The sequence below is a fragment of the Ambystoma mexicanum genome, chromosome 9 (assembly GCF_040938575.1).
Source record: "Ambystoma mexicanum isolate Mex_15411 chromosome 9, UKY_AmexF1_1, whole genome shotgun sequence".
Taxonomy (NCBI): Eukaryota; Metazoa; Chordata; class Amphibia; order Caudata; family Ambystomatidae; genus Ambystoma; species Ambystoma mexicanum.
This window is the reverse complement of record NC_090931.1, coordinates 852,144,708-852,216,796: the sequence shown is the minus strand read 5'-3', so window position 1 is coordinate 852,216,796 and position 72,089 is coordinate 852,144,708.

Below are 72,089 nucleotides of genomic sequence, written 5' to 3'. Positions count from 1 at the left end.
TCCACAATCTCAGCTTATTCTTTCTGCAACACAGTTCTCACCTTTTCTCTCCATGGGTCCTGACTTACCGATGTCCAGTTTCTATACAATGACGGCTTCGGCTGCAGTCTATTCACTACATATAGTCAGCTTCTAAGATTATTCAATCTACTTGTGTTACAGCATCTGTACAGTTATCGAACAGCTTGCATTTTTTCGTCAGTGTTTCACATGCGTGCAATCTTCTTTTCTGCATATTAAAGTTTACTCGATTCTTAACTTCATCATCAGTTTCGGCAAGATCCATGCATTCTCTTCAGCCATTATCCTCAGGGCGTCACGCTCGTCTCTTGTGATATCACTGGCTTCTCTTTCACTCTTTTTCATATTCCTTCACAGAGTTCCTGCCTCATATTATTGTCACTTTGGGGATACATTCAATAAGGTTTCCTCAGAGGATATCTTTTCTCAAACACTCGCTGCAGAATTGGCACAACTGCTGATGTCAAACATTACAAATCTCAGGTTTCCAACATATAGGAGGTAGGGGGGCTGGATTTCCTGCAGAGGCATGTACCTGCTCCTCTACATTCCCCCTTCTGGTTGAATCATCAACCACCTCTTTGATGGTTTGCACATCTTGCCGGCTGATTTAACATGATCATCTACACTCCAGGTCATGTAGTTGCACTGTTCATTTGGGTTACAATAGACGTATCATCCCACATACTTCTTATGAATCTTTGGATACAGGAATGTCATTCCTGCAGGTGCTACGATGCTGGCCTGTATGTATTTTCTGACATCTTCATCAGTCAATTCCTTGCGTTCATCATTCATTCCTACACTTTCTTTGCCGTCTTCTTGAATTTGGCGATCACTATCCTGATTACACAGAATCCAGACATCACCAAAATTGCTCCAAGAAACTTGAAGATGTTTGCCATCCACTCCGGAATCCATGAGAATATGGAAGCAAACCAACTGTCAACTGTAATGTCGTCTGTCTCGTCTTCCATCTTTCTATTGACAATGGGGCCTTAATTTAGGTAGCGTGTCATGCAGGTGAATGGGAAACAGCATAACTCCATACTCCAATAATCAGACCAACTCAAGAAGATGACAGAGTCTTTTTACTGTTTTGATGTTAATTATCTAAAATAGGGAGTTACAATGGACATCAATGGACGTCGCGCAGCGTTCTCTCAAAGAATTGAATGAAAAACAACACTTTTATAGTACAAACTCGTCATACGTGACGTCATACTACGTGGCAAATAAGAAATACCTACAGGGGATTGTGGTTGGCTCAAGGGGAACATCTAAATATACTTCCTATAGGGTCTGGGATTGTGATTGGGTCTCTACAGTTATATGGCCCTCTACAATTGGTTGGCACGCTCGTGCCCTTCTGGAACATTTGGTTCACTTAGCAGCATATGAGCTCAGACCCAGGTGCCAGTGGGCAGACTGAACTGTACCTCCCCACCCAACGTCAGAAGCGGTGATAGCTCTAGGCTAACGTGCGGCTTGACGTTAGGTTAGGTCTTTTCCTCTAACCTCGTCCTTCGACGGCAGTGTGCCATGTGCTGTGGGCGTTTGCTCGCGGCTGCGACTGCTGTTCAACCTCCACTGACCTACTTCAACTCCGGAGGTGAACCCGGGAGTGCCGCGATGGCAGGAGTTATTCCTGCTTCCCACACACCATCATACTGCCCAGCCAGGTACCCGCCTGGGAGGAGCGTGGAGTAGGGCACTTCCCCGCTAGGTTGCTCGTGGTCACCCACTAAATGTCCATATGGTATGGATTCCTGTTTCGGTAAGAGCACTGCGGTAAGAGCCCTGAGTTGGTGTTTTTCTTCTCGGGCCACAATTCCTCCTATAGAAGGGTAGTTTCTTGGATTGCTTATATCTGTACATATTACAGTTAGAGCCTTTGTTGATGATACGTGCTTGACTATTACGTAATATGAACACCAGGATGTTATATAAGAAGAAGGGGGCCAACCCTATCACAAAGCTGGATTTGGGGGTCCCAGTAGAATCCATGGCCTCATCACCAGGTATAAACAGAGATCGGTTATCAGAGGTCTTAGCACCCAGTGAGTGCAAGAGACTGAGAGTGCTAAATAAACAGTCTAACTCTCCTGTTTCAAAAATGACTTATTTTGAAGATCCGGTGGTGCCTTCCTATCAGGAAGCAGGAAGTTCAACCCAGGATATGGATACTCCACCTGCGAAGTCCAGTCCAGTAGTCCAAGCTCCCCCAACAAGCTCCAAGGAATGCATGGAGCTAGCATCGACCGCAGATGGCCCACTTGTGGCAAGGCATGAGATGCCCACTTCTTCAAAAATCCCTGCCTGCTCAGGGAGGGTTTTGCCTAAATTAACGCAGGATGATGCTGCTGGCTCACCCCAGTGGCTTGAATTTATGGCCAATATCGCCAAGGAACTCCTCTTGTGTAAGGATCCATTCGATCTTGCTATTTTGCCCAATGTCTTGAATGATATGACTCTGAGCCTTCGGCCCCTTAAAGTGAAAACTGCCTCCCAGAAACATGAGCTCATTAGAATATGCACACCATAACAGCCATCTAGAGCTAATATGGCCGGTCAGGCCTTTATTCAAAGGGACCTGTCAGACCAAGCCACTCAAACTAATCAGTATAATAAGGAATCCTCGACGCCCTCTGGGCCCTTTGGGCGCTTTTGGCCCGGCCTGATTCATAAGAAAAAAGCTGTCACTTCAAAAGCAGTTGGAATACAGGAAACCCCCCCCCACTGCTACTGCCACCTGAGACTAATTCGGCTCCTAAAGAGCTCAAACAGACTACAATAATGAACTCCAAATTAAAGAGGACTCTTTTACGAAATATTAATCTAAAAAAGTCACAAATGCCACCACTAAAGGATAAACACATATATGATTTCATTATGGATCAGAGAAACTTCATCATATCTAACATTCAGAAAATGGAAGTCAAATAATCGAAAGAATCCCTGCACAATAAGGTTCCCCCCTTGCTGCGGCAAAGAACAGGGCAAGGAGTGGTTAGACGGACTGACCTGATGATCATTCGCAGGATAGATCTGAGTGATTGGTGTTTGCTTCCTAAAACTGATTGTGTCATAGTGGGGTGTGGGGCTAGTGCCCTACCTGCTTTTCTCAGAAAGTGCAATTATATGCCTAAAGGTGCATCTCACTGCAACCTAATTTCCCAAAAAAAAGGCACCCTCTCCCTGTACTTTTTACCTTTAACTATGATCTTGTTTAATTGGTTGCTGAATGCCATCTAGCAAGGCTTGCTGCCTTGTTAACCTTTGATTTGTCCGTATGTAGAATGTATCCCTTATTTGTACAGTGCTTATGTTTCATGTTGTTTTTGTCTTGTTGTGCCATCACATCCATGGGTCTAGTGCGCACATTATAAATGTATAAATAAATTAGCCCATCATCTCTCGTCACCCATGCCTTCTGCCATGCAGACTGTCTTTGAACTTGGCCTTGCAATGTATTCTTGTCTCTCGATATATAAGGGAGTATGAGCACACGATTATCAAAGTTCTGGACTGCATGCCCAACTCTATTCCCATCCTTAGCTCACGTGTCAGGAGACAACAATTTGGCCCATTTTATAGCATTTAATTGTCTTGAATTAATAAACTTGACAATCAGGGTGTTCTTTCTTTGCACCTTAACGAGGGATAATTCAGCTTCTCACATTCACTGTTCTTTGAGGATAGATAACAGCCCTTCTCGCTTCTTCCATGCTGCACCTCTACACTCCCCCCACTGGTTGATTCATCAATCACACCTTCAACGGTATCCACATTTTGATTTCTTTTCTCGAAGAAGTGCTTCTTCGGGGTGCAAATCTTCACTACTCCCTTTACATGTTCATCAACACTCCAACTCATGTAACTGCACTGTCCATTCAGACTACAATAGATTCATTGTCCCATGTACTTCTTGTGATTCTTCAGATACAGTAACTTGATTCCCTGCGATGCTACGATTCTGGTCTCTATGTATTTTCTAATATCTTCAAGTGTCAAGTCCTTGGGTCTAAACCCTGATTCGACATTGATCATGATCTTCATTCCTACCGCCTTCTTTTCTTTCTTCTTGCACTGTGTAATTATTATCTTGATTACACAGAATCCAAACATCACCATAACCAATATTGCTCCAAGAAACTTGAAGATGTTCGCAATCCACTGTGGGACCCATGAGAAAATGGACACAAACCATTCATCATCTGTGAGGTCTTCAGTCTCGTCTTCCATCTTGTTTTGAAGGTTTGTTAGGAAAGTTATGGTCTCTGTGAAGGTCCAATTCCCGTCATTGTGAGAAGGTATGAACGCGCAACATGATGGCCTGATTTTGGCACAAACTCCTCCTTCCATCGCTGTGATTATATCAAGGAAAAATCTGTTCTGTAGGGCAATTAGTCGTATGCCTCTCAGCTCTTCCCTGATAGCATTGAAACCCTTCATGGTGGTGTTGATGGTCTGCAGAAGTTCCCATCTGGTAATCTGCAACCATTTGTTGTTGGCCATCGTCTGAATCCCAGGCATAAAGATAACTGTGAATATTGAGGCAGTGTTGATGAACAATCTGTGCTCATATGGGATAGCATCAAAGGCTTCTATTGATTTTGCTGAGAAATAATTCTCCCTCTTGTTTGATTGAGAAATTTGAGTGATCTTCTTTTTCTTAAATGAACATTTGCTTTCAGAAATTCACCAATGTTCAGGTCACTCTGAAGAATCACCAATGCTGTAACATTGTTGAGCACTAAGGAACACGTCCCTCCCCAATCCTTTGGCAGCTTCATGTAGGCTCTGGACCTACAACCCAATAATGATCCATTAGGATGGCTGTTTCTGCCTTCATACTTGGTACATCAAAAATTCAGCCACACTGGCAATTCTCTCCAATTTACCCCGTACCATAATTTCTGAAACATAAGGATGCATCCTTCAGGGGTAGTATCTGCAATGGTCCTCCTTTGTCGTTGACCCATGTCAACAAATCTTGTAATCTTCCGCCATTGATCTTTGCATTCTTTTCTTCATTTGCCACAACTGCTTCCCATTGTCCGGTTAATGCTGCTGCTATGCACACAACCAGTCCATCAACCCATCCTTCGTTAGTGAGTATTGTTCCTTTACTGTGTAGTTGACCTCTTTGCCAACATACTCATATGTCCTTCCCATTCATATCCTTGTATTGCAGGCTATTGTTTTCTTCAATCTTCATTCTAGCTCCATTCATTCCTGGCTGTTCATATGTTATTATTTGATGCTGTGTTTCTGGCTTCTCTCTTGCCTTTAAATATTGCACATAATTGTCTTCTCTTTGAGATGCTGCTTTATTCATCCAAACCATGGATGCTGTTCTGCCTTGGAACTGCCTTCTTGTCATGCAAAGTGCGAGCTGTGTCAGGCAATGGGCTTTTTCCACTGATACTTCTGTGGCTATGAATATTTTGGAGGTTTCCAAAGCATAAGGTATGTGTGAACACATATAGCAACCCTTCTTAGATGTTCTCGCTCCCACATTTCACATGTGCTGATACCACATGTTATTACCCAAGTGTGCTGCTTTATCTAGATACGTATTTATTGCTTCATTATCTCCCTCTGAATTTCTCGTGTGTCTCCTAAATGTATGCTTTGTTGTGTAATCCTCATGAATCAAGTCAAAAAGAGTCCTTTCTTCGGGGAGAACCATAGAAGCCTCTATAAGTAAACAAATCAAAAGCAGTTCCTGCAGTAGTGGAAATCATAATGGCCTCTGTCTCAGTTGAAATAAACTAATCATAAGTAGTTCAGGTAGTGGGGAGTATCCAGGGGACATCTGCCTTATTTGGACCAATGATGTAGAGAGGAAGAACCAGGAGAAACAGAAAGACAAAAATTGAAATTGAAAATGCATATATCATACACCAGAATACTGATATCCACCTTTTTTGGGATTGGCCGGTCTTGCTCATTCCCCAAAATGATACTACTTTCAACATTCCTGTGATTATTTAAGGAAAATGAAAAACGTTTCACTCCATTAATTGCAATGCCTCCTGGTGTTGCAGTATATGATTACAATTAACAACCTCCTTATCACAGGGCCATTTTTAGGATCCTGTAAAAAAGTTACAAACATCAACATCTCTTCTGACAAGAGCAGGATAAGCTTGAAGGATAAAAATAAAACAGCAAGTATAAGTCTGTGTATATGCCCATCAGTCAGCACCATGGAATTTGAATACATAGAATAAATATGCACCAAGAAATGAATCTGGATACTGTGCGCTTTTCCAGTTTTAACGAGGAACTGTCATTTAAGCATAACTTTGATATGTCAACAAATCTCTAAAGTTCATTTTTCAAAAGATTCCTAAGGCTCGCAGCAAGGGTTTGCACTTCTGCTATAATATCTATAACGAGTGTCCAACTGAACCCTAGTCCGCATGTAAAATTGTCATTATTCAGCTTGTTGATTTATCATCCTTATTCGTCATCGATCGAGTCTGCACACGCTGAAATATCTCTTCTTCTCTTGCTTCTGGATCGGCAACAGTACGAAGGGGATTAGGAGTTGGAGGGGCGGTTTCACTGGTGCACATTTTCACGTCGTTCAAAGGACGCCAATCTCACCTGCCTTGGACCTATACTGTGGAGTGGGTTATATTTTCAATGATAAAGGGGCCATTAAAATGTGGCCCGTGCCACTTTAAGGTGGAATTTTTAATCAGACCAGTTTCACCAACACACAATTTGGGTGCCGATAAAAGTTCACTTGATTCTTTTGCTGGATGGTTTTTATCGGTGTTATGAGACCAACCCCCTGGCGCTTGAATTGATCTGAAATGAGAGAGATGCTAGAGGCCATCTATGTCAAATATTTATGCAGCTCATCTCTTAACAGTTTTGCTGTACTCTGGGCATCACTTCTACTTCTCGATGGAGGAGTAAGAGGTGTTCTCATCTGCCTCCCAGTCTCTAGTTCATGAGGGGTGAGGTGGTGGTCTGAACCAGGCTGATTCCCTAGGGCATATAAAGCTAAGGGTAGACAATAGAGCTATCCGTTCTTCAAAGTTAGCTTGATTTTGGCGATCCTTTGTTTAAGGAGGCCGTTGAGACTGTCACAAATATTAATATGTTTGCTTGTGGGTGATAAGCAGAAGAAAATATATGCTTAATGCTCAATAATAGTCCCATCTGTTCGAACACTTCATTAACAAAATGTGGCCCATTATCGGATCTCAGCACTTCACACACACCCCATCCTGGAAAAACTTCAAGTACTAAAAACATTGTTGCGCAAGTGCATCAGGGTGTGTACATGGAGCTTCCTCAATCCACCTAGAGAAGGGACACACCAACACTATCAGATACCTGTATCTGTTACATACCTGCAGCATGTTAACATAATCAATATGTAAATGCTGAAAAGGGCCATTCAGTCTAGGTATTACTCCTATAATCGTTCTCAGTGTATGCCTAGTTGTAAAAGTTTGACACATGATGCAAATCACTACAATTCACAACAAAGAATGCAACATGTTCTTTCGTTTTGAACAAACCAGTCTTCCGCAATCCTTGCTGTAAGACTTTCCCTAGTTACATATGATGGGGTAGTACAGCTGTTCAAGCGCTACCTTTAACAATGCTACTGGAATCACTGGCTTTCCAGTACTATCCTGTCACCATAATGCTTCTGTGGGTGATAAAGAACACCGCCTTCATTTCCATAACTCTTGCTCTTCCTGTGGTGCATTGCTTTGGATCTCCATTAATTGTTTTTTTTGCAAATGATTAAACCCTTCTTGTATTAGCATAATCGTAACTGTATTCTCTTTGACATTTGGAGTATCGAAACTTGAGATATCTGGTGAATACGCAACCCTTTTGACTTTTAGATCTGCAGCTTCACTTCTGCAAGAAATCAAATCTGTTTGTTTATTGTGAGCAGCACATTAAATGACTGCTTTGGTTACTGGGAGTTGTAGTGCCTTAATAAGCCTGTCCAATAAAGATGTTTGCTGCACTGGAGTGCCGTCTGTTCAGAGGTAGCCCCTCCTTGTGCTAGCATTGTGTATACAGTTGACGCCACATAGGCAGAGCCATTGCACACCACCATTTCCTGCCCTTCGTGTTTCTCGAGCGTCACAATGAGTGCTACCAATTCTGCCACTTGCACTGAAAAGTGAAACGGTCATCTAGCACTTGCTACAATTTCAAACTCGCCATTGGCTCTATGCCTCACCACAGCAGTGCCAGAATGCCTTTCTCCACTAGTCAATTTTCGAAGAACCATCAATAAAGAGGATTTTCCCTCCTGGTAAAGCATTTTCTTGCATGCAAGGTCTATCATCATAAAATTCAACATAATTTGCACAGTCATGTTCATGATCACCGTCAGCTATTGGCTCAGCTACAAATGTGGCAGGATTCACTACTTAAAATTTTAATCGCTGTGTTCGAAATCATTACCTCATAAGGTGAAGCTCTTTGGAATGTCAATGTGCCTTTGGGTTTCTGTAAAATGGCAAACAGAGCAGGCTCCACGAAAAGGGTCATAGAGCAGCCCATAACACTACGTATAAACTACTCAATTCACAGACGCGGCAGCTGCCAATGACTGTTCACAAGGGAAGTGTCCTTTTGTAACTGGGTCTAAAATCCCACTGTAATATGGTAACGGTTTTTAGCCCAATGTAGTTTCTGTGTAGGCACTGTTGTCATGACTGTCCTATTTGTGTGCGAAAATAAATAGAATTCCTCAGCATAATTGGGAATTCCTAAAACAGGGGCTGTACAAATCACTTTCTTCAATTCCTCAAATCCTTCCTCCATCTCCTCAGTCCATTTTATTATAACCTTATTCACCTGTATTTTCTTTAAAGCCTGCAAAAAGGGGTCTTGTGTACGAACTGTAGTCAAACACTCAGGCTCTAACATAATTGCATAGTCCCAAAAACTGTTGCATCTGTTTTACTGTATGCAGTTATACAGTTTTCATGATGGCCTCAGCTCTTTCAGCTGTCCCCTTTTTGTTCCCTCATGTGAAATCAACTGTCCTATGTATAACACTTCTTCTTGACAATATTGTAGCTTCTCCTTGTCTACCTTATGCTAGAATAGTTATCAACTGAACAGAATCGTGACTGCACTCACCTTCTGTGGTGCTACAAATTAAAATGTCATTGACGTATTGTATCACGGCACTCTTAAGATCAATACTGCCTAAATCCATCTGTAGGACTCTAATAAAGATTGATGGGGACTCACAGTACCCCTGTAGTAAACAAGTATGTTTCAGTCGAGTTTGGCTGAATGTAAATGAGGTCAAGTCTTGTGAGTCCTTGTGCAACGGGATAGAGAAAAACTGATTTTACAAATCGATCACCGTGAAATATCGAGCTTCCACAGGGATACAGTACAGTATCGTCGCCAGGTTAGGAACTAAAGGAAACTCTGCATCTACAATTTGATTGATCGGTCTCATATCTTGTATACCTCTCCATGACCCTCCTTTTAGAATTTTTTATCAGATTCACTGCAGTATTACACAATGATTCCAAGGGCACCGGAATCCTTTGTTTCATCAATGCTGAAATGGTTTGACATATACCTTCATCAGCCTCTCAAGACATTGGGTACGGCTTTGCTCGAGGTAAAATCGCTCATGGCTTCAGCTTTATTTTAACTTCCCTTCTTCCCTTTAATACACCTACGTCATAAGAGCATGTGGTCCAAAGGACGCCAGGCACCTTCTCCAAGTCTTCCTGCAAAAATGCTGGATGGTGCTGCATTATCGGCATTCGCCGTGAGACTTCCCTCTTTTCTAACCTTATCCAGTATTTGAAGCTCATAAAGAACACCACTTCACCATCTGTTTGGTCTTCCCTGAACATGTTATCTTCAGTAATGTCAGTCAATTTGTACCCTTCCTCAAGAGCTATTAATGTCCTTTATGGTCTACCCTCATCGTCTACTCCTTCAAGCATTGCCATTTCCCTTTGTACTATAGCTGCATCCAATTGTATTGTGATAGTTTGTCCCCCCTCTTCGTCCATAGGTATTCGTGTTCTAAACAAAAACTCATCAAGTATCCTCACAATTTTTCCCACCAAGCCAGGTAGCCATGTCAGTAGAATGCTCACTCCATACAGAAAAATCTATGGCTCTACTGTAACACCTCACAAAGTCACTTTCCCTCTAAACACCAGTATAAATTTGCACACGTTTAAATAGTGTATTCCTGGAGTGGAGCACACTATCCCTTGATCAGTGAATGAAATCGTCATGTTACGTTTTGTCATTAAATCTCTTCCAAAAATGTTAACCGGTGTCTGTCGTGAATATAACAAATGAATCAGACATGTCACACTCTCCTATAGAGACTGGTAATTCATTAGTAAATGGAACTTGATTCATAGCTCCAGAGAACCCTTGAGCAATTCCCGACATTGGATATTTTACTTTTCGTATACACAAACGAGTTGCTCCAGTGTCCACAAGAAAAGGAAAGGCTTTGCCTCCTATCGTCACATTAACCTTTGCTTCTTCTTGGGAGTCTGGTGTCACAGATAGTTCTGAACACATACAGTCACCCTGTGAGCTGTCCTATTGTGGGTACAGGCTCATCCCTGTCCCTGTGAAAGGATTTCCTCCTACCACACTGACACCTCCTATTCTGGGTATCACCACTTGTCTTGTATTTTCATACTGTTGTTTCTGCATAGGGGCTTGTTGCAACTGCCCTTGTGGGGGATTAATTTGCACTCACACTTGTTTCTGTACCTGCTGTGTTGCTCAATGTCATCTTGCTTCCAAGGCGAGCATGTTGCCCCGGAGCTATCCTCCTGAGCAAAGAGGAAGGTCTTAAGCTTCTTCTTAAAGCTCAAAAATAGAGAGATAATTCTTAGGCCACTCTAAATAGAATTCCCAAGGCTGCGTTCTAAACAACTTAACAATCTGTCACCTGTTCACATTCTGTGACAACTGGGTTCAGTCATAAAATTATCATGTTCTGATGTTAATGTTTGAGGGGGGAGAATATCACTTTATCCGTCACGTGTTCACATTCTGTGACAACTGGGTTCAGTCATAAAAAGATCATGTTCCGATCTTAATGTTTGGGGGTGGGGGAGAGAATATCAATTTAGTTTTCAGAAATACTGGTAGATCCTTTCCCATGATGGACCTGATGAAGATGAAGATGAGCTCCCCACAGTGAAAAGGGAAGCATCCATCATTATTGTTGCTTTAAGCGTTGGATCCTGAAAGCAGATGTACTTGATTGAAATGTGTTTGTAAAGCCTTCAAGCCAGTGCTGCTCTCAAATGACTGGGTTTTCTGACTCTTCTCTTGATCTCCCATGGATTGCTGGCACTGAATATCCAGATTCTGTTGAAGACTTCTCTGTTGTCTGCAGAATGGCATCCATGGTGAGCAATGTTTTGTGAATTCGAATTGACACTATCTGGTTTTGTTGGACACAGTCTTATCCATATTGCTATTGATCAAAGTACCCAAACCTTAATGTTGTTTCATGTAATGAGGGGTGGCTTTGCAGATGATACAAAATCACCATGCTGGGTAATAGATGGCTTCACGCCCCTGCAACCATCTGAGCTTCAGTCTCGAATTAATGAACCTGTCATCCAAGTGTGGATAAACATTCATTTAAAGAATTCTCAGATGAGCTCGCACTAGAATAAACCACGTCATGAAGACTCTTCATGCCAAACTGAGACTGAAGCATAGCACCTTGAATTGTGTTCCTCAAAGAAAGTAAACACAAGTATTTGTGATGCTTCTATTGGAAGATGGAAATATTTAGTGTGCCGGGAATCGGCTCAGTGAAAATGATAATTTTGAACTGCTTGTAGGAAATATTAATTAAATGAAAGACTTGCATTATGGCATACTTGTTTCTTTTGTGGTCAAGTTATTGGGGCCTCATTACGAGGTATGCCGGTAAGGGAAAAATGATGCCGGTATGTAAATACTGGCATCATTTACCGTTCCATAGCATTCCGACCCGCAAACCCGGTATTAGCGGCATACCAAACAACGCTGCCACTAATAGCGGCATAGGCGCGTACACGCGCACGTTCAGGGAGCAAATACCGGCATGCCGGTAATAGGGGGTAATTCCAACTCACGCATACATGCAAATACTGGCATTGCAAAGCCGTTAATCACGGCCTGCACGATGCCGGCCATACAGGCATCCCAGACCACCCGCAAGATACAAGGCAGCTGCCACAGGTGCATTCAATCCCCACAGGTGGAGTCAAAGGAGGCTGTGCCAGTATGAACTGAGCACACCCACACACCACAACTCCCCCCGCCCCGGTGTAGGCAATGCAGAGTTGCTCAGTACAAAAGGATCTCAACTAAACACCACACCCCCTCCTACACCGAAATGCCACCACTAGCATTTGCAAACATGGCACAGGAGGACCTGCCTATACTGATACAACTACAGCAACAACTGCAACAACAACAACAGCAGCAAGAACAGGCAGCACAGAGGAGACACAGGAGGAGAAGGAGGTTGAGACAGGCCCATCCATCACCACCAGCGCAGCCACCAGAGCCTCGTAGGCAGCCAGCAATACATCAGACCAGACCCAGCCCATTCAACCCTACCCCTGAGCATATCCACACCCTGTACCGGTTGGACCGTGACACCATCACCACCATAGTGCACATGATACAGAACGACATTGCCTTCCACATACAAATATGCACTGCCACCCCCCCACTACTAAAGGTGGTGTATGTGCCACACTTCCTGACCACATGCACCTACCAACACACAGTGGGCCAGCTGCATGGCATTTCACAACCACTATTTTCATGCATGCTGAACCAAGTGCTGGATGCCCTCCAGAAGCACGCAAGAACCCACATATCCCTACCACGGACTGCCCAGGAGATAGCTGAAACCAAAGTAGGCTCCCAGGCACTGGCAGGCATGCCCAATTGTGTCGGTGCCATTGACTGCACCCATGTGGAATTGATAGTCCCCCATGCCATAGAGGCCGTGTACCGCAATCGCAAACAACACCACTCCATCAATGTGCAAATGGTATGTGACTCCAGGAAGATCATCACCCATTGCTGCGGCCGATTTCCTGGATCAACACAAATGGAGCGACATGCCGGACCATGTGCCTGGCTGCTTGGTGAGTTGCACAACCGTCCCATGGCAGTGCTTTGGGGTACTGATGTGTGGGGATGTATGAGGGGGTGCCAATACTGCACCGGTAATTTGAGAATGCATGGAGAGCCAAATACTCCTGACCTGAACCAGTCAAACGGTACATGACACTTCACTGGGCCACAGATCACAAATAATGCATATCAATGAGAACAAGTAAGAGGCACAACCGGGCCACCATGGTGATGGCAAGCAATGCATGAATGAACAGGACGGCTAGTGTGGCTATGTGGGCAGTGTGACCATGCATAGTAAATAATGAACAGCACGAATTGGAGTCAAAACATTGTTGCACTACCACAGCATATCTGCCTCAGCATGCATGATTACACCCTTCATCATCTATTGAATGCCAACCGGAATACCACAACTCATGACAGTACAGATTGCACCTAGATAACATTTTTTCATGCTAACAGGGACATGTGCATGGCCACACCAAATAGCTGGTGGCATGACTATGCTCCCTGAATTACGGCAGTTCAGAGTGACACACACCTATTCGAATCTGCTTCCTGGTGATGGAGGATATCCCTTGAGGCCGTGGCTACACACCCCTGTGCCTAACCCGCAGAATGGCCATGAGAAGGAGTACAATCGTGTGCACACCCGTACCCGTGTTATCATTGAGCAGACCTTTGGCCTGTCGAAGTGGCGGTTCCGCTGCCTCCGCAGGTCTGGTGGGGCACTCCTATATAGGCCTGAGAAGGTGGCACAGATCACCATGGCCTGTGTCATGCTGCACAACATGTGCGTCCGGATAAATGTACCATTGTCACCTGACATTGACATGCATGGGCCGGGTGAGGATGATGAGGACGGAGACGGAGGTGAAGTAGCCCCACTGCCCACTGCCAGTACGTGATGCACGGGATGGCCCTGCTGTACGGCAAGCACAAATTCAAGTATACTTATGAAACACAGGGACTATGAAAGACTTGTGTCAGCCAGACACTGGGCCAATATGAACATGCCCACAGGGAATGTTGGGAGTTAGGCACTGAACACCGTAACATATTAAATGGATGCACATGAAAAATAACAATGTCCAGCCATGGATTTTTCTTTGCACAACTTATGTATTATTCAAAACTGCAAAAATGTGCCCTCTCCCCCCTCCAGACCCCGCCAACAAACTCCCTCACCCACCTCACCCACCCCACAAACCCCAGAAAATACCCCAACAAACTCCCTCACCCACCCCACAAACCCCAGAAAATACCCCAACAAAGTCCCTCACCCACCCCACAAACCCCAGAAAATACCCCAACAAACTCCCTCACCCATCCCACAGATCCCAAATGTCCCCATGTGTGCAACAAACAGTGTTCCCTTCACCAATGTAGTCCTTCACATTGTCATTGCCCATACAGTTATTTCCTCGAGACTTTTGGGTCTGGGGGTGCCATGGCCGAGCGACGTGCGCTCCTGCGGGTTAACCGCACAGGGCTCGATTGCACCGAGGTGGAAGGGGTTGTTGTAGTGGAGGTGTCTATTGTCAGTCCCATGGCTGGGCCGAGGTGTTGACGCTGCTTTTGCGGGATGTTGACAAGAAGGGCCTGTGTCAGTGACCCCATGCACTCCCTGAATGCACACGTAGATGCCTCCACAGCAGCTGTATTGGCTGCAATGGCCGTGGCTATGGCCCTCATGGCCTCATTCCCAGCGTCTACCTGTCGATGCATGATTTGCAGCATTGACTCTTGGCGGGCCTCTACCCTTGCCAGGCGAGCCTCGAAGGAGGTGTCAGCCGCAGATGTACTGGTGGCTGGCAGGGTGGTGGCTGGCAGGGTGGTGGAAGGCACCTGCGTGGGCTCCTCGTCCTGGGCACTGTCTTCCTGGAAGATCCCAATGTCTGATTCTCCATGGTCTGAGTCATGGAGACACGGATCATCCAGGCTCTCAGACTCGGCAGGTGGGTGGGGGCTGGCAATGGGGTTTGGGGTGGGTATCCCAAACATGATTCCAGCCTCATCATCCACCTCTGTGGACACAATGTCCGTGGTGGCTGGCGGAACGGCTCCCACTGTTGTGGGTGCCTGCTGCGGTTCTGTTACTGCAGGTGCACCCTGCAGGGTTGATGCCTTGCGTGGCACACTGGGTGTTGCTGCAGGCATTTTCTTGGACGGGGTGGCGGTGGCCCTGGTCCCTTTGCGTGCACTGGATGTACTCGCACCCCTGTCCTGTGTTCCACCTTCCTCATCGGTGCCTGGGAGATAGAAGAGATGCGGGTCATCAGTGATGTCAAATGGCAACTATGATGTTTTGCTGTGTAATATGTTCATACATTCAGGCATCATTTCATTTCTGGTGTGTGGCATTTGGTGTAATGAGGGGACATGTTGGCAATCAATGCATGGCTGGTGGCATAGCATTGGTTTGATGTGTGTGTGGTGGGTCCCATGGGCATGGTTGGGTCATGTTGCACCTCTGTTGGGATTGGGATTTTAACTCAGCATGCGTGTGGTGCAGGGTGTGGCACTCATTATTCTATGAATGTGTTGATGTAGCCTTGGAACATGCATTGCCTTGCCTAGTCTAACTTCCACATCACTTGTGCCACATCATGTTTGGTATACATGGATGTGATGTTCACTCACCTTCCTATGTGGTAGTTGCAGCGCCAAACTCCTGGTCTCCTATTCCCTCTATGGATTCCGGGTCAATGAATGCACTTGCAGTCTCCTCCCATGCGGTGAGCTTCACAGGGGAGTGTGGGCCACCGCCTATTGCCATTGTGGCCCTCCTGTTATCCTCAAGGATCTTCCTGACCTGGAGACGGAGGTCGTCCCAGCGCTTCCGGCAGTCACATACACTCCTTGGGGTGCTCCCCACTGCCGACACCCTCTGAGCGACCTCCTGCCAGACCTGTTTTTTTCTGGTTTGTGCCGCATGCTTGAGGTCTGTGCTCCTGATTGTGTCGGCATGCTGTTCGAGGGTGTTAGCAAGCATAGTCAGTTCATCATCAGAAAAACACTGCTTCCTCTTCCTTCGGGAGGATTTCCTGTGGCCTTCGACATCCTGCTTCAGTTGTGACACACAACAACACGAGTGTAGTGGTGGTTATGGTAGATGGCAATGGATTATGTTTTTAAAGATGGCTGCCGGCTCATTTCCCATTCCGACGCGATGACGTAATTTCCGGGTCCTTTTTTGCGACCACGGTAATACCGTGCCGGTATTACTGTGCCGGTGTTTAGTGGTTGTTATGACGCGGTTACGGAATGGGTGGTACCCGCAATGCCGGTATAGGGGGGTTGGTGGCCCGTTACCGGCATGACGGTTTTGCCACTACCGGCATGGGGTAACGCGCGAGCTTGCGCACTCGTAATCACCCGCTTTTAGCGGGTTCATACGAGCACGGACCCGCTCAATTCCGGCATGCCGGTAATGAACCCGGTTTTAACAGGCAACTCGTAATGAGGCCCATTATCTTGAATAAACTCCCTGGCTTATCCACAACTTTTAGATTTTACTTACTGGAATTATTTTCAAGCATGTGCACTATTTCTGTATGAAGCTCCTGCAAACTTTCTTTGGGTAGACACTTTCCGCTGGCTGTAGCTGAGGAGATTTGTCCTTGCGTGATAATATAGAACCAACATTAAGGATTTATGGTGCCCAATTGTCCAGTGTCATCAGTCTGTCCCTAATTGACCTGGATTTATGTGGATTGGAGAAGGACGAAGGGAGTCTGGCTTGCTTTGGTTGATGGCTTTTATTGTCTCTGGGTTGTAAACACATTGTTTATTTATGGTGTGGTGACTGAAAGGATAATTGGACCCCTTGAGACTGCTGTGCTGCATAGGGATTTATGAATAATTGCTATATGAATGCCCCTCACATTTGGGGGAAACATGCCCCTTTATTGATAAGAGGATTCTTCTGTGGTTATGAATGATGATGGTCTTAAGGCCTCTGCCCATTTTGTGATATGACACAGCAACAACAAACAAACAACACATAAACCTCACCAACAGCACACAAGGTCTCGCATCAGTCCGATATTCACACTAGAGCTCAGCGCACGGTGGAAATCGAACTGAAGCAGCCAAAAGCACACCACTTCTCTCTCTTTCCTACTCCCTCTTCACCCGACTAAGCCAACCAGCCTACATGTTTGCAGATCTGCCTCAGGGCCTGGGGACCAATTCCATTGGTGACGGTGCACGATATAAATACCTTTAACATTAAATTTAACATTCAATATTTGCCAGTGAGATGATGGCCTTTTTAAAAGGGTTGAGATTGCGTATTTCACCCGTTTAGTCCTCTCTGAATGCCTATGATTTTTGACAGATTCTGCTGGGATTGTTCTGCTTTTCCCTTTGTTGTTGGAAGACACACCTTTTGAATTTTGAAGGAAATCCAAGAGCCCCATGGCTCTATCCTGACACACTGATAACAGATCCTCTGCTGAGGATCTTAGCTGTTCAGGACTGATTGCTTGAGGTTAAGCTTCCTCTTGGCAATTCACTCACACAACCTCTACCATCTTGGTTATGGTGGATTTATCGGCGGCCTTCAACAGGGTGGATCAGGAAATTTGTGTTTGCCGGCATGCCCCCATTTCCAGTCATGCCTCCACATAGTTTAGAATATTTATGTCAGACCGGACTCAACGTTTGTCTTCACGGAAAGCTGTGGTATGTGGAGTCCCACATGGCTCCCTTCTATACCTCTTTTGTTCATGTATATTTAAGACCTTTCTATGATACTTTTCACAAATAGGAACTAGGTTGCACTGCATGTGCAGATGATACACAAATATCCATAATTCTTAGTGGGACAAATTCAGTGACTGATCTTTTACAGAAGTGTTAGGATGAAGTGGAAATATGGATGCTGAACAAGTGAATCCGAATAGGACAGATGTTATCCTCGTTTGGGTCAAAAGCTAAATTCCAACAGCATGCTCAATTCTGCCTGCCTCCATTTGTTTTTCGATTTTCAATGAAGTTCGCACCCAAGATGAAAAAATCCTTGTTCAGATTGATAGCAAGCTCTATCCATTCAAGAACAAATCAACCAACTAGTAAATTCGTCCTTTTTCAAATTACGACTATTGTGCAGAGTGTCACCATGCATCGACAGAACATATTTTGCTGGAGTGATCAGTGTTTTAATATATTGTGAAATAGACCACTGCAACTCAATATATTTAGGCATTCCTGTTAATCAACTTCAACAGCTGCAAAAGATACAAAATGCTGCAGTCTGTTTAATTCATCAATCTACCTGTTGCGAAGCAATTTCTCCTCTGCTCCCATCTTTACAATGGCTACCAATACAAAGCAGGATGCATTCCAGGGTTCTTTGTTTAACCCTTAACTGCTTGCATGGTTTGGCCCCTATATTCTTGCAAAACGAAAATGAGCAATACCGTCCAACAAGAACTATGTTCAAAAGACAAGACCCTTTTGGCTATCCCCACATCCAATTATGTTCACAGAGGTGACCACGGTTTTTTCTATAGCAGATCCAAAACTATGGAACTCCCTTCCTCAGAGGATAAGGGTGTTGGTATAATTCCTACAGTTTCGTAAAGCCATAATACATTGGCTTTTTTTTGCTAACCTTATCTGCCAATCCACAGCAGACAGTATGTGGGCCTTTGTCCCGATTACTCTGTCAATGCGTGCCGTGTTATAAATACCAACAAGTGCAAATGCAAAGAAAGCCAAACTAAAATATTAAACTAAAAATTAGCGCATGTGCCAAGCATGCAGTAACTAGGGCCGGTCTGGATGGCTATTGGGGCCCGATGGATGTCGAGAGTGGGGTGTGAGAGTCTTTAAAGTGGGATTACAGGGACTGACTATATTAGAAAAAATGTAAGCACTTAATATAAAATATAAGCAGTTATAGGTTGTGGGGGAAAAAGTATTGTTACTCACATGGGGGCTCAGTATACAAGTGAACTACTCGTTCAGTCAGGAGAAGCTTGAGGTTAATTCCCATGTTGGCGTCCCTTCGGACTGCATGGGTGTTGACCTATTACTTCAGGCTGTGTCTGCTGCATGCCGTCATTTCGCACGTGGCAACGATTTGTAAGGAGGTCACCGGGACGTTTTTGGAGGGTTTCAATTTTGAATCTCTGAATTTGGCAACGCAGTAAAACATGCGGTATTGCCAAACTACAAAAGTGGCCCAACATAGGAGAGGCTGATCAAATGCCACAAGATGAATCAATCAAATCGGGTCACTTAGCATTGTTTGTTGTGAGGATATTAGTACCAGGGTTTTATTTGGCTCATTATAATCAGTCTGTTTGATTTTAAAGAAGATTAAACGTAGGTGATGATTAGTGTCAGTAAAACAAACCAGTGAGGATTACGGTGAGGTTGAGTGTTGCCACACAGATACCGAGTGACGTGTCTCGCCTAAGGGAAGTGAAAGGAATTACAAAATAAACTGAGGGCTTGTGTGTAATGTTACCTCCTAATTAAATTACATGTTTGCTTTCAATTAAACTTTCTATTAATGCTGCTGCTCTGGAATTAAATTGCATGTTTATTGGCACAGGTGAGCTAGTTTATTGTTGACTGACACATGGATAGTCATGCATTACTCCTGTAGTATTTGCTTTTTAGCTGAGCAATGGTTTCCCAGTGGTTATGTATTTCAGCTTTCTGCCTTTAATTGTCAGTAGCGACCATTGACAGTGGTTCATCACCGCGAGATGGAGGGAAACCCCAGTGTAGCATTTTTGGCGAAGAAAGTAAAATGAGACTTTTCACTCTGGGAGGTGGAGTCAAATCCCAGAGCTTTACGTTTATGAGAAAGCAACTAAATAATGCACACAAATGTTGCATTCTGGGACATGTAGTCTAATTTTGTGAGATTATTGAAGAAAGCAAAACCAGTTGCAATTGAATGGTGGAAAGAAACAGAAATTTAGGGAAGATGAGACGAAACAGGAACAATGTTGGGAGTTACACAATCCCTTGGTCATCTGTGATTGGGAGACCCGACGAAGTTCAAGAATTCCAAACATTCTCTGCAACAGGAGTGCCCATGAAAACTCTGAGCTTTGTGCTGGCAACTTTGAGACAAGGAAGAGAAAAACACATGGCCATGGGATCTAGCACCTGTGGCATCTCTTGTGCTAGATGGTATTAGCAATTAAGATCTCAGACGAAAAAAGCAGACAGACTCAAGGAATATGGAATTGAATAAAGCAAGGCCATCTGGCAGACAATGGACTGATGCTTGCACGCTCACACACAAACATGATTACACAGGGGTCTTATACTCCAATATGCGTCATCTATGACAGCATTCTACGTGGTAAACCATAAAACCTATTATTAGGAGGGATTGGTTAGGGGAACAAATCTACATATGGAATGTATACAGGTTAGTACTTCATTGGCTGTCTCTTATCTGCAGGACACAGCTCGAACCACCTCTAAACACGTATAATACTGATTATAGCAGACAAAATGTTAGCAGATTGGTCTATGCAACATTGTATAGCAGGTTGCCCCATAGACCCACTGATTGGTTGACATTCTCACCCAACTTTGGACTTTCGACTCAGCTAGTAGCACGTAAGGAAACCAAAACCCATATCAGATTACTCCCTATTTTCCCAATTAGTCCATCATCTCACATCAGTCTGGGCATGAGCCAAAGTTTCCCTTCAGTAGTTGACCTTGCAGACTGTTCTCTGTTCTAGGACATTCAGAGGAGTGAACTCAGATCACTATCTTCATTTGATGCTTAATGAATAGCCCTTGTTTTCGACTTCTGAGTCATATGTGAAGAGACCACAAATGTGTCAATGTATGCCTCTTATTTACTGCTATTTAATTTAATTATACTGGGTGTCATTGCTCCTCTTGGCCTCTAGAGACTTGTTCATTCTACCTTGCATAGACTTTGTACACTTTTTATCATCCAATACTTGGCTCTTGTAAATGTTTTCTACTTGTTTAAGCTTAGAGAAATATGTCTTACGTCCATGACTCATTCATCTGCCTCCCTTTGCTTAAAAATAGCATCCTTTATCCCAAGCCAACATTGACTCCCCTTTGTTTTGCATACAAAGCTGTTCTTCCAGAGTCGCCTGACTCTTCAACCTTGGACTGTTTCTGTTGTTATTGAGTTGAATCTTTGCATGAGCCGGTCTCCATTTTCCAATAATGGCTGTCCTAGCTACGTTATATTTTCCTCTTTGGCCAGCTCTATGTATCTTTTCTACCTTGCGTTACTGCGTAATTTCACTTATTGGTCAGAAAATTATTTTATTCTTCTTTTGTATTTGTGATTACTTTATCATTTTGAAGATGTTTCTCTTGTCTCTTCAGTTAAATTGTCACTCTTCAGTATTTTCATATCGTTTCAGTATGTCTTCATATATCTTCTTGATGACATCACTCTATCCACGTCAGGTTTCACTCAGGGCCCCATGATGTCCAATGGTGCATGCTGCCATTGTTCCATACAGGATCCTTCCACATTCTAAGTGTGTGTGGGGGTTCATTTGGTACGGCTGTCTGAGTGCATATCGTTGCTTGTACACTTGATGCGGTATAGAAAAAACACACGGGGGCCCAATCAGAGACCTTCTCCTACTGTTCCAGTATGATGTCGGTAAGGAGGCGGGAGATAGGGATAATGTGTCCAGCTGCTCCTCTACCTTCCCGCCTCTGGTCGAGTTCTCAACCACATTCCTCTCTTCATTCTCCTTTTCATTCTTCTTTATCATCTCTTCATATTATCTTTTCTTAGCGATCCATATCTTGGTCACCCCCTTCAGGTGACCTGCATTCTTTATATGTTCATCCACACTCCAGGTTCATGAGGCACGAATCTCCTGATGGTGGACAGGATATCCACCGTCCCACATATTTTTACGCTCCTTTGGGTACTGGAACTTAATTCCTGAGGTCCAAGGGTGCTTTTCTTTATATTCTCACATGTATTGTCCTCATTTTGCAGCATCTGCCCACCAGTTCCAGCATCTATATCAATCATGATCTTCACCGCAATAGCTTTCTTGGCTGTGTTCTTGCATTGTCCCAAGATGATCCTTATGAGAAAAAAATCATATCAATACCAACACTACTACTGCTCCAACTAATTTGAAGGCGTTTGAAAACCAAGTTGGAATGCATGAAAACAGAGAAGAAAACCAGTCACCAAATCAATCTTGTCTACTTCATCCTCCATCTTCATACGCAGGGTTGACAACATCATTATTGCTTCTCTTAAAGTCCCATTGTCTTCATCATGGGCATGTATATATGTACAGCAAGAAAGCCTGATCTTGGTGCACACATCTCCAGCCATTGCTGTAATTAATTCCAGGACATACCTGTTCTGGAGGGCCATGAGCCTGATTGCCCTCAACTCATCTTTGATCGCATTAAATACTTTTACTGTCAGTTGAACATTTGCAGCAGCTTCCATCTGGTAATTTGCAGTCACTTGGCGTTCATTGCAGTCTAAATTCCTGGGAGGAATATAACTGTGGATATCACTGCTGTTCTGCTGAAGAACTTATGCTCGTCCGGAATGTCATGATAGGCTTCTATTGATTTTGCAGTAAAGTAATTGTCTCACCTCTTTCTGCATCGGTAAACCAATCTTTTCTTCCTCAGGTGCGTGTCCATTTTTGGGAAGTCTATAACCTACAGGTCACTTTGCGATACTACTAATGCTGGTATGCTTATCTGCATCAATGAACAAACTACTCCCCATTTCGGTGGCAACTTTACGTATGTTCTTGATCCACAGGCCCAGTAATGGTCCATTAGGACTGCTGTTCCCTCATTCATGCCTAGTACATCAAAAACTTGGCCACACTTGTGGCTCTCTCCAACTTTCACCATATCATTATTTCTGAAGCATAAAGACGCATTCTTCAGGGGTAGTATCTGCAATGGTCCTCCCTCATCATCGACCCTTGTCAACAATCTTGCAATCTTAGGCGTTTGGGTTTTCCATTCCCTTTCTGCATACTTACCATTGTCTGGTTAATGCTGTTGCTTTGCACACAACAAATCCATCAGCCCATCCTTCAAGAGTAAGCACTGCTCCTTTAATTTACAGTTGACCTTTTTTCCCATCATTCTTACATCTCCTTCCCATTCTTAGCCTTCCATTGTAGCATCTTATTTTCTTCAATCTTGATTGCTGCTCCATTTATTCCAGGTTGTTCATATTTTATTATTTGATGTATTGTTTCTGGCTTTTCTCTTGACTTTATGTCTTGTGCATAATTATATTATGTTTGAGATGTGGCTTTATTCACCCACACTATGGATGCTGTTCTGCCTTGGCACTGTCCTCTGGTTCGGCAAAGTGCAAGATGTGTCAGTCGATGTGTCCTTTTCACTGATACCTCTGTTGCTAGGAATATTTTAGAGCTTTCCAAAACATAGGGTATGACGGAATACATGTAGCAGCTTTCATCTGATGTACTCCTTCCCACCTTTTTCATGTGCTGATACCATAGGTTATTCTTTAAATGAGGCAAATTAACAAAATTTTCCGCAAAATCCATTTTAAATCAAAATAAATGCCTAGTAAGCTTAAAAAAATAAATTGTATTTGTGTTTTTAGAAGGGGAACAGTAAATGGTTCATTGTCACCCACCATATCTGTATTGTTTCTTATAACTTGTACAAAAGTCATAATAACCAGGAAGAAAACACAAACCATAATGCAGAATGACACCACAATTATTATTCCATGGAAACTCATCAATTTTGTCTTGATGGCAATGAGCCTCTTATATTCTGAAACCTCCTCATATTTGCTCAAACTTTTAAATGTAACTTTCTACATCTCTAAGGATCACACCTTTCTTATAAGGAACTGAAGATTGTTATAATTATCCTAAAGATAATATGATTGTTCTTAGGTTTCCCAAAAAACATTATGACGATGACGAATCTCCTGATTAAAACTGGAGAAGACTGTATATGTAAGAAAAAACAGCATACAAGAATGTGTGTAATGTTATTTCAATGGGTAACATAAAGATGAAGTGTGCTTTTCTTCTTTCAGCTCTCGTACCTCAATGTATTGTCTCTTGAGCCTGTCAAAAACAACAAAGTTCCAGGATAACTGCATGTCTATTTACTCCTTGTCAAATGTTAAAAGATATTGGCCTTTAGTCCAAGGTGCTGCTGTGTTCTTCACTTTCCTTGTCCTTACTCTTGGCCATAGAACGAGTCTGCAAACACAGAACTTCTTCTCTTGCTTCACTGTGGGTATTTGCAGGAGAGGTCGAGGTTTCTCCTTTATATGGCTTGATGTCATGCAAATGAAGCCAGTCTCTTCATCCTTTTAACTTGGTTGCTATGCGTGTAACTTCTTCCACCTCATACTTGAGGAGTACTCCAAGTACGTAAAAAATGTTGTATCAGCACCTCGTCTCCTGTGTAAAAGCGTGCTTGTTTTAACAAATCCTCTGCTTCAATGGGTTGATTGTCTTTGCCACTACTCCTTGACTCCTCCCTTCGATTCTTGACCTGTTGATACATGAAAGAAATACTTGCAGTTATTGTTGTTAGGTATTCATGCATCGAGTCATCTAATGTTTTCACTACATGATGTGCATCAGTTTTTATTCTAGTTGGATGAACAAGGTGGTTCACATGTGGCATCCAGTCACCAATTCATGAGGTGTTAGTTGGTGATCTGAGCCAGACTGATTCCTTAAAGCGTATAAGGCTATAGGTAGACAATGTAGCCATCCCTTCTTCAAAGTTATCTTTATCTTCGCAATCCTTTCCTTCAATAATTAATTTAATCATTCACAGATGACATTCACCTGTGGGTGAGAAGCAGAGGAAAACGTATGCTTAATGACTAATAGAAGAACTATTTTCTCACACGGCTGATTTACAAAATGTTGTCCATTGTCAGACCGCACAACCTCACACACCCCATCTTGGGAACACTTCATACGCAAGAAACGTGGGAGCATACGTGACATCAGGGTGTGTGCATGGGCCTACCTCGATCCATCTAGAAAAAGGACATACCACAACCAACATATATCTGTAAACATTGCATGTCTGCAGCATATCTACATAATCTATATGTAGATGTTGAAATGGAACACTGGGTCTAGGAATTGCTCCTCTCACTGTTCGCAAAGTGTGTGCTGCAGTACATTTCTGGCACTTGATGTAATTTACAATAAACTGTGCCACATACTCTAACAGATTTGGGAAGAACCACTCTTCTGCAATTGTTGCAGCTAGACTCTCTCGGTTTGTCTGCGTGGGGTAGTGGAGTTGCTCCAATGCTACCCTCAATAATGCGACAGGCAAAACTGGCTTTCCAGTGCTATCCTGTCTCCAAATTGCCTCTGTATGGGATAAAGAACACCCTTACTTCTTCCATAGAGCCTTCTCTTCTTGTGGTGCTCCCCCTTGTATCTCAATTTAATGGACAATAGACAGCATGATAAAGCCCTCTTTTACCAACACGCATCATCCTGTCGTTTGTTTAACACTTTTGATTTCAAAATTAGAAATGATTGGAAAATATTCTGCCTTCTTGGCTTCTACATCTACGGATTCACTTCCACAAGAAATTAAATCTGTCCTTTTAGAATGCACATTTTACAATTGTTAGTGCCAATGGGAGTGCCAGTGCTTTAATAATTGTATCCAATATGGCCCCATGTTGCACTGGAGTGCCATCTGCACGGAGGAAGCCACTTCTTTCCATCATAACAGACATGCATGTATGGTTGACGTCAAATAGGCATAGTCAGAGTACACTGTCATTTCCTCATCTTTGAATTTCTGAAGCACAACAATAAGCACCACTAATTCAGCAGCCTGTGTTGAGCAATGCAAAGTCAATATTGCGCTTGTTACTACTTCAAATTCACCCTCTCGGTTCAGCTTTACTAATGCTGATCCAGTATGGATTTTGCCAGTCGTTTAATCCTTTTTTTAAAAAACCATCAATAAAAACAACTTCCCTTCTCCCGAGGGCATTTTCTCTAGCTTGGGGAATTTCATCATAGTTCTCAGTATACATTGTGCAATCATGCACATATTCATCCTCTACTGCTGGTTCAGCTGTGAACGTTGCTGGATTCACTGTCTTACATCTAACAAATTAATCACAGAATTCAATCTTATTCCCTCACATTCTGATGCTCCCTGTGTGGCCAATGTACTTTTGGGTTCTCTAAAATCTCAAAAATGCATGCTCAACTAATAATGTTACTGAACACCCCATTGGGCCTCAGTACAAGTTTGCCGGTCTGGAAACAATGGTACCGATAAGCTTGCTAGTACCGTTGATTCCAGACTGGCATACTAAGAGTTCTGCGAGCGGGTGCATTTCAGCCCACCAGGTCTGACCTGGTGGCGGAACGGCCCCTCTCAGAGACCTCGATGGATGCACCGGCACCATTCATTAATGGTGCCAGTGCATCCATCCTCCCCATTCCCATTGAGTGCAACGGGACTCAAATGGGAATGAGGAGTAATATTTTCCGGCACCCGGCAATGAGGAATTACTGGGACTGCCGGGGCTTTAATGCCCCGGTAAGTCCCCATTGCCTGGTGCAAAAAAAAAATTACTCTGGCAGCAGCCGTGCCAATATTTACCGGCATGGCTACTGCCCGAGTCATAATAAGGCCCATTGTTATACTTGAAGCTTTTTCACTCACGAGTGCATCAGCAGCTAAAGACTGCTCACAAGGATAATGCCCTTTCATAACTGGATCTAAAATTCCACTATAATAGGCTAATGGTTTGTGTCCATGTCCTAATGTGATTTTATTGTTAAGGACTGCTGTCATGACTTCTCCATTTGAATGGGAAAATAAATACAATTCTTCATGATAATCTGGAATTCCAAACACAGCCCTGGGTCTCATCACAAGTTTGGTGGTAACGGATCATGAGCCTGCGCAAATACTGCTGACTGTAAAATGAGTCGGTGCTGTTACAGTTGGTGCTATTTCAGCCAGTGCTATTACAGCCAGCCACACAAGGCACAAACACAGCCACATCACAAGTCCATGTCTGGCGCTATCAGCACCAAAAACTGGTGCCAATAGTGCAGAGAAAACGGTGCCGCTACCTCCAGTCTCCAGCTGGAGGTAAATGGACACAGGGGGCAGAAATCATGCACAGGTGCAACCAATGCACTCCAAATGGCTACATAAGGTACACCCCTAACCCAAACACTGTTTACTACACCATGCTGCCATTAGCTACAGTGAGCTAGGTCAGGCAGTTGCTCATGCTGCGCCTGGAAGCAGAGAGGCAGGAGGAGCAGGCCAGGGCTCAGGGAGCACAAGGGGGAGAAGAGGAGTAGGAGAAGAAGAAGAGCACAAGCAAGGTATGCACCCATCCCAAGGGACAAGCCCTTATCCTGGACGCTCACTGACACTCAGTTGGTGACACTGTACCATCTGAACAGGGAGACCATCACAGAGCTGCTCACCACAATACAGGATGACATAAGGAGCAGGATTAACATCCATACAGCTGTGCCCCCAGTGCTAAAGCTATTTGTATTACAATATCTAGGTACAGGTACCTTCCAGCAATCCATGGCCATGCTGCATGGCATGGCACAGCCCACACAGTGTGCAGTGTTGGACCAGGTGATGGATGCCCTCATGTGTCATGTGCAACACCACATCAAAATGCCCACCACTCCAGTCCAGCTGAATGCCATGAAGGCACTTTCTATGCCATAGCACACATGCCAAATGTGTTAGCAGTCCTGGACTGCATCCATGTATTGTTGGTGGCAACCCTGGCACTCAATGCAGTGTACAGAAACCACAAACATTACCACTCCTTCAATGTGCAGTTCACCTGTGACCCCGACCTCATCATCACACACTGCTGTGCCCGATACTCAGGTTCCACCCATGATTCCATGATGCTACAGAACAGCACACTCCCAGGTTACATTGGGAGGCACCATGGACAACGGATGTGGATTGTGGGTGATGTAAGGAACTCATGGTGGCAACAGTAAAGACAGACACAAGTGATCACAGTTCACAGGTGTTTATTGAACTATAAATGCAGGGAGGAAGAAACACCTAACCTAAACCTAAATCTAAAATGGGAGTAAACTTCGCCCATCAAATAAAAAATAAGGCAGTCCTTGTGGCGTCATGTCAAAATAAAAGTGCCTATACTAAGAAAACGCATTGCCAATCCAAACTCTAAATACAAAAAGAAGTGTGAGGTAATGTTCTCAATAAAGAAATAAGTGTTCACAAAATAATAAGCCAGGATGTGATTGCCAGGGGTCTCCCTTCCCCATGTTTTGAGCACGGGACAAGGTGGATTTCCTGAGCACAGCACACACTCGAGCCTTCCCATCACGAGTCGACAGATCCGTACCTTTTATCAGGTTCTTCAGTGATTAAGTCTCTTTCCAATAAAAAGTCTCTTGCCTTCGAGGGCCTGATGCATTCAACAAACAAACACAAAGTTCTGTTACATATATTCCTTGGGTAATGGCTTCACTTCTGGGTCCCCCTCTTCTGGGCTCAGACCCCTCACAAGTTGTATGCAACAAATCAATCAAACGGTTACTTTCTCAATGAAGTTTGGATGGTGACTTTCCACCCCTGGATCTCCCTCTTCCCGGTTCGGTCCCCTTGTCAAACACTAGCCTCCGTCCTTTGCGTTCCAAATGGCCTTTCTTGCATTCACAAGTCTTAATGTCTTTTCAAACAATTTACTGTGGACATGCCTCCGTCGGATTCATTCCTGTCAACACACTGTTCATGTACTAATTGTTACCATGTAAGATTAATTTCTCTGAGCTTTCTCAATCATCTGTTGACAGTACAGAGGATTTTACAAGGGTGACCACTTTGACCACTCTTTGCTTCTTCCCAAGGCCTTCTGGTTGTGGTAGTCTCTAACATAGGGTAATTGCTGAGAATTTCCTGCATGAGCACCCACGTGGTGCCAGCCTCCTCTGTTGCTTGCTTTCCCCCTCTTTCACCAATAGTATCTTTAAGGTTCTCAAAAGATCAAATCAGCCGTTGGCTTTTTATCCTTCAACACAGTTCGGTTTCTTATCGGCTCTTCTCTCGACACACCGACTGTGATGACCCGCTTGGCTTTATTCTCCTTTAAGTCAAGGTTGGTGCCAGAGAGACCCACGTCTCTCCTCGGCTTGGTTATCAGCAGAGGAGGGTCTCATATACTGTAGACATCTGCTGCAACACATGCTGGCTATTGTTCGCAGACTTATGATTCCTTCTGCGTAGGCTTCACAAGCCTTGGTCCGAAAGGGCAAGGTTGCTTCTCTCTTTGTTACCCTCTCAGTCTGCGCCGTCTTTATCCTCCTCTTGAACTGCTGTGTTAGTAGTAAGTTAGCTCTTACGTTGGGCAGACTCCATTGCTCGTCCTATGCTCTCATGCTCCACCTTTTATCCCTGTGGGGAAGGGAAAGGGCCATCATGTGTGTTTTATTCTGATCAATTGCCTGACTTTGCCTGACCCTTGTATTGGGACATGTCAGGTAAATGGCTCTGGTGTTAGTCCTTTGTCTTTCGTGTTGTGTGATAGTGTTCATGTCTGAGAAGGGGGGCAGTGTTTTGGAATATCCTAGACGGTAGGATGGGGAAAAGGTGTTCAAAGAAGGGGTATACCGCGTCTCACCCGTCGGTGTCCCACTCCAACTCCCCAAGGACCCCCCATCCAGGTGATACTCCCTCACTGGTCCACCCCCAGGAACTGGATCCAATGGCGATGGCTGTGTCCTGGCCGCCTAGTTGGCAGATCCACAGGGACTAGCTAGAGATACATCTTTAAGTTTCTCACAGTGAGTACAACTGGCTACATACTTATGCTGTGGAGCACCTGACCAAATGATGGGGGGGTGGTTGTGGACGTGAACACCGACACAATGCAATGCATGATACATATTTGCAAGAGTTTGACCAGTCCACCTCCCATGCCAGCTTCACAGTACAGCCCTGGGAGCATGCACATGTTGCACCCAACATGAAGGATGACCCAATATACACATATAGTAGGAAGTGTTTACACCAACATTCCTACAGGTAACAACATGCAACATGCAAAAACAGCAACACCTACTAAACAAGTGCCACATAGAACCTTGCACCAGCAACCCTGCCAGTAGCACTGACATGCACTCTTCTACACCTACCCTGCAATGGTAAGCCACTGCACCCATATTGCCGATAGTCAACCCAGCATGCCCTATGCACCAGAGCAATACACACATACATGCATCACATGCCACTGACAGACACATCACGTAACACCAGCCTGTCCCATGGGCGAATGTGAATTGAAAACCATGCAACATATGAATGACACAGTATGCACGGACATAGGCCAGACACATTCCACGGAATGATGCTGCATATACCTCAGGATGATGTCCATTTCCATGAAACAGCAAAAGTCCACCTCCCACATTACACAGTGTCTAATGGCTGTGTCCCACCCAATGCAGGTGACTCCAGAGATCTGCTGCTGCCTTGCCTTATGAATCCAGTGTGGGATCCCAAAATACCACCAGAGACAGCGTACAACAACCCACACAACAGGACCCACATATGCATTGAGCACACCTTTGGCCTGCTGAAAGCACATTTCTGCTGCCTTTTTTGCACTGGGGGGCACTGATGTATGCCCTTGAAAATGTTGGTCAAATTGTGTTACTGTGTTGCATGTTGCATAATATCTGCATGCAGTGAAATGTACTGCCACCCCTTGATGTGGACATGCCACCGCGAGAGGATTAAGATGCTGATCATGATGCAGTGTCTGCAGTACGCTTCAACAGAGATGATGACAGCGATGGCAGAATTGCACGCCAGGGTCTCATGGACAATTTATTCTAACACATGTACATGGCACAAGACATTTACCACTGAGCGAGACCCACTATTGTGAATAAACATGGCTTTGACACTATCAACAATGTCCTCGCATTTATGCAGTTCAACATATTTATTGGTACCAACTCCCCAGCAAACTATCCCCCTCCCCTCCCACCACCAACTCCCCAGCACACTATCCTCTCGGGCTCCTCCCACCACCAATACCACAGCATGACCACTGTGGGCAAAAGATGTAACAATGTCATTCCCGTGGCCTCTTTCCACCCATGCCAGACACCAGTGATCTGGTACCCCTTTGGTGCTGGGACCGACACCTGGGTGTGCTCTGCTGCAAGCCCTCAGTGGGTGTCATGGAACTGGAGGGTATTGATTGTGGCCCCCGGATGTGCTGCAGTGTGATCTCTGTGCTATATAACGGATGGCCTCTGCAAGGGCCGAGATCCCTTCAGTCATCTCCCTTACTCTATGCCCATAAACAGTCAGGATGGCAGTACTGACAGCTGCCTCTTCCTGGTTTCTTCCCATGCCTCTCACAATCCTGCGGGTGTCCTCTTGCAGACAATCACAGATGGCCTGGAGGCGTTCCAAATGGGTGTGCCCAATGACCACCATTTCCCTTTTTCGCCTCTCCATCCCATCCGGCCTCTGAAGGATGCTGTTGCTGTCTGGTGTGTGCTGGATGGGAGTGGGGCTGTGCAGTGGCTCTGGGCTGTAGTCTGGTGACATACAATGGTGTGTCCACATCCTGCTCTGATGTCTGGGCATGCTGGTGTCAGTGAAGGCTCTCAGGGATTTGTGCCCCTTTTCGGTGCTGTGACACTGGGTGGATGTCCTCCTGTGACTCAACAGTGGGCCTGCCGGAAGGTGTGGCCTCTGTGTGGAAGACTGGAGCTGCACGAGTGGGTTTAGTGGGCCGGAGGTGCTCCTGGTGGCCTGTGGTGTTGCCTTGATGCATTTGCTGCTACCTGCAGGATTGGCCCTGCTGGGCCGGGGTGTTTCATGGCACTCCATCCCCCTAGGCATAGCCTGTGTGTACCTTTATGGGGTGATGGCTGCCCTTGAGGGCCTGGGAGCACCACTTCCAGATGGGCCTGTCCTCTTGTCCTCCTTTGATGCCTCTGGTGATGCATGAGTGCCTGTAGGGGACATACGAAATCCCGTCAGTTATAGTTCTACAACGCGTTGTGTTGGTATGCAGGACACATTTGCTGTGGTACAGAGTGGAACCCCTCATATTTGGACCGATGAGCATGGTTGGTCCAGGGACATTTCATGTGTACCCAGCATTGAGGGAATGGTTGCATCAATGTGTGTGTGTGGCCTTTTGCATGTGTGTGGGAATGGCAGGGTGTCCATGCTGGGCCATCCCCGGGTCGCACACACCTTGTGGGTGTGGGTGTGGTGCTTTGTCTATGGCACTGCCATGGATCTATGGGGCACTGTTGTGCAGCCAACAGTGTTGTTCTGTGGTGTACTGTGTTTGGCAAGCTGCGCCCATGTCAGTGTAGGGGAACATGTACTTCCATGGGGCTTGTCTGCCATACCATCGTGGGGCAGGCCATCTGGGCACGCAACATGTTGGTGTGACTGCTGCACGGTGTCATGGTTACTCATGCACCACATTCCCTCTGGCACAGGGTGCACCAGCAGGGGTATGGTGTGCATGGTACTTGGATTGGTCACTTACCTCACCTTCACATTGCTGTCACACTAAGGAGTGCCCTTGGTTCCCTGTCCCATAGCTGCTGGGGAGGGGGCTGATGTGGCACCCCGTCACTTAACCCTGATTGGCCTGCCCAGTTTCTGGGTCTGCTGACATCTGTCCCTGTCCACTGGAGCATCTTGTGCTAGGCTGACATTTGTCCATGGACTTGTGCTGCGGAGGGAGAAGAGGTGGACTCACTTACTGCCTCCTTTCTGCTGGCACCCCCCTCTGCACCTCCAACTCCCTCAATGGCCTCCATTTCAAGGACCGTGCTGCACTTCTCCTCCCAGACAGTCAGGACCAGTGGTTCCACAGTACCACTCCTGGCAGTGTTTGGACATTAGTCCTCACACCCTGACGCTGATATCATTCCAGTGCTTCCTGCAGTCCTCACCATCACAGGGAATCCTGGACACCGCAGTCACCTTCTGGCTGATGGTATGCCAGATGGCTGTTCTGCGCTTGGTTGGTGTAGTCGTCTGCCTGCTACCATACAGTTCATCACTGTGTGCCACAACCTCATCAGTGAGAGCCGCCAATTCTCTCTCACTGAACTTCAGTTTGCAGAGACGATTTTCAGACACATTGCCTCGGGTTCTCTCCTGTGACATTTTTCAATAGAATGTGTTTTTCCAAATGGCCACCGCAATGCTTCCTTTTCCGGCGATGATGCAATTTTCTCCAGTGCTAATAGCGCAGGGATCAGCGGCAGTCACGCTATAAGCACTGGTTTTCAGTGGTAGCCCTCATTTTGGCACAATTTTTGCAAGGCGCTAATAGCGTTACTGCTGGAATTACAGGCATGTTCATGTCAGGTTGTGATGCAGCACTAATTACTCTGCACGCCACGGTGGTACTGCTATTTGTGCAGAGGAGTGAAATTGCACCTTTTATAATTCTTCAAATCCTTCAGTCATTTTATGTGTCCATAATATTTTGTTCATGCCCACCTAAGCTTCCTCAAGCCCTTTTAAAAGTTGTTCAAGGTATGTACTGCAATCAAAAACCCAGGCCCTGCAATAGTTGCATGGGCCTTATCATTGTTGCATTTCCCTCACTGTTTTAGGTTCTGAGGTCTTCATCATTGCTTCTGCTCTTTCAGGCATCACTTTCCTCCCTTCATGAGAAATCAACTGTCCTATATACAAGACCTCATCCTGACAGCATTGTAGCTTCTCTTTGTCCACTTTATATCCCTTCTCTGAGAAGATAGTCATAGGTTTAATTGAATCTTCTCTACATCTTTCTTCTGTCTCATTGCACACGAAAATGTCATCCATATATTGAACTATTACACTTTCAAGCTGAACATTGCCTATGTCCATCTGGAGGACTCTATTAAAGATTGAGAGCGACTCACAGTACGCCTAGGGCAAAACGTGTATGTTTAAGGCAGATTGTTCTATAGGAAAAGGAAGCAAAATCCTGTGAGTCTTCGTGAAGGGGAATTGAAAAGAACACATTCTTTAAATCTATTACTAAAATATTTGGCCTTAGATGGGATGTTCCACAATATTGCTGTGGGATTTTGAACTAAAGGAAACTCAGCTTTGACTATATTGTTTAGAAGGCGAATGTCCTGAATAAATCTCCACGACTCCCCCCCATTGATTTTTCACTGGACACACAGCTGTGTTACTTGGAGAATCAGATGGTACCAATATTCCTTGCTTCATCAGAGCAGAACTGGTCTTGAATATACCTTCATCCGCTTCTCTGGACACGGGATATTGTTTTGCACATGGCAAAAGTGCTCCGGATTTAAGCTTGATTTTAACAGCTCATACTCCTTTTAATATACCCATGCCATATGGACTTGTCCATAAAATCGTTGGCACTTTCTCTAAATCCTCTTCGAAAAATAATGGTTTCTTTTTTACCAACACCATCCTCTGTGGTATCTCTCTATTCTGTACTTTTATCCAATAAGAAAAATACTAATTCATCATCTGAATACTCATTCTTAAATAACCCCTTGGGCCTCATTATGACCCTGCTGGTCCGGAAAGTACAGTGGCGGTAGAACCGCTGCCACCGTTCTTTCCGGAGCAGCTGATTAAGAGTCCTGCGGGCAGGAGGTGTCACTCACGCCAGGTCTGACCTGGCGGGATTTACACCACCTGCCTGCAGGCGGACATGGAAACACTGGCTCCGTCATAGACAGAACCAGTTTTTCCATTGTCCCCATCCTCATGGATTCCTATGGGACTCCATGGGAATGGGGACTTACAGAATTCCCAGATCACCGAGGTTGTAATGCCCCGGTGATTCTGGGAATCACTGGGGTGGAATAGTAATACGGGTTTGGCAGGTTTTTCCGGCATGGTTACCGCCGGACTCGAGGCCCCTTGTCCGTCAAATCTGTCAGCCTATATTGTTCACTGAGAGCTATCACTGTTCTGCATGATCTTCCCTTTTGCTCTGTCCCATGAAAAACCTCTGTTTCCTCTTTAACCACTGCTGCTTCTATCTCCAACGGGATAATCTGCCCTTCTTCAGCATCCATAGGGATTTCTGGTCTGAAAACTCATAAGGTATTCTTAATAGTGTACCTATCAATCTGGGCAACCATGATAATAAAACAGTCACTCCATATAGAAATACTTTTGGGCACAAAGGGACCCCCAGTAATGCTTTCTGGCCTATGCAGGCTAATATAAGCTCTCTCACATTCATATAATGCATCCCTGGAGTGAAACACACTATTCCTTTGTCAGCAAAAGCTAAGTAACACCCTAATATGTTAACTGGCATTTACCTACAATATAATCATGGTATAGAGATGTTGTGTTCTCCTATAGAGAGTGGTAATTTGTCTGTAAAAGAAACTAAATAATTGCCCGAGAGACACCCTGCACAGTCATTGCAATACCTGACATTGGATATTTCCCTTCACGGACACAGGAACAAGTTGCTCCAGCGTCCACAAGAAATTAAAATGTCTTGTCTTCTATCGTCACCTTTAGCCTTGGATCCTCTTGGGGGTCTGGTGTCACTGACAGTACTGAACACATCAGGTTGCTCTGTGTGATGTCCTATTGTGGATATAAAGTCATTGATGTACCTGTGAAAGGATTTCCTCCTACCACAGTCACTCCCAGGTTTGGATGTAGGTGCTTGCTGGACTCCAGTAGTCATATTCCATTGTGGCACCATGGCCTGCTGTGTCTGTGCTTGCTGTGTTTGTACCTGTTGTGCTTGCATGGGTACTTTCTGTGATTGCCCTTGTGGCAATCACATTTTTATTGATGTGTGCTGCATTTGCTGTGGTTGTGTTGCATATGTCTGAACCTGTGTGTAATCTTGGGCATAATATTCCTGTGATTTTGTATTATATTGCAGAATATAGTCCATCCCCTCTCTTGGAGCTTGCCAATACTGCTGCATGCCTCCTCTGCATCTACATTTTCTAGCTATGTGTCCTATGTGTCTGCAATTCCAGCATTGTTGCGGCTGTCCACCATTAAATCCTCCTCTTCCTTGAGGGTTTTGAAATCTACCTTATCCTACTCCTCTTCCGTTTGGCCAAAATGTATACCCACTCTGATCTGTGGGCTACCCTACATTGTTTTTCTGGTCTGAGTGCATCTCCTGTGTCACCCCTCCTTTATAATTTGTCAATTCCGCACCCTCTACGGCTATTGTTGCCAAATTCTTCTGGACTATCTTCGCCAATTCCTGCTTTTTATTCTCTGCTTTCTTCTTATTCTTCTCCTGAATTAATTGGCAATGATGCACAATTGTTAATTGTATTTCTGCCCATGTCATCTCTTCCATTCCCACCTGTTTCTTCAGTTGCCGTTGCGCTGGCTCGGGCATTTTACAAAATGTGGTAAAATAACTCTACCATTTTATCCCATGGTTCACGCGTCTCAAGATGCCATCTGTCTTGAATATTTTGAATATAAGCAACAGGGTCTTCATCCTCCCCCATTTTTCTATTCATAATGGCACTCCTGTCAGATGTATTGGGGTATTGTACTCGGAGCGCCCACTATACTTCTGCTCTGCAATTATTAAATGACTCTCCATCATTTGTTGTGTTTTGTGCAGTCACACCTGCATATCCTGCTTGTTTCCAAATGTCATCAGCTGTCTCCCTTATTATCGCTGCTAGTAAGCCTTTTATGTCACCTATAGCCAACGTCATTATTGATGTCATCCTCTCTAACTCATGAATCCATTTTCCGGCACCGGAAGTTCAACTCTGTAATTTACATCTTAAATTATCTTTATCTTTTTGTGGCCATGGTATATATTGTGGTCGTACTCCACCTTTCTCTAATAATGGGAATTGTGAAAATACTGGTTCATAATCATACCTTCCTGCACTTCTCGTCTTCCAGGCGGTGCTAGTCTTGTCCATTTGTCTTTGTCCTGGTAATGCCCTTAACCTGCTTACATAAGGCAGGGATATGCCCCCTACACTGCACGATTGTGCTTGTGGTCACTCAGTGTATGGTGTTTACTCTGGTGTTCTTTCTTTGGGGTCCTCGAAATCTGACCATTGTATCCCTTTTTCTACACTCAATTCTCTTGGAAATCTGCATGTGCTCTCACTTTGTGCTCTCTCATTGTCTTCCCTTTCTTTGACATGATTTCGCCTCAGCTTGTATGACTGTTATCCTTTTCCATGCCATAAAGATCGAGTCTACTAAAAGACAGCATTCTTTGCTTGTCTGTTAATATGTCATCTGACCTGCCTCAGTTTCCCTCCAAAGAGATCCTCTACATTATCTTGGGATTTATGCCCTTCTTTATCCCTCATTCAAATATACAAATCCTCAATTATTTTCCCTATGCCTTCTGTATCTCACACATCCGCCAATGATGGTATTCTTGATACTCCTTGCAGCTCCCTGTGGGGCTGTTGTGACCCTCTGTCTTCCTCGAGTCGTTCTTGTGCTGCGATCGGCTCTATGCTTCTATGGCATAGATAATCTATCTCATGATCTTTTAGTCCCCTACTTCTGTTTCTTAATTCTTCCCTTCTTCTCATCTCCCTTAATTCATCTTCTTCAAGCATTCTTTGCAACCTACCTTCTTTCATTCTTTGCGCTTCTACCTCCTCTCGTCTCTTCTCTTCTAATCTCTCCTTTTCTTTCCTTGGCTCATACTTTCTGCGTTCTTCCATTGGCTTGCATTCTCTTACTTTCTCTTCCTTAAATGGTCTCTCTTCTTCCTTTTCTTTCTTTCCCCGCTCTTCTCTCTCTCCTCTTTCTAGAACCCCATCATTGTCCTTTTCGTTCAGCTTGAGTAATATCTGTCCTCCCATCCATTCATTCTGTAGTATTGTTATTCCCTTAGATTTGTCCTTTATTTCTTTCTGCTTCCTTGCTTCTTCCTCTATCTCCATCTGTTTATCTTGTCTGTTGTTTCTCTCATCACAATGTTTACTTTCATCGCGTTTCGAGATATATTTGCATTCTCTGCTATTGCTCTCTTTCGCATTGTACTCACTATTATAAGCAGGGGGGTCGTATGCCGGATTAACGTACCCTGTTTCTGCTTTCAATTCCTTCAAAGGATCAAATCCCTTCTCTATATCTATGCTTTTATTTTCATGAGGGGAAAGGTCAGCCAAAGGTGTTTTATCCTCCCCTTTATGCCGATTAAGCATCCACTCCTTCTCCACTGAATCTTCTTTCTCACTCTGGTACATCTTCCGTAGCTCTAAAATCCAACCTTTTCTGTAACTTCTTTCCCTTATATGTAGCATGCACATACGTTCTCATATGTCGTAATACTGTTTTCGACAACAAACCTGTCTGAGGCCATGGCATAAGTGTCTTAATAGTCGTACCTCAGACTCATTTGGAATGATATTTCCTTATCTTAATTGTGTATCTTGGTAATGTCCTGCATAAGTGTAGAAGAGGCGTGTCTCCCATGATGGCAACTCGATTTCAGCTGTCTGTCCTTACCAAAATATTTATCCATAATATTCTTTCTTTTCCTTTGTTTACACTTTCTATCAATTTTTATTATCTCTTTGTTTTATCATTGATATTTTAAGAATCTCTTCTTTATTTATTTATTAGTTGCCTTTGATTTTTATCTTTCTGATTGACGTCAATCTCTTGATCAAAAAAGCACCTTAATTGTTTACTATCATTTCATATCTACTAATTTAAACACAGCAAAGCTTTACACTGACATATTTATAAGCCCACACGTGCACTTTAACACATTTTCCCCTGCATGTGGCTTCCTTTACTATCTTTGGTAAATGTGTCTCATCTGATTTTGGCCCCATTTTGGAGTTTGACACACACTGTTTGGTTTGGATTTGCCTTAAATCCTTAACACCCCTATTTGTAGTCTTTTTAGTGCATACCCTACCATCCCCTTGGAACTGGAATAAAGGTATCTAATTCTCTTCTTTAAAATCCCCCAAAATCCTGTTACCTTTATACATTTTATTTACAAAACAGTCCCTCCTCCTTATTTTTGCCACTTTCGATGTTCTTCTTACATCCTTGGCTCAGCTGAAGACCCTCAGCCGCGACTCTCCCTCAACTGACCAGTTTGCCTTCTGTCCAGGGGGCGCCTGTGGGGACCGGAATTTCATCAAAGGGGGACCTGCCAACCATATCTTTTTTCACGTGATTTGTTGGATGCCATTCTCCACAGGAAGCTCTGCAGTCTTCTGGCTATTGGCGGGAGAAGCAAAAGTCAGAGAATCTGGATCTGGGCCTAGGTGGATTAGACCTGAACCATCCACACCGCTACCAACATGTGCTCTAGCACCTGTAGCATCTATTGTGTTAGATGGAATTACCAATAAAGATCTCAGACCAAATAACTGCACAGACTCAAAGAATATGGCAAAGTACTACTTTATTCTCAATTTAATAAAGCAGGGTCATCTGGCATACATCGGACTGATCCTTGCACACTCACACACAAACTTGATTACACAGGGGTCTTATACCCCAATATTCATCCTCTGTGATGTCATTCTACATGGCAAACTATAAAACCTAATAGCTAGAGGGATTGGTTAGGGGAACATATCAACTTATAGAATGTGTACGGGTTAGTGAACCCTTATGGTCCTTTTAATCGAGGCAAATCATTGTACGATGGATGGGATGGAGAATAACTCTCAGACTAAATAAGACCGACTCAGGAAGTTGGCAAAATGTCTCTGTTTTATTCTCAATTATCTAAAACTGGGAGTACAATGGACATCATTGGACGTCGCACAGCATAGTCTCGAAGCATTTCATAAAAACAGTACTTATATAGCAAAAACTCATCATACGTGATTTCATAAAACGTTGCAAGCTAAGAAAATCTGTGCGGGATCGTAGTAGGACTAAGGGGAGAATCTAAGTATAGTTTCTATAAGGGATTGGATTGTGATTGGGTCTCTATAGTCAGGTGGGCAACTTACGCCCTCCCTTAGTGCAAGTCACCTTCAACAGTTATTAGAAACACAAACTATCATTGGCTCTCAAACTATAAGGCCCTTCATTATATGGCCCTCTACAATTGGTCGGCATGCGTGTATCCTTCTGGAACATTTGATTCTCTAGCAGCACATAAGCTGGTACCCTAGGTGCTGCTGGGTGGACTTGACCATGCCTTCCCACGCAATTAGCCCAACATCTCTCATGCCTTCTGTCATTCGGATTGTCTTTGAATTTGGACTTGTACTCGCTTTTCTTCTCTGGGAATATAAGGAAGTGTGAGCATGTTCTTTTCAGGGTTCAGGTCTAAATGCCCACTTCTATTTCCATCCTGGCCTCATGTGACAGGAGACCATGAATTGGCACATTTTAAAGCATTTATTTGTCTAGAATAAAGAAACCTGGCACTCATGGTATTCTCTCTTTGCAACTTAACACAAGGATGCCTCGGCGTTTCACATTCACTGTTCTTCAAGGACTGATAACCTGTTTTGGCTGCCTTATCCTTTGACATCAAACCAAGCAGCCTTCCTTTTGGTCCATCTTCGAGCCTCTGCTTATTTCTTTGCTGCAACACACACACAGCTATCATATCCTCCTTTCTCCATGGGTTGAGCTTACTAAAATTGAGACATCAAATGTCCAGATTCTATATACATATTGGTGGCACCACCTGCAGTCTATTCACTGCGTATAGCCAGCCTTTACGATTACTTAGTCTACTTGCATTACAGCATCTGTACAGTTATAAAACAGCTTGCATTTTCTGCAGTGCTTCTTCACAAATGCAATCTTCATTCTGCACATGAACGTTTTCTCGATTATTTACTTCGCCATCAAATTCTATAGGGTCTATGCCTTCTCTTCTTCGGTCATCCTTCTCAGTGCGTCACGCTCATGTCTTGTGATGTCACCTGCCTCTCCTTTTCACATCTTCACACTTCTTCAGGAATCACCCTCATGACACCATCACCTCTTCAGGGATACATCATATAGGGTTTTCTCAGTGGATACCTTGTCTCAAAGGATTTTCGTGTAATCAGCACCATCACTGGCGTTGCACATGTCGCAATTTCTGGTTTCCAACATATAGGCAGAATAAGGACGGGACTTCCTGCAGAGGCATTCAGCTGCTCTCCTACATTCCCTCATCTGGTTGATTTATAGACCACTCCTCCACCAGTCTCCACATGTTGATATCCTCTCTTGAAAAAGTGCTTGTTTGGAGTCCAAACCTTTACCACTCCCTTCAGGGATCCTGCTGATTTTACATGTTCATCAATGCTCCAGGTCACGTGGCTACAATGTCCATTCGGATTACAGTAGAGCTATCATCCCACGTACTTCTTGTGCTTTCTTGGATGTAGGAACTTCGTTCCCTCAGGTGCTAAGATTCTGGCCTCTATATATTTTCTGATTTCTTCATCTGTCCATGCCTTGGGTCCAAATCCTGAGGCGATATCTTCATTCCTACTGCCTTCTTTGCTGTCTTCTTACACTGTGCAATTATTATTCTGATCACACAGAATCCATACATCACCATCACCATCACCAATATTGCTCCCAGGAGCTTGAAGATATTTGCCATCCACAGTGGAATCCATGAGAAGATAGACGCGAACTAGCTAGCATCCACACTGTCTTCTGTCTCATCTTCCATCTCATTGTGCAGCTTCGCTAGCAAAATTGTGGCTTGTGTCAAGGTTCCAATATCATCATCGTGAGAAGATATGAACGTGCAACATAATTGTCCGATTTTGGCATAAACCCCTCCTTCCATTGTGTGATCATATCAAGGACATATCTGTTCCGTAGGGTCATCAGCCTTATGACCCTCAATTCTTCCTTGATGGCATTCAATTACTTTATGGTAGTGTTGATTGTCTGCAGGAGTTCCCATCTGGTTATCTGTAACCATTTGGCATTGGCCACCGTCTGGATGCCTGATATAAAGATAGATGTGAAGATCGAGGCAGTCTTGCTGAATAGCCTATGCTCATAAGGAATGGCATCAAAGGCTTCTATTGATTTAGCAGAGAAATAAATCTCCCTCCTTGTTCAATTGAGGAATGCAAGTGATCTTCTGTTCTTCAAATGGGAATCTGCTTTTGGAAACTCTCCAATGTTCAGGTCGCTTTGAGGAATCACTAACACTGGAACATGAATAAGCACTATGGACCACATCCCTCCCCAATCCTTGGGCAGCTTCATGTAAGCTCCTGACCACAGGCCCAGTAGGGATCCATTAGAACTACTGTCCCACCCTTTATACCTGGTACATCAAAAATTCAGCCACACTGATGATTTACTCCAACTTTCCTCGTGCCATTGATTCTGCAACACAGAGCTGCACTGGCCAGAGTTACTATCTGCAACTGCCCTCTTTTCTCGTCGATCCATGTCAACAACTTCCCAATTTTCGGCCAGTGGTGCTTTTATTCATTCTCTGCAGTAGCTATAACTACCTCATAATATCCCATGAGTGCTGCTGCCTTGCATACAATCAGGCCTTCTGACCATCCTTCCGGAGTCAATACGGTGCCTTTGATTTGCAACTGACCTCTTTCCTTACATCTCTGTATCTCTTCTTGGTTATTGTCTTGACAATCTAGCATCTTGTTTTCTTCTCCTTTGATTGCTGCTCCATTCATTCCAGGCTGTTGATATTTTATCACTTAATTTCGTGTTTCTGGTCTCTATCTTGTTTTCAGATCTTGCACCTAGTTATCTGATCTTTGGGATGTCTTTTCAGCTATCCATATCAAGGATGCTGTTCGACCGTGGAACTGTTCTCATTTTTGGCAGAGCGTGAGATGGGTTAGGAAATTAGCTTTTTTCACTGGTACCTCTGTAGCTATGAATATATTGGTTGTCCCCATGGCATACGGTATGAAAGCACAAACATAGCAACTCTCCTTGGAAGTTCTCCCACCTTTTTTATGTGCTGATACCAGATTTTATTACCCAAGTGTGCTGTAAAGTCTAAATATGTGTTAATCCCATTATCATATTCCTCTGCACTTCCCCTATGTCTTCGCCTTAAAATGTTAGCAGCCCATGGAAACAAATCTAAAGCAGCTCTGCTCTGGGCAGAATACTCTTGAGACATTGGCTCATCGGTAATGGCCAAATCTACACAAGTTCCTAGAGTGGGAAGAAGCAAAGGAACTTCTGCTTTACTTGGACCAATAAAATAAAGAGTATGAACCAAAAGAAACAGACAAAGATAGAGGTTGTGCATGTATACATTACACACCAGAATAGTAACCCACACCATTTATGGCATTCTGGAATTCCTTGGGCTTGCTCATTTCTTAAATCTGTACCATTTTCAAGATTCCTCATTTTTGCTATGCTCAATTAAGGGAGAGAAAACACTACTACGGCAACTGTATTATATTTGGTACTTTTAGCTCCTCTAAGATTGCTATAAGCAGCCTCCTTGTTACAGGGCAGTTTTTAGGATCCTGTAAAAACATGTGGATATCCACATCTCTTCTAACAAGGGCAGGATAACTTGAAGAATAAACACAAACATAGCAAGTACGATATGATGCACATTACTTTTGGGGAGAACCATAAACTCGGTCGTACAAGTATTCAGTAAGAAATGAATCAGGGTATTGCTCACAATTCCAATGATCGAAACCAAACTCGAAATCTAATTCAGGCAAACTTGCAATGCATCAACAACTTTCTAAAGTTCATTCTCAAAGAACTCTGTGACTCAAGCAATGAGTGTGCATGCCTGCTATAATATCTATAAGGAGTGTCCAGGGAGAGCCACAGTCCAAATGCAAATCTGCATTTATTGGTCAATCCGTTGGTTTATCATCCTTCTTCTTTGTCATCGAACGAGTTGGCACACGCTGAAATTCTTCTTGTCTTGCTTCTGTACTGATGACTGAGGGTGCTGCGGCCTCTCCGGTGTATAGCTTGATGTTGTTCAGGTGTATCCAAGCTCGTCTGTGTTGAACTTTTACTGCTGAGGGAGTAATGTCCTCCACCACATAAGGTCCAAAGAATTTTGGCTCATGCCACTTCCTAGTGAAGTTTTGGATCAGCAGCGTGTCACCAGCAAACAGTTTCTGTGCTGGTAATAATTCTGAAAATCCGGTTGCTGAATGGTTTTCATCTGTGTTCGGAGACCGACCCCCTGATGCTTGAGTTGATCTGAAATGACAAAGATACTAGCAGTCAGACGTGTCAATTATTCATTTCTTAACATTTTTGCTGTACTCTGGGCATCACTTCTACTTCTCGATGGAGGAGTTAAAGGCATTCTCATTCGTCTTCCTGTCACTAGCTAAGGGGGTGTGAGGTGATGGAATGACCCGGGCTGATTCCTTTGGGCATATAATGCTCGGGGTATGCAACATAGCCATCCCTTTTTCAGTGTCAACTTAAGCTTGACAACCCTTTCCGTAAGAAGTCCATTGAGTCTCTCAAATATCCAGTTCACTTAACAAAATGTGGCCCAGTATCAGATCTCAGCACTTCACACACTTCCCATCTTGGAAAGACTTCACATACTAAAAACCTCACTGCACAAGTGGCATCAGGGTGTGTACAAGGACCTGCTTCGATCCACCTGGAGAAGGGACACATCACCACTATCAGATACCTGTATCCATTACATACGTGCAGCATATCAACATAATCAATATCAAAATGCTGAAAAGGACCATTCGGTCGAGGAATTACTCCTCTAACTGTTCGCAGTGTATACCCAGTGGTAAACTTTTGACATACGTTGCAGTTGACTACATAAAATGCAACATGTTATAACAGGTTCTGCATGAACAAGGATTTTGCAATTGTTGCAGCAAGACTTTCCCTAGTTACATGCGCAGGGTAGTGCAGCTGTTCAAGAGATACTTGCATCACCGGCTTTCCACTACTGTCCTACCGCCATAACGATTCTGTGAGGGATAAAGAGCACCCCCTTCCATAAAGTCTGCTCTTCCTGTGGTGGATTGCCTTGAATCTCCATTGAATGGCCTCTTGGTAAATGATCAAATCCTTCATTCACTACCATAATCATAACTACCTTCTCCTTGACATCTGGAGCATCAAAACTTAAAATATCTGAGAATATGCAACTTTTTGGCTTTTGCTCTGCAGCTTCATTTCCACGAGTGATAAAGTCAGTTTGCTTAGTATGCGCTGCACATTTAACTATCGCAATTGCTACTGGGAGTTGTAGTGCCTTAATAAGCCTGTCCAATAAAGATGCATGCTGCACTGGAGTACCGTCCGCTCAGAGGTAGCCCCTCCTTTTCCAACATGCTAGTCCTGTGTATACGGTTATGTCACATAGGCAGAGTCACTGTACACTGTCACTTCCTGCCATTCATGTTTTTCGAGCGCCACAATAAGTGCTACCAATTCTGCCGCTTGCACTGAAACGTGAGACAGTAGCCTTGCACTTGCTACAACCTCAAATTCACCATTTGTTCCATGCCTCACTACAGCTGCGCCAGAATGCCTTTTTCCACTTGTTTGATCAATTCACCATAAATAAAGAGAATTTTCCCTCCTGACAGTGGGTTCTCTTTTACGTGTGGTGTATCGTCATAAAACTGTATAAAATTGGCGCAGTCATGCACATGCTCTCCCCCGCCACTGGCTCAGCTACAAAGGTGGGAGGGTTCACTATTTTACACTTGACAATTTTAATCGCTGGATTTGATATTATTACTTCATATACAGAAGCTCTCTGAGATGTCAATGTACCCTTGGGTTTCTCCAAAAACAAAGCATGCTCCACAAAAATCATCATAGAACAACCCATTACAATACTTGTAGATTTCTCAATTGCAAACGTGGTGGCTGCCAATGACTGTTTGCAAGGAAAATGCTCTTTCGTAACCAGGTCCCACTATAATATGCCAGAGGTTTGTACCCTAATGTAGTACTCTGTGTAAACACTGCTGTCCCATTTGTAAGTGAAAACAAGAAAAACTCTTCAGCATAATTGGGAATTCCTAAAACAGGAGCTGTACAAATTGCTTTCTTCAATTACCTGTGCATGTAAAATAGCGCACTGCTCAAAGGGCTGTCAATACACTTTACAATAAGTGACAAAAGAAGACCTTCGAGAGTAAGGGGACATTATTGGTCAAAGCGATCACAAAACACATGCACATTGTTGCGCTGTTAAATTCTGCGAGATAACCTCAACCCACTGTATGTAGCCAAGGCACGGGAATGTCCTGAGGCATATCGTGTAAACTCGGCTTTTAGACCAGCATGATACGGGTCCTGGCATTAACCTGCAAAATAACCCACCTCTTAGCCTGGTACAGGTACTTGTTGCACTGAATTTGATAGGTGTTTCTTAGGGCAACTGAAACATATCGTTCCTTTAACAACGTTTTTTCTCTGTGAACTTCATAGCTTTTTAGTAGTGCAACTTCCCCATTACGTCCCTTTAACAATGTTTTGTGTGAGCGAATTGCATAGGTTTTTACTATTGCAACTTAACCATAACGTCCCTTTAACAATGTTTTTTCAGTGAATACAAATATATATTCACTGAAAAAACATTGTTAAAGGGACATTATGGTTAAGTTGCACCATAAAAACCTATGAATTTCACAGAAAAATGTTGTTAAAGGGACATTATGGTTAAGTTGCACTAATAAAAACTTACAAAATTCAATGAAAAAACTGTGTTAAAGGGATGTTATGGTTACAAGTAAAACCAAAAAACCTCAGGAAGTTGCCAGTTATGGTAAGCTAAGCAACCATAACTCGCACCACCTCCATGCACTGCTAAGACTAACATCCATGACATCAAAGATGACATCACAATATAGCAACATGTTTGTCCAATTTACAAACTTTCACATTGAAACTCTGCCATTCCCCACTTTCTAGCAGAATTCTTAACACTTCCATACACTTTTTGCAACTTTTTCCACGGTTTTTGAGTACGTTGACGTCTGGGAACATCTGACGTCATCGCTGACTTTCCGGACAGTCTCACGTGACGTTGCGCATGTGACATGAGGACGTATCTGCGAACGCATCCGCACTTCACAATCAGGTCCGTGCTTCTCTGATAGTTCGGAACTGCACTTTCTGCCTACTAGCAACTTTCAAGCTCAAAACGTACCCTTGCACAGCTGCTACACTTATTCTTATTCATTATCCATTAACAATCTAGTACAGAGCACATACTCGGAAGAATGTTAGCAAAACTGCTATTTGTTTTAGAAATTGCATCAGCTATTGCCATCCGTCCTCCCCAAGAACCACCACCACTGCCACTACTAGCTGGAGCACCTATACAACAAAAAAAGCACAGTACTTCCAAAGACAATGAAGAAGACAGGAAGATGAGGTAGAGGAAGTGCCTACCTTTAGCACCCAGAGAGAATGATGGGTGTGGCAGTTCTTTACCACTGTTGGGAATGTACCAAAGGCTAATGCTGCCAAAGTGAAATTCACTGAGTGCAACGTTGTACTAAGTCACAGACTGTATTGATAGTACTCCTATGGGACCATCTCCATGCGCCCCCACATCCAATCCAACCACTGCAATGCTCTCAGAAAGGTTGTTCCTCTCTTAGCAAGTAGTAGGCTGTATTTCTCCACCTCATCTTCCTCACCCCATACTGTAACCACAGAGCCTACTTCTGTGGGACACAAAATCCCACCAGCTACCTTGCAAGCGATATACAAGGCTGTTGATCCATATCTTTCGAAGATGATGAGAAACACTGCCCCCCTAACTTAGATGTAACACAGAAGCAATATCTTCCCCTGTCCACATGCCCCTCCATATTAATGGATGGTGCATCTTCCCTCATTTCCCTCCCCACCTTACTTTCTGACCTCTCCTGCAAAAAAAGAAAGGTTCCTTTAGGAACCACCTTTCACAGATAAAAAATAGAACTGAAAATCCTTTCCCAAGATGACCACCATGGAAAGGGAAGGCAGGGCTCCATACGAAGCCCCTCTTCCCTTTCCATGGTGGCGTGCAGGAGGCAAAGAGAAGGAGCCGCCACTGAAATAAGGTAAGTTGGGGGGGTGAGTGGTTAAAAAAAATAAATGGATTGGAAGGTGGACTTCTACCAGCTTTCAAACCCATGTTCCTAGATACCTGATTGGTTGGCTCCCACGCCCAGGAGACTAATGGACAATTGTATACTAGAGAAAAATATAAAAGAACAGAAAAGTTTTTCTGTCCCAAATACTTTTGTCTAGCATACAATAAGGACCATTATCGATGGACCTTTATAACTATCCACCGTCTGCACAGTCCCATTTCCAGGCCATGGATCATTAAAAGACCTGGATGGCACATGCACACCATCGCAGAGGGTAGCCCTTTTACCCTTTTTAGTTTTGTATTTGTAAAACTCCCTCAATGCCTGCTTTCAAACAGTCACATCCATCCACCAATAACTTCCAAAAACTGTACATATAACCCTATGACCATATTAAGCTGCCACACACCAACTGCCACTTAACAATCGTCTACAAATCTTTTGCATCTGCATTTTGGATGTCAAGGTGGAACGCCACTGCCTAACTACTGGAGGAGAGGAGTCCATAGGGTGGGATTCATCTTAACCGTAACATCCCTCTAACAAAGTATTTTTCTGTCAATTTAATAGGTTTTTGTAAGTGAAAATGTTTCATGGTGTTACATCACTGTATATAAGTCATTAATAATTCCTTTTTTCATATACATGAAAGAACTATAAACCTCTTTTAAGAAACATATTTTTTGCAAAACATATTTATGTCTGTCGTTAACAGCAGCACATGCAGGGGATGTAATTGATCATTCAATTGCGTACGGCATAACGCTCCACCATGACCCCAACCAAACCACCCCTATTATTCACTGCACCTAGCCTGCAGTTCAGTGTCCACTATACCCAAATAATGTAACCAATGGCCAGTGATCATGGCTTGCAAACATGGCCAGTCTCCAAATCCATGGGGAATGGGCTTCGGCCTTGGTGCATTCCCCAAAAAGCAAATCAAAGTACACATTGCATTTGCTGAGGTCCAGGCCTACTACCCAGACAACAAATGTATATCACTAGTTTTTCTGCTTACATTCTTACACTTTAGAAAAATAAAACACAAGGCATATTTCCAAAAACATGCTTTTAGGTCCTGTAATCTAGTCTACCACTGCAGAGTGTAAACGCAAGAAGAAGATTTTTTTTTCATTCAAACATCTTTGCCCATGCCACATGCACCAATAAGCAAATTATAGTACACATTTCTCATTGCTGATGGCTAGGCCCATTGCCCAGACACCAATATTATATCACTGTTTTGTGTACTTACATTTTCACACTTTCCAAAAAATTAAATACGGGACGTATTTGCAAAACCATGCTTTGAAGTTCTTGCTGACTCTCCTCGTGCATATTTGTTGCAATCCCATTCAGCATTTCAACCTGTACCCTCAAGCAGATTTTCTTTTCCCATTCAAACCTGTCCCAATTTAGAAAAACTTTACAAATAGCCAGTCCCTCGTGGCCATGCCGACTTTAAACCCATTGCTAGTGCCTTGTGGCCAGCTATACCTCAGCCACCAAAGGTCTATCACTTTTTTTATACCTACATTATGACACTTTTCAAAAAGAAAAACACAGACACATTTGCAAAACCATGCTTTCAGGTCCTTGCCAATACTCTTTGAATGAGTTTGATGCAATCCGCACATGTTTTATTTTTTGAAAAGTTTCAAAATGTACATACATAAAATAGTCATATCATTTAGCCCCCACTTGACAAAATCCATTCAGAATTTGCACAAACATTCAAGGTTGGGTCTTTAATCAGTTTGAAAACTTGTCTGCAAATTTGTCAAACAGCAACAAAGTTATAAGCCATCAAGAAATGCTGAGACCCCCTTCTAATTTAGCCCCCTTTTGACAAACCTCAACCAAACTTTGCAAAATCATTATATCTAGATCTAAAATAGTTTTGCAAACTTTTGTGCAGAACCCAGACATCACTTATAATTTTGTACCTACTTTTTGGTCATTTTAAAAATCTAATTGACGGATTTACTCCAAATTTACAAACGCATGCTTTTGGGACGAAGCCACAGCTCCTGCCGCAATTTTGGAAAAAACCACACCTGTTGGGACCCACCTATAACTTTGCCCCACCTCAATGAAACCTCACCAAACTTTGCAGGATCGGTCTGAGGAGGCCATATACTTTTTTTGCAAAGTTCAATGATGATTCGTCTGCTCTTTCTATGGGTTGAGCAACTTTACCATAACACCATAACTACAGGGTTGCTACCGCTGGCCCTGTAAACCTGTAAAATATATATATATATATATCCCTTTTGGTATTGCAATTGGTAATTCCTTTCAAATCCCAATTCCTCTGAACCACAAAATTATCAGGGTTTGTCCTGATTGAGTACAACAGTATTGGCAATCCATCAACTAAACAAGTAATCAGCCATGACCATCAAGGTACATATCACACTCCATCTCGATGGAAGATAGCCGTATCCCTCCCAAAGGCACGACCACCCACCTGCAAGCATCTGCGTCTCTAGAATGCAACTATGATCCACGATAAAAATTAGGTCTAGCTGGACACATAATCAGTCTCCTTGACTCGCATACTCTCCCGACAGCATTCACAGCACCCAACCACAAGCCAGTTCTACTTGAGTCACTAGCAGAGACTTCGCTTCCCCTAATTATCTTTGTACTGGCAAAATGAACACATGCATTCCAAACTCCCTGGACTAATCTCTCATACCTTGGACCTCGGTCCTCCAAGGGCGTTCACCTACAGCGCTTTGAGGCCACACCAATGGCAATAGACGCTATACAAATGCCGTATTACATTACATTATACCTAACACAAGGCCCAGGGGGAAATGCCCCCTCACCTCTCCTAGGCCCCATACCTCTCTAAGTGTCGGCAGAGGAACCTCTTTCATTCTAATGTCCTTTTTGACAATCGGATCTCAGATACTTCTTAAAAGAGTGGGGTTCATTGAACTTTGAACTGCCACTTCTGAGGATTTTCCAATTATGCCTGATCTAATCCTTTATTTTATACTATAGTTTGGTATGCGTATGCACACAGAGAATTCTTTGGGCCCCTTACTGCCTGTTCTCATTACCATATAATCAGTGGTGAAAATCAAGCAATATGAGCAAAGTATTTTTCACTCGACTAATGTGCAATTTTGATCTGGGGGACTATGATGACATTTTGACACCATGGATAACTAGCTCATGGGGACCTGGGTTGTGTATTGACACATATGGTTATGTATATGAAGTAAGTGACTGGGTGGCGCGCGTTTTGCAGAGTGCTGTTCTGCCAGGTGCTGTTACATTGCATTCTGCATCCCACGCTGCTCGTGCTACTCTGTGGATTAACACTTGGTATGGACTACTTAATGGAGCCTTAAAGGACTTTCTTTTCTTCAAACCAGACGATTGTTCATTTTAATTTCTGTTTTGCTAATAGTTTCTTATTTTGTTTCTTATTTTGTTTACTTTAGCAAAGAAAATAGTTTGGCTGCGCCCCCCTACCCAGCAGCCCTATTTCACCACCAGCACGCTCAGTGCTGTTCTCCCAAGTGCTGTTACGCTTTTGAGCTGTGAAGCAGTGAGCTGCCAGCGATAACAGCATTCTTACTTCCTGTTTGTTTAATCCTATACTTTCTCTAACTAGTGTGTATAGCTTCCTTTGATTCTGTGTAACAGTCCTGAAAACCAATCTTCCGTTTTCTTGCAATTACTTCAGCAGCCTACACCCTGAAAATCGCGATGCTCCCAGTGAATGGAACGTCAAAACTGACAATCCAGCCAAGACGTACTCTAGTGAGAACGCTAAATTCATTAAATGCCGCTAAAACAGCTGTCATCTCTGTCTGTGCCTTCTCTCAATCATACACAGCGATATTCGGTCCTTTTGCTCACCAGGTGAAAAAGATGTCAATTCTCACAAACACATTAACAATCCGAATGTGCTGGCTCAATCGACAACAGCAGTAATAGAAATACATTATACTGACCTCTGCCTTGTCGATCTATCCACTCCGCATGGCTCGTTAGTGGCTGCCGGTTGCCTAGATACACTTCACGACTCTGAACAAGCTAGTGTGTCTAACACATCTCAAGTAGAAGTTGCTCTGGAAGCTGTAACTTATAACATCATTGAGAAGCAGCGAATATTAGCTCAAACAAGTCAGCTAATAATGTTTGTTTATTTATTTATTTATTTATTTGTAACGCGCAGAAAGCTCGCAAGCAGCAGGGCGCGACAGAGACACAAGGACAGAGAGTTCACAGGACAGTACAAATAGAAAGTAAGGTGGGCTCCATGTGAGCGCAGGGGTGGTGAGTGTGTCAATTATTTAAAGTGTGTGGTTTTCAGCTGCTTTCTGAATGATTGGAAATTGCTTTCAAGCCTGAGGTTGCGGGGTAGCTTGCTCCAAAGGGAGATGGCCTTGGTGGGAAACTCTCTACCTAGGCCTGTGGCTTTTACTCTGGCATATGGTCATGTTTGGATTTTACTGCGATGGATCTGACTGCGTTATTTTGAATTATTTGACATTGCTTAATGCAATTGCTGTTGGCACCTATCACTAGTACATTTCCATAGTCCAGTCATGATAGGATAATGGCTCTGGCAATTGTAACAATGTTACTGGTGCTTAGGAATGGCCTGATATGGCATAGGAGCCTTTGATAGTATTGGCAGTTCCGTTTCAAGTATGAGATGTGCGTCTCATCTCCTAGTGAGGATTGCAAGTCGATGCCAAGTGTTTTAACTTTATTAGCCCCTGTGATGGTGGAGTCATTTATGAGAAAGGAAGAGTAAGCTGGGCTTAAGTGTTTTAGGACTTTGGTTGTGCCAAATGTCATGAGCTCAGTTTTGGAACTATTGAGGCACATCCAATGAGATTTCATCAAATTTTCGATGGTATTATATATGGCTGATAGTCTGTTGTTGTCGAAGGTGTGGTCCCCACATAGTTCCAAGATTAGCTGTGTGTCATCTGCAAAGTTGGTGAAATAGATCCCAAGCCAAGAGAGTAGGGAGCAGAGACAACGAATGTATAGATTAAAGAGCACAGGGGAAAAACAAGCTCCCTGCGGGACACCGCAGTCCACAGGTTTAGAAGTGGTGGAGTGTCCACCCCAGGTGACTGGAGTTTTTATCCTCTAGAAAGGATGACACCCATTCAATGGCTTCCTCTCAGCAATTTCCAGCTGTATTTAGGGCCTCTCGGCGCTTCCCGTGATTTAGTAAGTCGAAAGCTGCCGTGAGGTCCAAAAGGATTAGCAAGCCTGCTTTTCCTTTGTCCAGAATACCTAGCATTTTGGTTTGTAAATCTAATAATGCATATTCGGTGCTGTGAGCACTTCTGAAGACTGACTGTTGTGAATGCAGAAGGATATGCTTGTCAACATATTCTTGTAATTGATGTGTAGCTATTTTATCAAGGATTTTAATAGGACATTACAATTTGTGATTGGTCTGAGATTGGCCGGGCTTTTTCACCAGCGGAGTGACTGTGACTGTTTTTATTCCAACAGGTACTTTCTGATCTCCGAATGAGGAATTTGTCATAAGTCATAGGTATGGAGCAAAGATCTCTGCATTGTCTAGTATGAATTTAGGGTGGCAAATGTTTGAGAGCAAGAGGTGCAGTTTATGGATGAGAGAGTATCTAGCATGTCTTTTATAGAAACCGGTGAAAAAAGGAACTTGGGTATCTTACATTCTGGGTATTCTTCATTGATGTGGTGCAGGGGTGGTGTTTCTGTCACTTGACATTTTATTATGGTGTCTCTGGCTTTTATAATCTTGTTTGAGAAGGCTGTTTGGACTTTTTCCGCAGTCAACCATGGTTGGCTAGAATGGCGGGGAGAGGGTGGGTGTTTTTTCGAGGGATTTGAAGATTTGGAACAATTTGCAGGTTGAATTTGAGGCGCCGGCAATTTGTTCATTATAGTAGTTCTTTTTTATTTCTGTTAATTTGGCTCTGTACAAACGGTCACATTTTTTCCAATTTTCTTTGTTAAGTTACGAAGGGGTTTTGTGCCACTATCTTTCAAGTTTCCTTTTAGCTGTCTTAAGTGTGCCTAATTCTGCTGTGTACCAATTTTGGTGATTTGGGTTAGGACAAACTTGTTTATTTTTTAGTGGTGCCTTCTTATCTAGTAGCTCCTGAAAATGGTTGCTATACATAGAAGTGATCACAGGGGTCGTCATCTGTGGTTTTATCCATAATGTGTGTAATTCCTTCTAGTAGGATATCGGGTGTTATTTTCTTTAGATTCCTACTTTGGATGGTTTTGGGTTAGTTGTCAAAGTAGTTTTTCTTGAATGTTAAAGAAAGTGTAGCTTCAATTTTGAAGTGGTCAGTCCAAATGCAAGGCAAAGTGTTTGTTACTGTGAGTTCTACATTGTTTGTGATAATCCAGTCTAGTTGGTTATCCGTTTTGATAGTAGGGCCTTTGTTTGCTATTGAATAACTGATGTTTTGAAGGTTTTTTCAAGGCTTATGGCTTCTTTATCGATGGGATTTCCTCGCCATCTATTTAGGTCGCCCAAGAGTACTGTTCCCATATTGGTTCCTTTTAGGTTGTTTAGGATGTGACAGAGTGCATCATTGAATTCAGAAATTAATTAAGGGGGTCTATAGATGAAGATAAGGTAGATACAGTGGTTTTGGGAGGGAGTTAGTTTTAGATGGAGAAACTCACAACCAGGACGTGGAAGTGAAGACCAGGATTGTGTAAGTGAAGAGTTTAAGGTCCTGTTTTACTATTATGGCTACTATTATGGCTGCCCCACCTCCCTTTCCTGTTTCTCTATTTTCAAAGTAGATGCTATAATTGGGAGGGACTGAAATGTCAATGGTTGAGCCTGTTAGTTCGTGTAACCAGGTCTCGGCGAGGAAGAGGATGTCTAATTTGTCCTCGAGGATGTAATCATGTATATCTTGGGCGTGTTTGTTCAGAAACCTTGTATTTAGTAGTGCAATTTTAATGTTGTCTGTTGTTGGGGAAGGGAGAGCCTTTAGGTTTGTAACTGGTTCTGTTCCGTTAAATTTAAAATGGTGAGTATATTTTTCAGTGTTTGTAGTGAACTTTTGTTTGAAAGGTAAATTCACCCCATCTTGCTCTTTGTCTAAAGTAGATAGGCTAGGTGGCGTGTCTTTAGTGGATATAAATTGTTAGACTAGTTTCTCATTTTGCAATCAATTAGCTTTAGAGAGCAGCTGGATTAGGTTGCTGTATCCCATTTCTTACCCGTTTTTATCTTCCAAAAATGGTGAGAAAATGAGCAGAGTGGAGGGCCAATGGCCGATGCCCGCCGTGGACCAGCGTAGACCGGCTCCATCCCAGAAGCGCCGGTGCTGAAGCAATATCAATATGCAGTGAAGTCAAGCACACACAGCTGCAATATTACAAATGCGAAAATGAATACAGCGTACTTAGCGTTCCTGTGAATGCAGCAGAGCCTACTAGAAATGCACACTCTCAACAACACAACATGCTCCAAAATAATGGTGTGACTTATGCCTATGTTCTCCAACTAACCTGTGTCAGAGAGTGACTGGGGATGTAAATAGTAAACCGCCGGGACCGGCGTAGACCGGCTTGTCCCAGAAGTGCCGGCGCTGAAGTGCCTGATGTTTCTTTTTCAGCAGCTCAGGTGTCAAAGCAGACTACAATGGTCAGCTATTAGTCCAAACCAAACAGTTACAAATCAGAGCGGGCAGCTGAAGTTAATAAATCCTTCAGCTCACGCTCGATTCGTTGATTGCAGGCAGTTTCGGGCAATATGCAGTGAAGTCAAGCACACGCAGCTGTAATATTACAAATGCGAACAGTCATACAGCGTACTTAGTCAGCGTTCCTGTGAATGCGGCAGAGCCTAATAGAAATGCACACACTCAACATCACAATGTGCTTCAAAATAATGGATCCACCTCAAGCTATTCTTAATTCAAAAGATCCGCTTACATCGATCTCAAGCGCTCATATCAACGAGCGAATACAAACTCCTATTGCATCAAGAACACCACTGAGGCCAATGTCAAGAGAACCATTGATTCCCATTTCTTTAATTGCATCACCTTGCCAACCTTTCTTACCCTTGCAATGCATGACTAGCCTCTCACAGTCTCCTTTAATATTTGCATCTTCTACCCACAACTCCTCAGCCCTTTCGATTTCTTTCACAAACCCAACTCCAAGGAAACAAACAGCCGCTTTGCAGATGCAACACCCCACCTTTCCACACTCTACAATCCCCTCCCATACAGATTTAATACTCACTGCTATGAACACAGCCCTTCTCTCTCTCACAAAACTCTTTGAGATTCTCGACAATAAGATAAGTCTTCAGTCAGCAATGATTTCACAATAACTGCAAGAGGACCACATCAAGACAAATGTTAGACAAATTGAATCTACATCTCAAACTGCAATCAGACTGGATGACGAAATTCTTATCGTCGGCTCTGAGCAGATTACTCAGGCTCCTACACTTAGTGGAACAAACCAGAAATCTGACATTTAAGCTCAATCTGATCTTTTATTAGTCACACCACAACCAACAATTCAAGTTCAGGATCAACAAAAAAAGAAAAACAAACCAGTTTTTACAATATTTACGAAACCAAAACAATCCTCTACGCAGATCGTTCCTAATGCTAAAAAAAACAAAGAATATGCAAAATTCGAAATCCCAAACACGATCCACCTCGAGACATTTCATAAAGTCTCATTCACTTTCCAAGAATTCAAGTTTAATTGCCAAATCTGCAATTACCAGGAAATATGCAATCATGGCCTCAAACAAAAAATCTGCCACCAAAGAGCCTCTGCCCCTGGACTTGCATTGCAGTATGAACCCCTTGATTAACTGATTAACTGATGCAAGAAGCAAGCAACAAAATCAAAAACATACTATAAGAGACTTACAGCTCGGGGCTGCTCTTCCCCATCCCTCATCAGTTCCTGTCCCATAGACAGTTGTAACTCAAGAAAACTCTCTGCTGATGCTAGATCACCAGAGAAATGAAACTGTTAAGTCAGTGGTATTGTATATACAATCCACACTAGGTAACCATGATGCTTGCAACTTAAGACCTATCAAGCAAGCTCCACTAATTTCAAGCCCGCGACAAACTTATTTGGCAGCTTACCAGATATGGATGGACTCCTAGAAAAATAAAAAGCCTGTAACTAAATCAAACAAAATACTCCAACTTGCTCCTGTGGAACAACTACATTGCTTGATAATTCAATGCATGCCTAGTCCTTACCCAACTTATGTCAATAGGACTTCTATTCTCAGCATCTTTATTGACGTCCCCAGTCTAGAAGATCTATCAATTTATGACATTCAGTGTGTTGAGTTCCTATATGATTCAGTTCTATCTGTAGCACGAATCTGTATTGACTCTGGCATTGTCCTTCATTCAATCTGGCAAACCAGAGCTACCTTGTTAGAGCTGGGATTTTTTCTAAATCAAGAACCAGCGTCCAATAGGTCAGTAGAAGCAAAGCTAACAATAAATCCCAATCCTATACAGACCTCAGATTCACTTTTCCATATTTAATAGTCATCTGTTCTGGAGTACTATTGCTTGGTGAGTGCCAAGTCCAACACTGTACAAATGGCCATTCCTCTAACAACCAGCGATATGCAAATCAAGAATAGCTACCTAAGATCAAATCCATTCAAACCATCAAGCTAGCAAGTTGGAACACCCGGGGCTTCAAACATCTGACCAAGACCTCCACCAACAATTTATTGAAGTTTGACATTGTGGCACTTGAAGAGACGTGGCTATCACAACATCTCATTTGGGATGGCTATGACATACTTCTACTCCCAGTGAAAACTCAATCTAAAGGTCGCCCAATGTCAAACCTATTAGTTGCAACAAAAGTGGTTACTGGTTTACATTTAGAGCGGTGGGTCGAAGCCTAATCCATTCATTCAACTAATCAGAATAAAATCTCAACATAGGACAATAGCCTTGATTAATGTTTAATGGAATCAAGCAAGTATAGAAACCAAAAAATTCCTCCAGAAGGTAGTGGTCATGGACTGATCAGTTATGCATGCAATATTAACTGGCAATCTGAATATCCATTGCCTCCCGAAATCCCCTGCCATCCCGACCTCTTTAGCTCGATGATGGGTCAGCTTTATGGAAGACCGGCACTTAATCTTGGTATATAGCTCACTTCGGATGACATTCCTCCCCATGCCACATGGCGCAGACTGAAACAGGAAACTATAATCCACTATATCTATGTAGATAGAAGCTTGTTCTCTATTGCTGAATATTTTGAAGTTAAGACTCAGACGAACAGTGAGCATGAACTTCTAGAGCTTACATGGACATGGAGACTCATCACCAATCCTACCCCCATTGATTACTATCAGGCAGAACTCACCGTAAATGGAGGCAGAAATCGCTTCCACTGGAATCCGCAGAAACAAAAGGCCCTAGGTTCTAACATCTTGACTCGATCCGAGACATTGAGCATTGTCCTAATTCAAGAAAATGGTCTCTATGTAGCTGCACTACCAATCTTTAAGCACCAGGGCTCGGGATTAACTAGACCCATGCATAGTCACCAACAAATCTATGATACAGAAGTGCAGGAGACCAAAACCGCCTACCGCAGGTTGAAAAGGCTGACCAACTTGCTGTCCCCTGAAGCCAAACAGTGCAAATTAAGAACCTTAAAGACACAGTATAAGAACTGGGTAGCTGCCCATTAAGCCTTAATAATGCAAAAGGATGGCGAAAACATGTTACAAGCCTTGTCCACAAAAAACTCAGCACAGACTTGGAGATTATTCAATCAGGCACATCACATTACACAAACACCTTTACAGATCAATGCAGTATCGGAACAGGCCTGGATTCAACATTATTATGCACCTCCCACCCATCAATGGATTCCTGCAAGTCCCAATCAATCCCGTAGCATCTCTTTGACCTTTTTCATCTTGATGATATCAAGATCTATATAGCCAAATTAAGTTCCTCCAGAGCCCCTGGGCGTGATGGACTCGTTACCATCATGCTCTAATCTCATCCGGAGCAGTGGTCTGAAATCATGTTCAATATGTTCCAACAAATTATGACATCTCGCATAAACCCTCCTTCTTGGGTTAAGTCCATAATCATCCCCATCTTCAAAAAGGGGGATCGCCAACAACCAAGTAACTACCAGCCAATTGCGCTGTTGGATGCTCCAAGCAAATTGTTTGCCAGGCTTATTCTTAGAGATTTCAATACCTGGATTAATTGTAGGAACTTGCAGGATCCATATCAGGCTGGGTTCATTCCTGGGCTGGGCACCTCGATCAATCGCACAGCCATTACTGCAATACAAATGCATGGTCTATAAGCCAAGCAACCCAACTATATGGCTTTTATAGACTTTAGATAAGCATTTCATTCAGTATCTAGAGAGTTTGTAATTGCCAAGCTGACCCAAGCTGATAGCCCAATTCCAATTCTTACCCTAATCCGCTGCTTACACTCCAACACTACTATACAAGTTCGCCTAGCATTAGATGGCCAACTAAGTCCTTCCATTCTGACTTTCAGAGGAGTGAAGCAAGGGTGCATCTTAGCATCTGCTTTATTCATCTTTTTCATTTTGGATATGAAACACAGACTTCACGCAACTATTTCTGACTCCCCAAAATTAGGGTTAAATACATTTCCCTGGCTTTTCTATGCCGAGCATCTTTTTCTCCTCTCCAAAACACCAAGAGGCCTGCAGAATTTGCTGTCTGCTTTAGAGAGCTAAACCACTTACAATTTATTGTCGATAAACACAGAAAAAATAAAAGTTATAAGTGGCTCAAAGACTCAATATCTTTGATGTTCATACAAATGGACGCTATATGGAACTAATTTGGACCAAGTCAATGAATATAGGTATTTGGGAGTAAATATAAACAATCATACTTTTGATCTCCCTAACCAAACAGAAATCAAGAAAAAAATGATAGTTGCAATTTCTCATCAACCATAATTCACAGAAAGTATGGGACATTTTCGTGCTGTCCTCTTATCACCTTCTATAATCAGAAATGATACCAACTATCCTGTATGGCACTGACACCAAACCTTACAGACCAGAAACCTTTTGGCAACAATTAAAAGGTCTATTTGGGAAGCACGGTCTTACCGTGCCAATGTCACAACCTATCAGCATAGTCAGACACAAATTGGATCTAATATCCCAATATGCTTTATATGCATGGAAACTCTGCTCCCTCTACAGAAAATGGCTAATCATTTTTAAGGCAGGTTTGATAATGCAAATAATATCCATGAATATCAGACCTCTAATCACTGCTTTGCCACAAGATGGTCACGACAGGTCACTAATATCATGTCTATGGTGGATATTACTCCTGCCCGGCTATTAACTAACCCATCAAGTGCCAACAGAAAGCGTTGGGAAAGTGACTGGGTTAGGACCCAGAACACATGTCTAATTTATGTAATGTTTAAATCTAATCCTTTCCAATTGAAAAGGATGCGAGTGCCCGAATCATACTTGACATCATTTCCTTCATCAGCTTATAGAAATGCCTACTTGCGGTTTTGGCTAAATCTTTATCAAACCAAAGACTTATTTGCCAAGTGAAAGATCATCTCTAGAGACGAAAACTTCTGCATATATTGTGGTGTGATGAAAAAATCTGAAACAGCTAAACATATAATAGTGCATATAATAGTGCATTGTCCTGAACATTTTAAATTGCACTTTAATGAACTAAAGATTGTAAATACTGAAGTATTGTGGAACAGAATTTATCAGACCACACGGATAGCTGTAAGAATTGCAATAGTCAGATTTATGAATGTTTTAAATCTAATGTTAAGTGCTCTTAATGCTTTACTTCAAGTATGAAGTTTCTATAATCAGATTATGCTGGTAATCACTTTTTGTGATCTAAATGAGATAGCAATTAACCATGCATGTAATCAATGATGCACAGCTGATTGACGATGAAACTTAATCTTTTATCTTCTATTTTTATTGTTTAATCTTGCATTTATATGCTAACAATTGTCTTTTTTTTAATAAACTTTATTTTCTTTTTTCTTCTCAAGAGCTTAGGTTACAAGCATGCTTAAGAAGACCAGTGTAGTATCCCAAGCCTTCTTCTTATAGTCAATGTTCATTTCATACATAAGGTCTTGAGTATAACAATTAAACAGTTAACCCCCCCTTACTTTTCTATTATTCCCTTTTTAAACCGATTTATTTTCCCTTTGGTGATACCGTATTTCAAACCTAGTAATTGCAACATAACATTTCTTACAACATAGTCCTATTTACTCTTGTTGATTGTCATGTATCTCCAGGGTTTTCCTTTTTTCCCCTTTTTGCCCCCCTAGGTCTTCCCTCTCCCAAACCCCCAGCCCCCCATGGCCATCTCTACTGAGATCTTAAGTCCTTTGTTGCCTCCTTCTGGTTTTCTCGTCGTGCTGTCTCTCTCTCACTCTCCCTGTTCTGGGTTATTAGGTGATCGATATATTTCTGAGGGTCCGTGATTTATAGAAATGGGCTTCCCTGTCTCCGACAAAGTCTTGGAAAGGGGACAATATGGACAAGTATATCTATATGTCCCTGTTCTTATGGCAGTTACCTTCTCCATTGCCATTACTCCCCATATTTTCACCCACCACCATGGTGTCGTCGGGCCCTCCAGCGTTTTCCATCGTTGTGCCAATGTCATTCGTGCTGCTGATAGTAAGTGTATTATTAGAGTGGCCATGTGTCCCGATGCCACGTATAAACCCTCTGCCTCCGCTCCCAACAGGATCACCTTAGGTGAGAGCGATAAGTCTCTGCCAGTAATGTCTTTGATGTGTCCCAGTATCTCCTTCCAATAGGAAATTGCCTTGGTCCCACTCTCTTTCCGTTATCGACTCTCCTACATCTTTTTCCCAAGTATCTTTATATATTAGGTCGTCCGTTGGTTGTGCCCTATCGAACAGTCTGTAGATTCTTGATATCCCCCTCCTTGGTTCCCCCTCTTGCATTGTTAGTTCCAAGCCTGTTGGGGCTCTTTTTCCCGCCCTTTTCACTGGTGGGTGGAAGATCCAGTGTCGTACTTGCATGTATCTGAACCTTTCATTTTCCCCCAGATAGAATTTCTTTTTGTATTCTAAGAAAGGGATTGGGTTACCGTTTTGGTACATGTCCTGCAGTGTCAGGGTGTCTGCGCCTTTCCATCCCTCCCAAAATTTCTTCTTCAAGCCTGGGGTGAAGTCGATGTTATGTGCTATTGGGGATAGTGGGCCCAACCCTTGCTTGATCTTTTTCATTTGCATGGCTCTGTCCCAGTTACTCAGGGCTGTTTTAGTGGCTCCTAGTAATTTTCCTTCTGCTTCGCTGGCCTTGGGGTTCAGTGCTAGGAGCGCTGTTATCGGGATCTGTGTGGATGCTTGTTCTATGCCTCTCCATTCTTTGGTGTTGGCTGGTTTAGCCCACTGGAGTATGGGGGCCAAGTGTGCTGCCATGATGTATCTGCCCAGATCTGGGACCCCCAGGCCTCCCAGGAGTGGGGGACAGGTCACTATGCATCTCTGTATTCTGGGTCTCTTTTTCGCCCATATGAAGCTATATACTGTGTTTTGAAGTTCTCTGATTAACTGTGGCAGGATCTCAGCGGGTATTGGACTGGTCACGTATAGGAGGCGGGGGAGAAGGGTCATCTTTACTGCTGCTAATCTGGCAAACCACGATAGTTCCTGGTTATCCCATCTCAGCAGGTTCACTTTTAGTTGTTTCCAAAGAGGGGGGTGTTTAATCTGTATAAGTCCTTGACTTTCCTTGCCAGGTGAACTCCCAAGTATTCTAGAGTGTTTTTCTCCCATTTCAGGGGGAAAAATTGTCTTTTTAAGAAACTTTTTCTTGCATGTTCATTTTATATTCGCTTCTCAGAGAAGATGTTTGGTCTTAATTTGTACATTTTTTTGTGTTGTAATTGAAAGGTTCATATTCCTTTTGTTGAACCAAATCAATAAAAAAAATGTATTATGATTATCAATTAAATATTATTGAAAATATTTACCGAGTTGGTGGTAGTGAGTATGCTTTGACCATATTAATAGCAATATGTGGCAGGTAAGAGGACAACAAAGCTCTGTAAACTCTCCTGGAGTAATGTTTTATTTTTATAGATCTATGAAGCATTTATTGACTGACAATTACAGTAACTGTACGAGTTCAACTTCTTCCAGAATACACTTAACCTGCTACCATAAACTGGGACACCAATCCCACTAATTGACTCCCTGCAAGTATATAGCAATTATCATTGCTTAGCTGTCACTCAAACACTTCATGATTCGCACGTAAAAGGAAAATGCAACATTGAGCAACTCCAGAATTCGCCTCAGAATGTCAGGAGGCCAGTTACTTTAAAGGTAAATAACAAGTGGGGAAAAGGGGAAGATCAGGAACTTGGAGTTCCACAGAGATAGCTCATCAGCAGGGGTGTTGTTAGGGCTGGAAAAGATCTGGGGCTATGCTAATGTCTGGACTCAGGACTAGCTAGCCTTTTGGTTATAGCCCCTAAGCTTTTATCCGGGGATACAACCAAAAGCGCCAGGGCTTTAGCCCCCTCTAGCGATGCCTCTGCTCGCCAGTAGGGGGTATATCCATTATATGAATGTATAGATGACCGACTGTGGTGAACAATGTTGTGATATTGCCAGGGCAGTTCCAAGGCGATTGCAAAATATGCAGGGAGGTCTTTAAATGTTCAGGCACAGAGCCTCGAGCGATGTTGGCACTTGCACTTAACCTCTGCCTTGTTCTTTCTTCTATTTGGGGCACCTGTGTTTATTTCCATGAACCACTTCTATTTGCACCCAAAGAAGTGACTCCGGGCGAAATCCAGCACTGTTAAGTAAAAATGCTTCCTCACAAGTGCAGTTTGCAACCAGTGTGAGTTGCCTTTACAAGGATTTCCGTTGCTAGTTGAAGTTCCTCGCAGAGAATTGTCTTCAAAGGACTCTGCATTGTTTTCAAACCAACCCATCACAAAATGCTATCTTACTTTCATGACAAACTCAACCCCATTACCCCCACTGTCACCAGACAAGTTAGCCAGCATCTCCTAGACATTCCATTCTATAGACTACAATGCACACAAAATCAATCATTTACCAACTGGAAACCCAGGACATAGAACAACCTATCTCTTCACATTCGGACTGCAACTTTCATCACCACTTTTCAGAAAGAGCCTCAAAACATGCCTGTTTTTCACCACACATGATCCCGGCACGCCACCTCTCCTGCTACCACGTGTATATCCTACTATTTCTATCCTATACTGAAAACATTTTGTAACTTCTGTTTCCCCTCCTACCTTTTCAACCTTTGAACCTTGTAAGGTGCTCTGAGACCCTCTTGGTAGGCAAGCGCTGAACATAAAATTATAATCAATATTTAAATAAAATGTGGCGTTTTACAGCACACTTGAGTAAGAAGCGATACATCCCCTATATTCCAAGTCACCAAAAGTGTCATGCATTTATTCACCCTGAACATTCACACTTCATTCTAATTCACATGCACACATACCCTTACACACACACCATTCACACTGCACTCCCATTCATACTAGAACTGCCATTATATGCCCAGGTACTTGAACCATTTTCCACTTGATGCCATTTTATGGCCAGGTTGTACCTTTATGACAGTGCCTGGCAAATGCCTATCCTATGCAGGCACAAAAGCCAAAACCTTTGGCTTTGCCAAACTTGTATAATTAGTATAATTTCCTGAGCAAACAGAAAATGAAGAAGTGACTGGCACAAAAAAATGAAGTGAGGGTGCGGTGTACATGGAGGCGTAAATGCACAATGATGGGAAGGTGCACAGTGTACCTGTTGGGGAGGAAGACAATGAACAATGAAGAGAGCATAGAAGGTAGTAACAGTGCACAAATGGGCTAATGGGGAACATATTGAGAAGAGAGAGCATGAGAGAAGAGAGCACAATATAAGGGAGATAATCCATTGGTGAGGAGAGCATTTGGTCCGAGTCTACAGCCGTTCTTTTTAAATTCTCTCTCTCATTCCTCCTCTTCCTCTTATACATCCTGTGTCTCTCTGTCTCTCTTTCTCTCTCTCTCACACACACACACACACACACACACTCTCTCTCTCTCTCTCTCTCTCCCTCTCTTTCCATACCCTCTCTGTTTTATGAACCCTCCCATGTGTGTTCACACACACACACACACACACACTCTCTCTCTTTCCATACCCTCTCTGTTTTATGAACCCTCCCATGTGTGTACCCTCCCACTCTCATGGCCCTCTTCCCCTTGCACACCCACCCACCGACTCTGGCCTGATCCATGCATAACACTATGGGTATTTGCTAACCTCACTGTGGATCCACAGATCTTGGTGCACTTTTACATGGTGGATTTCTTCATTTCACATGCATATGAGGCCCATGTGTTTTACCACACCAGCCTTTAGCACCTAAAATTAAGTTAATATCTCTGAATCAGTGGTGGACTGGCCTACAGGGATATCTAGAGATTTCCCAGTGGGCCTCTGCATCATGGGCCTATCCAGTGTTTTTCTTCTCTTACCCCTCTCTCATTCTCCCAACATCCTTCATTTCATGTCTCCTTATCTCCCACATCCCTTTGAAGCAAGGCATTATTTATTAAGCTTCCTATTCTGCGCTGTTAACATATCTTTTAAGTCAGATTATTGTTATCTTTAGGTACGTTTTTAATCTTTATTTAGGGACAATATGCTTTAAAATGCATTTAGGAGACCCACCTTTCCAAATTTACTTTGATCAAGATCCTCCGTAGAGGAGATGTCTTGCTCGCCACATTCTATCGCATGGAGGGGCTACTTTGAAAAAGGTTTCCGGGGTTACGTTTGGTTCCCAGTTCACCCCTGCTCTGAATGGAAGATAGGCGGAACATGTTTCCTGAATTCGCCCATTTCCCTCCAAAAGGCACACAGAAGTCTCTTTCACTTTATCCATGAATATGTCAAAACCTCCTTCCTCCTCCACACCTGAGTCGTTGAATGATGAAGAAGATGAGGGTTCCTGCTGGGGTTTCCTTAAGTTCTTTTTCTTTTTCAATGTACTTCTCTCCTTGTGGAGATAGGGTCTGCCACGGAAGAAAGCCGCTATGCCAGATCAGCCGGTGTTTGATAACTAAGCCAGGGTCTGAGCACAGGAGTCCCTTCCGGTGAAGTCAGGAAGTTGAAAAAGCCAAAAGGCTAAAATAAAACTGGAAGTTGGAAATTGCCGAGCAGATGTAAACAGGAATGAAAGTGTGATGTCCAGTAGCAGAATAATTTTACAAGACCAAAAACCATCAGGAAAAATCCTGCGGGCATGACCAAAGGAGCAGAAGGCAGCAAAGCAGTTAAAGGAATCGCAGGTGAAGAAGGGCAAAAGCAGCAAGTGCCAAACAGAGGAAGGTGGACGGCAGCTAGCAAGCGAGGACCAAGTGGAGGCAGGTTGAGAAAAACAAAGAAAGAAGGCAGAAGGAACATTTTCAACGTATGGCCCAAAGGGGAAGGGATGCAACACAGGGATTGCCGGAGGAAAAATTATTAAGAACCAGTGGCGGAGGCCATCTTGGAAATGCATAGACCGCTAAGCCACGTTCCACAGGAAACGTGATGGTACATTAATGGCGGTGCAGTCTCCACTTGTACCAGAGTCGCCACGGAGGGTGTGCTGGGACAGAATAGCTCTGCGGGCGTTCTGGATCTTGACACAGTTGCACAAATCCTGATTTAGGGCTTCATTACACGGTAGGCGGTAAGTGTTTACCGGTACCAGTATTTTACTGGTACCGGTAAACCCTTACCGCCTTACTACGAGGTCCCTTTGCGGGTTGGGGAATTTAACGCCTGCTTTTTGCAGGCGTTAAAAACCAACCCGCAAAGGGACCAGGGATCTAATTACGGTACCGCAATTTGCAGTACCGTAATTAGCGCCTTCCCCATTCCCATAGAGCCCTATGGGGCAAAAATGGGAATGGGGAAGGGCAATGGGGGAAGGGGGAATTACCGCCCCACCAACCTTGGAATAGAGCGGTAATTCCCCTTTCCACCAAGGCGGTGCCGGTATTTTACCGACATGGACCAAGGTGCTAATAGCACCTTGGTCCACTGCCATCCGTGTAATGAGGTCCTTAATTGGTAACCAGGAGTTTGTCCGCATCACCCAGATATCACATAAGCTTCCTGAAGCCCGCCCCCTGCCCCCTGATATACCAATCTGCTGCCCAACATAAAATAATGATGTTTGGAATTAAAGAGTTGAGATTCTGTATGTGGGTAGGATCCCTCTAATACAGGAATTGGCAACTCTGACGTGCCTTTAATCTTATCCCGAAACCACGTATTCTCGTGCCTACGGGCGATATGTTTCTTTTTTCATTATCTGATCATGCAGTCTGAACAGTGTTTAATCCCAAGCAAGAGCACTCATTTCATAATGTGATATAATTGGTTCGATGCTGTCAGCTTAATTAAGTGTCATTAAGGCGGCATTGTACAATGATCTTTCTCAGGATACTCCCTGCGTAAATATTACAGGTGAAGAATGCACCTGAGGAAAAATGAACGACTCACACCTGTTCACGCCTCTGCACTGTGTCGTTTCACTTGTTAAAGTATTTCTAAAAACTCATAGGGATAAAATTAGCTTGGAAGCCAAACCAGTTGGTCGACCTGCAGGAAAAGCCGGTATTTTATTGGCTTTGACCTAACCCTAAAGTGGTTGGAACGTAGATCATTGGAACTCATTGGAACGGCTGAGCGTGAGGAGGCAGGAGGATGTCTGACTATTCCAGCCGATCCTCCTTTGAAAGTGTCCCACCCAAACCATTTATCACCGGAGAGCTTTAAGCCGTGGAGTACAGCAGTGCAGGGGGGGGGGGAGGGGGCACCGGGGAGTTTGGAACTAGAAGATTTGCACTGCCGTGCTTCTAATGGATTAACTCATCCAGAATGCCCATCCCTGCGGCCCTGTAATTATTTTATACGGCTGAAAATGACACCTACAAAAATGCTAATGAAAGGCTTCATGAAAATCATGCTCAGTCAATTGGTGCTTCCCAGGCTGGAAGTCATACACTGACATGTGCATTGGGAAGGATAGGTTTCTGCATTGCAGCAAATATAGAAATCATGTGTGTGTATTTGGATTCTGACAACTGTATAGGAATTCAGATTGTTGATGTGTCAGCCCCTGTTATAAGGGCTTAATTAACAAGAGTAAATCAGTAAGGACAGGCAAAGAGTGAAGGCTATGTACTAGGAAAAAGCTGGAGCAACAGGCCCTTGCTCCCTTCGAACTATAACTCGGTTTTGTGTGGTTACATAGCAATCTGGCCACGTGATCCGACATGTTCTTGCTGTAAACTGCCCATTCCTGATCTATCCAACATTCACAAAGTTGTGAATTCCGAGTACCGCTCAACTCCTTTTGAACCAGGACATACTTAAATGATCATTTTGACAAAGGTTCTGCTTCACACCACATACAAAATGAAAGGATGAGAGGAGGAAATTTAGAAGAGATCAACGTTAATTAATTTCAACTGCGCACGAGAAGCAGCTTCTAACCAGCTAAGAATATCTGTGGTAAATGAAGGCAGAGGGGCACCAAACAGAAACAGTGCATTGTAGCATCCATTCAAAACCCCAGTAAATAAATATGCTATACTAAGATAAAGAATAATAAACGAAAAACCATAGGAACCCAAATTGGCTCAACCCAGTGGAAAAAATAATAATAATAGTTTCATGTCACTCCATGTATTCTTCTCCTCGGCGTTGTGTGTAAGGGTTCCACAGAACTCCATCCTGGCTCTCCTAATTTCCTATCTCCATACGACAGCATCAGGCAACATATGAACCTTGTTTTGTTGCTTGAACAATGTTCGATTGGACAAAACCCACAAATGTGTTTCCGTTCAATTCCTCATTGAATACATGCTCACTCTTACTACTGACATGCGTTTGGGTATCCTGCCCTGAGCAGCAACTGGCTGGCAGGTGGCTAAAGCAGACAGAACCCGAAACGTGCACACTGCTTCCTCCTCCACAGGACTGCCTCTTCCCACGGAAGGACTGCCTCTTCCCACGGAATCCGTCCAACTTTCCACCCGCACCGACCACACGGGTACCCACTATGACAGTGACATGTGTCTGAAACCCCTGGTACAAAAAAGCCCACCTAGCTTGGGGGCTGCATATACATATAACCCTTACAATGGGAAAAAGAGAGCGGGCACCATAGGTTGCATAAACCCTTTATTTAATGCGTGCATGTTTATGTGTTTGGAGGTGCTTACCTTTTTTTCCAGACAGCGGACTGCCCCACGGTATAAAGGGCACTTAGAACCTTCATGGACAGGAACACAATAGACATGGCACCCCCGCAGATCCCTAATGGTTCAGAATGAGCTACTGGGCATTAAGAGGACACATTGGAATGGTTGGAAGAGGGGCAATAAGGAGGCACAGCATCAGCACAGCTCTCCAGGGACTGTAGCCTTAAGCGACTCCCCAGGACTTGGAGAGACTTCCATGTGCTGGGCACATATGCCAGGAGTGACCCAGAAAGAGCTGAAATCCCTGGGATACATGAGTGATGTGGCCTGAGCGAAGACTTGGCCTTGGGAGGCATCAGCCTACCCCAGGGTCAGTTGGGGTGGGCACTGCATGGAAGAATGAGGGGTGCAGCCAGCCCACGTGAGCCAGGGCATGGACGGGGTGGTGAAGTGGAGGCTCACTGGAAACTCCAGTGCCATGTCAATGGTGCTGCCTGGGGGAAAAGGAAACCCGAGTCAGCAGGTTCTGAGGGGCCAGGTCTGAGATCACGTGTGGTGCACTGGTTGCTGGTCTGGAAGGGTTGGCCTGCAGGGTTATCGGCTTGCCCCACAACCAGATAGAGCAGGCTGTGGGGAGAGCAGCCAAAAGCCCTAGCCCATGCCAGCAGGGATTCCCTTGTGATGAGGCAGTTTGCAAGGACCATCCACCCACCTAAGGCTAGACAGGGTGAGCAGCATTGTAGAAGAGGTTACACAAGCATCTGGTGGGAGCACAGGAAAGATGGGGTTTATTTGGCCTGTGGCGTAGAGACTTACCATCATGGGGGGTTATGAGGAGAGGTGAGAGCCTGATGCGTAGGATATGCGGAGAACAACTGGCATCTGTGGTGGCATGGTGGAGAGGCATCCCTGAATTATGAGGTAAACCCATGCTAATGGACATTTACCAAGTAGGCTCTATTCCGGGCGAAGGGCTTCAAACTGAGACTTTGGCAGGCCCCGTGTCGATGAGGAGCACTGAAAGTGGGCTTCATGAGGATTTCAAACCACTATGGAGGAAACTTTAAAGGTAGCGCATAAGCCTCATTTATCTCAGGGGTTCAGTACAGCAACAACTCCAGGGAATTTGTCTCCTCTTCCCAAGGGGGAGCCACCTCTGTTTGGACTAGGGAGGTGTACCCGCTAAGCTACACAACCTACAGAGGACAGGGCAAGTGGGATTTAACTGGGTGACCTTCCCCTTGGAGGACAGGTCAACCCTCAGTAGGTATTTGTGCCACCCTCTCTTACCTCAAGAAGCCAATGTCTTCATTGGCAATTTGGGAATGACTACAAAACACTGGAAGAATGTTTTACCTGGCTTGAATTCTGATCCATGGATGTTGTCCTCACAGAACCAAAGCGCTGCTTCCCCTCATTTCAGAGACGGACATAAAGGAAGTGTCTTACTGACATGAGGAGGAATGAGAGAGCGACCTGGAGAGAGCCCGCAGCCTGCAGGGAGAAGACACAGAGGAGCACCGTCCCCATGTTGGCAGAGTCTCGGAGATGTCACTCAGAGTCGTCCTTCAGCGCTATACATTGAAAAAGCCCATGAAGTGCTGCTCCCTGCTGTCAGGCCTGGAGCTCAAGGATCCTGGGCCGCCATACTGAGAAGGGACGTGACCATTAGAGCAGTGGTCTACCGGCATTCCCAGAAGCTACTTGAAAGAACCGAAGATCAGAAGAGAAGAAAGAGTTGTGCTTCCGCCGACCCCGAGGAATGTCCCACTGCAAGCCAGGGACGCAGGACGCTTGGGGAACTCGAGAGGAGGGTGGACCAGCCAGCCAGGCAAGACCCCAAGTTGGGGTGAGAGGGCAGAAGCCACAGGAGGGTCCACACAATGCAACACTGTTTGAAGGCTAGGCAAGAAAGCAAACACTACATCATGGGATTGGATTCCTGAAAGTCCAGGAGGGGCCCATCCGCAGCACAGCTCGAACCAGGACGATAGTCCATATACCCAAGACAGTGTGAGAGCATGAGAAAGGAAGGCCTAAGCGGGGTGAACGACTACCCAGGACGAGAAGAAGCGAGAGTCTGAATACCCCATGCAGGGGTGAGATAACCACGATAAAAAAAGGGTCTGACAGCCCAAAGAACCAGAGTGGGAAGGGGAAAAAAACAGCTCAACTAGGACTGATAGGCTTAAGATTCAATGGGGTTAAAGAATCTGAGACCCCAGGGAGGGGCTGAACTAAAGTTGGTACGGATCAAGCCGGGACTGGCCAGGCCAACTAATACATTTTGAAAGGACTTGCTTAAGACTTTAAGAGAACCACAGGCCCAATGGCCTAAAGAGATTTGTTTCCACGGGCAGGTGACTTGGGAGCCAATCCACACTGAAACTGCAACAAAACAATAGCTTTTAAATCACCACCTAACAAGCAGTTACAAGGCTTTAGTGTGCGTCAGAAGCGAGCCAAGTCCTTACCCTTTTCTTTAGGTTTTGTTTCTTTATAGTGGGAGG